This window comes from Sinohyriopsis cumingii, chromosome 2 (genome assembly GCF_028554795.1).
Source record: "Sinohyriopsis cumingii isolate HCF-2022 chromosome 2, ASM2855479v2, whole genome shotgun sequence".
Classification (NCBI taxonomy): domain Eukaryota; kingdom Metazoa; phylum Mollusca; class Bivalvia; order Unionida; family Unionidae; genus Sinohyriopsis; species Sinohyriopsis cumingii.
This window is the reverse complement of record NC_142962.1, coordinates 115,375,581-115,447,669: the sequence shown is the minus strand read 5'-3', so window position 1 is coordinate 115,447,669 and position 72,089 is coordinate 115,375,581. Positions and strand designations below refer to the sequence as shown.

The 72,089-nt window shown below is 35.7% G+C and overlaps 1 protein-coding gene across 4 annotated transcripts; it reads right to left on the bottom strand.

The window, feature by feature from the left end:
• Positions 1-44,602: 44,602 nt before the first annotated feature.
• LOC149805646 (TNF receptor-associated factor 3-like) lies at positions 44,603-61,114 on the bottom strand. 4 transcript variants are annotated; one of them, XM_089950297.1, is made up of 5 exons: positions 61,070-61,114; positions 54,293-54,913; positions 52,910-53,051; positions 46,855-47,052; positions 44,603-46,117 (listed from the first exon to the last, which is right to left on the bottom strand). In XM_089950297.1, the coding sequence occupies exon 5, from the start codon at positions 46,062-46,064 to the stop codon at positions 45,057-45,059; it is 1,008 nt and encodes a 335-aa protein (XP_089806423.1). In that variant the 5' UTR covers positions 46,065-46,117; positions 46,855-47,052; positions 52,910-53,051; positions 54,293-54,913; positions 61,070-61,114; the 3' UTR covers positions 44,603-45,056. The 4 variants fall into 4 exon arrangements, with proteins under 4 accessions (XP_089806423.1, XP_089806421.1, XP_089806424.1 ...); XM_089950295.1 differs by having other exon boundaries at positions 52,910-54,913; XM_089950298.1 differs by lacking the exon at positions 54,293-54,913 and having other exon boundaries at positions 61,070-61,093.
• Positions 61,115-72,089: the final 10,975 nt, after the last annotated feature.

Here is a 72,089-nt window from a genome sequence, read left to right as displayed (position 1 = left end):
TACGGACGGCATCATAACATAACAGGTTCAGCCTTAAAGGGGAGCATACAAAGTTGGAAGCAAATGTTTGCTACATTCTACTGACTGTTTAGTTCGAACACTACGTTAACCTTTCAGTTTTACATGGTCATCTCAAGTAGCATGTATTATCTGTAAGTCAGTTTGTTTGCTTTTCCGTTAACATTGCTTTCCCTGCTCATCATTTATACAGCGTTGGAGGGATTTTCATAACTTTCACGCATACCTATATAATCAGGAGAGAAAGTTACTTGCCTACGCAGACTGTTATAAAATGCAAATTTACTTTGAATTTAATCTACCAGAATGTTTCCGATATATATATATATATATATATATATATATATATATATATATATATATATATATATATATATATATAGAACACGACTCTTTGGTCTTAAACTAAGTAACCAAAAAGAACTAAAACTAACATGTTTTGTAAAATTAAACAAATAATTTCTTTCCCTTCAACAGTAAGTGAAAATTTAAAAAGAACTTATAGTATCGTTAATTAAATCCCTAATATTCCTCAAAAATCTATAAAAAGTCCAGAAGAATAGAGTAGTCCAAATTAGTTCAAGTGGTATTCCGAATAAAGTTCAATTTTGAATGTACTGATGTGTCACTAACATGGAATGTGGAGGTCTTGATGTATGAAAATGATATAATTCATAACATCTTTATATGAATTCACAGTAATTCTAAAATAGCTATTTAGTTCTAAAATCTATTAGTTCATTGTAATTCCAGTGAATAATTGGAATAAATAAATCTTCTCAATTAATAATTGAACACAACTAAATGATTGTCTCCACTACGGATGCTTGAGACAGGAATAATACTTCGGTTACTCACTGGTCAGACGTTTATTTCCAGATCATTCTAAAACGTAAACAATGTTCAATCCTTCACTGAAACTCTAGCAGCTAACCAATCAGAACTCAGGTCGACCATAGAATTCCCAAGTAAATATGTCTACGAAAGGAAATGACCTCTTGCCAAAGTACAAACCCACAATCAACAATCAGATTCAACTAGACACAATACAAAATCTTTAGTGAAAACCTCATGTCCACATGATCATGCCATTCTGGAGGAGTAAGGATAATAATATTTTCAAGGCGGTCAGCTCCCGTATTGGATGTCAATATAATGGAAGCAAAAACACAATGTGTCGTTCACCTTGCAGACTACCTGCAACATTGAACTGAAACATTGATATTGATCATAAACAATAAGGATGTTATCTCTCTAACAATATGAAAACTTGAAAACCATCGTTAAAGATGTTAATGACATTTGAACGTTAGTATGTCATTTAATATCAATATGTCCATCTCAGAATACGGAAATTGTCTGGAATGCTTATCAAAATAATAGTTGCAACAATCTCTGCAAATCTGATGCAACACAAGAACATAAGACTAACCCCAGGCAAAGAATACGTGAAGTAACGTTTTTGCACACAAAAAATGGATTGCGTATATAACTATCAGACAGTCGTTAACTAATTGGAAGTTAAACTTTACATGCATATACAGAAAATGATCCCCTCAGTAATGTTTTTTGCTTTCATTTCACATATATTAGTTTGCGGTCCGTGGGATCCTTATTTTTACTAGCAAGCATATGAAATGTACGAATTACGCAAGCAATTTAATAATCTTTAGAAAATAATGTACAAATGAAACAGATTGTAAACGAAACAACTGACGCCTACTAACAGACACAAAACAAAAAATTGCATGTTTAGCGTTCCATTTTTGCTACATTCTGTATATATTCAAATATGGCATTTAAAGCAATAAATAGTAGTGCTTTGAAGTAAATGGGGTGAAACCCACACCCGTGATTACTTATTTGTAGTCATAATGGCGTGATCAAGGCGTGCCAAAAAACGTGGTCATAAAATCTAAACTACTTTCAGTGAGTCATTTGTTGTTCCCAAAAACGTGGTCATAAAATCTAAACTACTTTCAGTGAGTCATTTGTTGTTCCCTACCCAGACAGGCAGCATTCGCATATAAATTAACACACAGTCCATTTTTGCAAAGAAATTCTCGACAATGACAGTCGCCACAAAATGATTTGCCCTTCCTTGCGGAATTAAAATTTGCTTGCATATACTGGAAATCGTCCGCTCAATAATACTCCTCGCCGTCATTTATAATACAATTAGAGTGCGGTCCATGAGATCCTTATTTCCCTCTGGCAAGCCTATGAAATATAGCTGTAGCAAGACATTACACAGACATTTTTAGGTACCTTTAAAAACTAATGTACAAATAGAAAATTGAAGCCTACTTAAAGACAGTTTCGTTATATATCCTAAATATGGCATTCAAGGCAATAAATAATGATGCACCGGAGAAAATTTGATGAATCCTTCTGCCGAGATGACTTATCCGTCGTCATAATGACCTGATCAAAATGTAACAAAAACGTTGTGATAAAATCTAAACTACTTTTAGTGAATCATTAGTCTTTGCATATATAATCATTTACATACTATATTAGGAAAGAAATTCTGGCTGAGGACGGTCGCCACAAAACGATTTGCTTCTGTTAGTGGAAATTCAAGTTTGCTTGCATATACAAGAAATAGTCCGCTCGGTAATGTTCCTACCCGTCGTCTTTCGCACAATTAGTTTGCAGTCCACTGGATCCTTATTTCAAATTGGCAAGCCATGAAATATAGCATTAGGAAAGTCATTTACGAAACCATTTTGAGTTACTTTACAAACTAATGTACGAACAGAAAAGTCTGTAAAAGAAAATATTACGGCATGCTAACGACACCACGAGTAGGATTGATTGCTTAGTTCCCCTGCTTTTTCTGCATTTCTTTCTATGTCCAAATATAACATTCAAAGCAATACAAAAGGTGTACTCAAGCAAATGGCATGAATCTCTCTCTCTCTCTCTCTCTCTCACACACACACACACACACACACACACACGAGGATACGTCCCCGTCATGATAATGGCGTAATCGAGCTGTGCCCAAAAACGTGTTAATAAAATCTAAACTACTTCTAGCGAGTCATTTCTTGTTTTCCACACAGACAGGCAGCCTTCGCATATCAAATAACATGTAGTCTGTTTCGGAAAGAACTTTTGGTACATGGCAGTCGTCACCAAATGATTTTATTTTATTTGCGGACATTAAAGTTTACTTGCATATAGTGGAAATCGTCCGCTCAGCAATATTAGTTTCATGCAGTTGGTTTGCGGACCATGTGATCCTTATTTCTCATTGACTAGCTTATGAAATGTAACCTATGGAAGAGCTTTATGCAAACCTTCTCTGTTACCGTTAGAAAATAATGTTCGAACAGAAACATCTGGAAAAGAGAAATTGGTGCCTACTAAAAGACAGCACGAAAACAAAGAATTGCATGTTTAGTGATTCTGACTTCTTTTTCATTTCTTTAAATATCGAAATATGGCTTTCAACACTATAAATAACGAGGCACTGAAGTAAATGAGACGACCCCCAACCGCCGAAATTCCTTATCCGTCGACATCAAATCAAACGCAATCTAATTCATTTTACGAAATTCTGGTGAAGGGGCCTCGCCACCAATTGATCATCTTTTTGTTTCTTTTCTACTTTTGCATCGTACGATGAATTAGTGGAAGCCGTATCATCGTTATAACTAAGTTCATTCTGTCAGAACAAATATGTTTGTAGTATTTAACCATGATATTTTGGATTGTAGCATGACAAGGATATTTAAAACTCTAACAAACTGAAAATGAGAGCATTTTTAATATTGTTGTTATTCCCAAACCAGCTCTCTCTCTCTCTCTCTCTCCATCAGTCCATTCCATTAGAAGGATTGAAATTCATTGTCAGATATATATACCACTAATTTCACACTAGCGGCACATGTGAACTCTTTTCTTTACTTTCGTTGATCTTGGCGTCCCAGTTGTTTTACATTCAAAAATATTGTGCGATTTTTCCACATTGTAAAATATGTTACTGATGTTATTGATACTGATAGCAACTCAGATTCCAATAGCCAAATTTTTTATGTGCCATCAAGTGTAAAAGATTTAGTAGGAAAAATTACTTTACGCTCATATGCCTTTATTATCATTCTTAACGACTGGTTCAGAAGCAGAATGTACCTTGCAGTGAGGTCTATGATGGTACTGATATGCCTTTCTTCTTATTAGTAAATGGTCATGTGTTTCTTGCATATCGTATAGACCTCAAAGATAGCACGCCAGGCGCTTTGGAAAGGCATCTGGTACGAGTTGAAACTTTGTATTGTACGTACTGAAAACAAAAATAAAATGAAAGGACGAATATGACTGGCCACGAAACACTCTACAATTGGAACAGCAATTTTAAAAGGTTGCCGACGTCTGGAACAGATTAAGTTTGAGACAGAGGATTAAACCAAGTAATGTCAATCAATAAATATATATGTTAGTTTGTGGGTCGATTTTCATGCATTTTGTCTTCGCGATTATGTTATAATGATTCTTTGAATATTGATTCATAAAATATTTCCGGGTGCCTTTTATAAAAGATATTCAGCCTTATGTAGAAAAAAACAAAACAAAGCGGTTTAAGGTGATTGACTTATTTACTAAATCACTGCGGAATTGTTCACACATAAAACTTATTCTCAATGGTGGGCCGAATTCAAAACCAGCGATAGTTTTAAAGACCCAGAGTGTTGTGTGAGTTTACATATAACATTGTTGCCACGGATTACAATGTAGATCGGATCGCTATGCCGCCCTTTTCCCATCGAAGCAATATTTCAGATGCAAAAGCAAATATATAAGACGGTATATAACGGAGTAAAGTTATCCACTTTAATTAAAACGCAGGACAATGTATTAAAATATGAAAATTGAAACAAAATTCAACATTTTTCGTTTCAAATTTTAGAAATCTTTATATGTAAAAACCACTTTTAGTGACGTATTTTTGAAACACACGGAATCTTATCAAAACGTCAACTAAAAGGTAAAGGTCAACTACACCTAAAAAATGCATTGCTAGTTCTCTACGTTAGTGTCTTTGCCAATATAGCATGCAAGCAGTGTACCTTCAAGATCTTGTATACAGCTAACTCGTTACTTGAAGCAACCATACACAGGGCCACCAAATAATCCACTCATACTAAAATGTCATATGAATCGGTGTAGTAATTTTTCAGACGTGAACGCTTCTTTTATGGGGATTGGGGTATGTGTGAGTATACTACCAGGAAGGCGTACAAACAAGTGGGGTCTTCCAAAAAATGGAAAGGAGACAAACTGCGTCATTTAATCGAGACTTAAGGCGGCTTCTTTTTAGAATCAACAAGATCTGCACTGAAAACAAACACATGCAAAATTTTTGTTGAAAATGTCCACTAACTTTAGGAATATAATACCAAATGTGTGCATTCGTTAATTACAATCATAATCAAAATGTCATGTTATCATATTTCCATGTACGACATCTAAATGTTCTTTCTCAAATAACAGAAGGCATGAATCTGATAAAGCTAACCAAAGGTGTTATGAACAGATACGATTATCGCCAAGTTATGGTAAGGTTTTGAACAGGTAAGATTAACGCCAAGCAGAACAATGCACTTGAATTCTAGCAATTAAAAACACCTACAAAATTTAGATGCAGATGTAACAGCCTTGACAGTTATAGAGGAGAAGTAATAACAGTGCCATGGCTAAACTCGTTTCAATTTGAATTCTGATTGAAACTTAATCCTATAGATTTGAATATTTTCCGAGCCACAAATCTGAAAAGATATACGGAACGGAACGCAGAAACATGTTCACGTTATTAAAACGAGTAAGATTCAGACTGAAAGATGGATAGATGGATAAATTGCTGTGGAAACATAACTGAACTTTTTTCGTAATCACTCAAGCTTTAAAAAGATTAAACAATCAAGGTGTTGCTCTGAAATGTAGAGGATAATATTGTTATTCATATTCATAATAAAGCTAAGTCAGTCTACCTGTTTATGTTTCGTTTAAATATATTGTTTCATAACTCACTTTGATTAACATAATCATATGAGACAGAACGTTTAAAAGGAGGTGGGACGGCACTATGTAACCTTGAAAGACAATACCCTTGCTCTGATTTATACAACAAAATTATATCCATCAGAATCATATTAGTTGGGGAAAAATATTTTGAGAGAAAAGAAGCAAAACTACCATGTTTATAACAAATCCCATCCCCCACCCCAAGCTCACCCCATCTGAACATTCAATGATCAGTCCCTAAATTAGTATAAAATAATATTAAATATGTGAGAGATCTTTAAATGAGTGCATGATCTAAGTACATGCTTACTAATGTCAACAAGTTTTGCATACCCTTTGTGTAAACCTGTACTAGTTTATGTGAAGAAATATACATTTTTGTCCTGGTTTAAAAAATAAACATATTTCATAAGTATAACTAACCAACGCGGTAAGAATTCGAAACGCTTGCAATAAGCATTTGAAAACTGCATATTTACAACATTTAACCGTTTCGGAAAAGATATCTTCTCATCACTCTATGGTACCACAATAGTCATAACGTGTACGTCAAAAGATCCTTTATACAGCTTATTTGTCTCCTAAAGAAACCGTAGATATTGTCAGCAACAAATCATATCATATAAAGGCGTTTTATTTGTCTGCGCAGAATTTTGTCAAACTTTAATACTTCCAGTAGGGGGTGAGTAAATCACCTGGGTGGCAAAACAACCTGTGGGGGGTCTTCCAGAAATGAGGAATAAACGGCAATGTCGTCAGTAACTTCCTGGATTTCAAAGGTAATCTAGAATACACAATTCTGGGTTGAAAACAGAGGGAAAATGCAGGTCAAAAACGTCGACTAACTTTACTTGCAGAAAAACAAGTAATAATTCTGGTAACGGTTTTATTAAAAACAGTATTGTTTGGCAGGCTTCCGACTGGTGCTGGATTAGGCCAGATCATGTGTTTGATTAAACAGCGTGATAAGGCATATCAAAATTTAGTTCAAAACTTATTTTGAAAATGCTCTACTGTGCTGGCAAAATCATTGGGACACATTGTTTTACACTTCTGAACCGAGTTAAATCGTATTATACTGACTCGTATATTTTCAAGGATATAAATTAATGCATAACAAAAAAACAACTAAAAATAACATTTATAAACCTAATCTTTCGACATATTTTCAGCAGCATAATTTTGGTTTTTTAAAGGTAATATGAAATACTTCATATACACAACAGTTTGTGCTTGAACGAGCAGCATACGGACGTGGCGATTTGTCAATTACACCATGAATGTTTTTTTTTTCCGGAACAGCATATGAAAGAAATTACAAAGACATAACAAATATAAGAATAAATCTACATATGACCTTATGAAACTGTCAGACAATGTAGGATCCCTATTAACCATAGCAGAAGTATGTAAATTGAAAACACATCCGATGGGTAGGATCAGAACAAATAAGGCACTTTTTCAAAGGAATTTTCAGCCCTATATGCAGCTACGCATAAAGTAAGCGACGAATGATAGCATAAACAATACTAAATAGAGAGAAATAAGCAACAGAGTACAAATGACCTTTATCTCGTTCAGGCCAGCATGAAAGATTTTCCACGGGCTACACTATCACATCAAAGGCATACAAAATGGAACATTTCACTAAGGACTTATCTCGTTTAAGCAGTACCCATTAGTACAATAGAATCACCAAAATACTCAATGTCGAATAGCCATGTAGAATTAGCTGTGCTGAACATGGTTGATGGTGTGTTCTCCATATTTCTTGACGCATGCTTTCAATAAATAAATATATCGTTTTTTACGTCATGAAGTTTATTGGCTGAATGTCTGGAAGAAAGAACTCACTATATCAAAAACTACCCAAAATGCAATTTTGTTTCATGAAATTTCCCTGCATCGAATACTTATATTACCATACACAATTAATTTTTACAACTGACGATATATCCTGTGCAGTGCTTACGTTCTGTAGTGTACAGGCATAAAAATGAAAGTAGGCAGTAACCGTGATTCCTGGGCCCCATACTTAGCTGTATCCATTTTAAACCAGTTAGTTTAACCAGAATTAATTTATCTTTGCTATTTTTTTAAATAGGAAAGACTGGTGTATAGGTACGAATACAATGAGTTTTTCATCTTTCAAGAAGGCCGAGGCTTCTAACATGTGACTATTCATCATTTTTAATGTTTCAGAAAACTCTAGAACACTAGCAAACAAATATATGGGTACGAGGATGACGATCACAATATTTTAAAAAGCCAAGGCCATGAAGACAAGATCTGAACATTTATCAATTAATTCTTTTTCCAAAATTACAATATTTTATTCCCCCGACCCAATATATATATAGAAACAAGAAATATCACTCCGGTTTTAGAGATCCGAATAAATTTTTATAAGAGATGTCTTTGTTTAAGAATTTCGTATTAGCACACGTATATCTCCAGGAGAAAAGAATTAATCCTTTTGAATCAAAATAATTTGAAATAACTCCAAACGGCACAACACTTTCCAATGTAAGAGCCCAAATGAGAATATTTCTCTAAAACAAAGGTTATATCGTATTCTAAAACGCAGTTTCGAAAATCCCCAAAGTTGCGAAATCAAAAGGGGGTGTCACGTGATCGTGTTTATATCACGTACGCCTAACATGACCCTGACGAAAACCAATCATTTTACTCTAAGGAATATAATTTTAAAAAATTGTTTACATCGTAAAAAACGTAGTCCCATCATGACCTCGACAAGAACCAATTATTTTAAAATATAAAAAATAACTTATTAACGTGGCTGCTACTAATTTTGAATCAAGGAATATCATCTCCAGTGAATAAATTTATATTACAATAGCATGTAATGAAAAATAAATTAAAAATTAAAACTGACAAACAAAAAATTGAATTAAAATAAAAATACATTAAACTAGATATAATTAAATCAAATATACATAACACTTCACAACATAAAGAAAAGAAAGAGTTATATGATAAAGCTTTCTTTTTACCACATACTAATTATACATGAGGTTAAAAAGAACTCATATAAATTACACAGATTGTACATGAAATAATACATTGTTATACACGGGAAAGTGCGTCTGCTATTCAATTATCTTTTCCCTTGATGTGTCTCATGTCAAGATTATATTCCTGTAACAACAAACTCCACCTTAGTAGTCTTTGATTTTTATTTTTCATCTTGCCGATGAAAGTAAGGGGGTTGTGGCCACTAAACAAAATAATCGAAGAAGTAGCTGAACTAATGTAAACTTTAAAATGTTGAAATGCCAATATCAAAGCCAAACATTCCTCCTCGATTGTTGAATAATTTCTTTGGTGCTTATTTAATTTGTTAGAAAATTAGCACACTGGATGATCAATACCATTTTCATCTTCTTGAATCAAAACTACTCCAACCCAGCAGCACCTGCATCAACAGACAATTTAAAAGATTGGCTGAAATTTGGAGCTGTAAGGAATGGCGTGCTTTTAAGTATGGCTTTCAACTTGTCAAAAGCCTCCTGACATGTTTCAGTCCAAAGGAACTTGTTTTTCTTACTCAATAAATTTGTCAGGGGTTCAGTAGTTATAGAAATATTGGAACAATATTTTCGATAGTATCCGGCCATACCTAATAACACTGGACAACAAATTTTTACAAAAGTCATGTTACTGAAATAAAATTAGTCAATTCTTATCAATTTTTATGTGCTGAACACGAATATGACAGTCAAATTGCAAAATTGGCTCTAGTTTTTTTGTAATCTGCAAGAAATTAATGTTTACATAACGAAATGCATTCCAATAGTAAAAGGTCAACTGTAATAGCCTACCTATAAAAAATCAAGTCATTGACTACATCTTAGATTTCTTCGCCTGTCTCTTGTACAGCTGTTCGGGAGCATCTCTGAGGAGTGTCCAGCAGTAGTCAGCCAGCATTGTAGTGGACCATTTTCCCTGGTATCTTTGTTCCATTGTTGCGATATCTTGATGAAAACGTTCGCCGTGTTCATCACTAACAATACCACAGTTGCTAGGAAAGAAATCCAAATGGGAATGAAGGAAGTGAATCTTTAGAGACATATTGCAGCCAAGTTTCTTATACTTCATCAACATGTCTTCTACTAGTTCCTTATAGTTTTCTGCCCTAACATTTCCGAGGAAGTTTGTAGAAACTAGGCGAAAAGCATTCCATGCTTGTTTCGCGTCACCTTCCAGCAAGTTGTTGAACCGGTCATCTTTGAAAAGCTCTCGAATCTGAGGACCCACAAAAACTCCCTCTTTAATCTTTGCTTCGCTGAGTCGAGGGAATTTTTCATGCAGGTATCGGAATGCTGGCAAAGTCCGGTCAATGGCTTTCACGAAGTTCTTCATCAAACCTAGTTTGATGTGAAGGGGTGGTAGCAAGATTTTCTGAGCCTCAACCAGAGCTGGGTGTTGGATATTCTTCTCTCCAATGGCTACATTCTGCCTGTGAGTCCATTCCTTCCTCATGTAGTGCATTTCCCTTGCTCGGCTATCCCACTCGCATAAGAAACACATGTATTTTGTATATCCTTGCTGCAGTCCCATTAAAAGGGCAACTACCTTCAAATCACCACAGAGGTGCCAGCTGTACTTGTTATACTCAATGGAATTCAGTAGCTGCCTTAAGTTATCGTATGTCTCTTTCATGTGGACAGCATACGCTACTGGAATAGATGGAAGAATGTTTCCATTGTGCAAAAGCACAGCCTTGAGACTCAGTTTCGAAGAGTCCACAAATAGTCTCCATTCTTGTGGGTCATGAGTGATTTTTAAAGCATTCATGAGGCCCTCAATATCGGAACAGAATATCAGATTACTTTCCTTTCTGAAGAAAGGCTCCAATTGCTGGTGGCGCTTTCGATATGCAGTAATTGTGACATCTTCTTCTAGAAGATTCCATTGTTGGAGTCTTGATCCTAGCAATTCTGCCTTGTTCTTTGATAAGTCCAAATCACGAATCAGGTCATTTAGTTCTTCCTGTGTTATTCTGTGTGGGGTTGATGATGCACCACAGTGAAAATCTGGATCACTGCATGCTGATGGACCAGGAGAAGAACAGGTCGACTCACCTTTGTCTTCGTCAGATGAATCAAGAGAATATTCTGCTGGAGGTTCTGGAATAGGAAGTCCCTCACCATGTGGAACTGGTCTCAATGCAGACGGAATGTTTGGGTAGACTATTCTCGACTTCTTTCGCTTCGTTATTCCGCCGGAAAGAGGAGGAACCAAGCAGAAGTAACAGTCATTTAGGTGGTTGCTTGGCTCTCTCCACACCATTGGGACTGCAAACGGCATTGATGACCTTTTGCAATTCAACCACTGTGAAAGCTGTGTTGTACATGTAGCACAGCATATATGCGGAGCCCAAGGCTTGTCTTGGTCACCAACCTTGCATCCGAAGTAAAGATGATATGCCTTCTTCACTTGAGAATTGATACTTTTCTTCTGGTTGGCAAATGTCACTTCCCCACAAATATAGCAAAAATTGTCCGCGGTATTAACACACTTTCGAGGCATTACTGTTCTTTATTGTACGTAAATGGATAAAATAATAAGTTTTATGTAACAGTAGCTTGAACTGTCTCGCACAACGTCTAAAATATTTTAAATGCTGAACCTATCTGATTGGGCTTTATATAGTACACTGCTTACGTCAGCTTCAGCAGCCGCCTGGCATTAGTATAATAGGCCTACACATGTATAGTACACTGCTGACGTCAACTTACTTCAGCAGCCGCATGGCATTAGTATTGCATTGCATCAGAAAATGATGCAATCAACTGTGGATGATGTGAGCATGATGGTATTATGCAATGTTACATCATTATTCCGGATGTTGCTGCAGTCCTACTGGAGAAATTTACACAGTGAAACATAGAAAATGAGGTATATGAATATCTTCAAAACGAGAGCCAATACAAATTTTTCACGGTTATATTCGTGTTCGGCACACCAAAATACTACAGATTAGGGCCTTTTCAAGTCAGTAATGATTTCACTGTTGACCAGTGTAATCGCATCAGTTGTTTTCTGTAGCCTTGACTTAAGCATCTATAGGTTTAATTAGCCCATGTCCCATAATATTTCCTAGAAAAGTTATACTAGCAAGGCAGAATTCACTTTTAGATAAATTAATTGTCAAACATGCATCAGTGAGTCTGTCAAAGAATTTCCGAATTGTTGCTAAATGTTCTTTCCAGATCTCGTTGTAGATGATGACCTTTCTGCCAGAAGACTGTTGAGTAGAAGTCTTATTTACAAAAGGAACGTTATGAGTTAAAAAATACTCATCAGCAGCTCGAGCATCATTTTCCATGGTTTCAAACTGATGCTCGTCAAGATAAGGCTCAATGTCACTATGGGCACAGTTTTTGAAATCTTCAAGTAATACAAGTTGTTTGAGACTTTCATAATCTCGTTCAACTTTCTTGACTAAGCACCATCTATCAAATAACTGTTCTTTTTCTCTAGCAAAGTCGACATGAGTTTACCCAGCTTCTTTTCTTGTTTCTGAATTTTAGCCGAGAAGCTTCAGGTACTAACTCATAACCCCTTAAGATGCATTCTTTAACCGTATTATAGTTACCACTTTGGTGAACTGACAGTGAGTTGTAAATATCACTAGCCTTACCAGTGAGTACACATTGTAATAACTGAGTCCAATGCTCCCATGGCCATTTCAAATTTTCAGCAACTTTTTAAAAACGAGTAAAGTATTTGTCTACTTCTTTTTCTCTGTAAGGGGGCACTAATCTAATATTATTTGCAAGATCAAAACTTAAATTTGGATTTTAAGTATGAATGTGCTTTTCACTTGCCAGTTCCATTTCTTTCATTCTACATTGATATTACATCTCTTGCTTCTCTTTCTCCGACTGTAAATGCATTTGATCTTTCTGTAACACAACATTATGGATAAACAATAACTGGAGATGATTTATCTCCGATGCTAACACAGGATAATAATATATTTGTGCAATGGAAACTGTATTTTTATGATCCAACCTAGGTTGGAGGGAAACACGCAGACGACAATAACGACTCTTTTGATGCTGTTGCTTTCTACAGAAACAAAACAATCATAAAACAAATATATCGTTTATGTACCCAGTGTCATAAATTATTATTTGCGAACATTTGCAAATTACAGCCTGAAGGCAAACGTAGGAATTTGACCGCTGCTTAAACCTTATTATTTAAATTTAAAGAAAACTTTATTCACTACTTTAGAATACCCTAGATTCCCTGGAACACTCATAGTTTTTAAACAAAAATGTCCACATATCCTTAGCTAACTTGAATGCTTCAGTGTACATTATTTAGAACTCAAAAATAATTTAACTAATTGTGCACAGCATAAATAATAACACAAATCTATTATGCAATAAACAGTTTCAGGTAGGTGATACAAATATTGCATGACTTTAACATAACAGCGACAATTTCAGTATCAACAGGTAACGTTCTTTTATTTGCAAGTTTGGATCAGATCAATTTGTGGTAAAACGAGTTGTGTTACACAGTAACATGTCAGTATTTAGTGCATTGTCAATTCTGACAAGAAACATTCTAGATATTTCACTAACTGTTAAAACACAAAGACATTATAACCAAAGGTCTCTTCGCTATTAAAAATCTTCTTTGGTTCTGGAATCGTTTGGTACAGTTTAGACTATGTTACTTCCTGGTATATGATGTCGCACAAGTGCTACGAACACAGATATCTAACGTCGGTAAAAACCATTTCCGTACTGCGATAACTAGCATGTCTACAGAAGAGGGAGAGTCATTTTTTCCAGCTTCATTTTCCTCAGGAAGGTGTTCTCTTTTCATAATTTCTAATAACTGACACACGTAACCATATTGTTTACGTATATCTAGGATAAGCAATATTTACCATGAGAACACCCTTCAAGAAAAATTATAAGGCTATAAAACACTTTTAAAGCGAGACATGCCTTAGACACTTTTCAAGAACGATCAAATTAGTCTTCTTTCTTCGTTGTAATAATGACCTCTCTTTTCAGCATTTTTGCAACACAAATTTTGCCTTTGTGTGAGACATCACATAGCAGATTGTACACACACTTTGAATGTACTGATATCTTAGCAATATTTCAACTATTGGATTCAACATGTCTAGAATGTCCTTTGTCAAGAATATTGCCTCAAGTTGCAGGTAGAAACAATTCATTCAGTAGTTTCGCCTGTTCTTTTCCAACATTGTTTTTCAAATAACATGTCTTCCTTCCGTGATATAACATATATCTTGCGATTTCTTGACTAAGTCTCTTGTTCCAAGTGTGTGTATGTATCTGTGATATAATATACATATATTTCGAATAATGGTAAATGTTTACAAGCTACAAAAACTTCTTATCTCTATCTTTGTATGTATGTATGTATGTATGTATGTATGACACGCTTGCGTGCCTGCTTGAGAGAGAGGAGAAATTTGATACTTTAATACAGAAGGTCTGTTGTTGATGTAGGACAAAATGTCCGCAATACGACTAATAGTCTTGGCCCAGAGTTCACCAAATCCCTCGACTTGGTTGCTCATTCAAGCTCAGAATTACTTTTGTTATAGTTGTCATAGTTGAGGCATTTCCTAAATTGTTACAAAAATAACAGTGCATATTTAACAAACTTCTGTATCTAAACGTATTGCTACGTTGACATCTCTTGTATTTGAATTAGTGGATATTTTGTAAGTTATCAAAATTTTGGCTTGAATTTGTTCTCAGGTTGAATACAGAGAGACTGGTAATTATAGGAGTTTGAGATATTTTTGACTATTGTTACTTATCTAGGTCAAAGCATTTTAACGCATTGATTGTTTTACCCATTAAGGATTTTTGCACAGGTTTGTGAAACAGTTTTGCTATTTTCTCATATAGGCGCCTCATGGTAACTTTGAATCATGGAGGTACCCCCAACAACCACTATTATAATACAGCTCGATTATGAAACCATACAAGTGACGAGTATGACTGAATAGCTTCCATAAATGTTAATAGGCATTTAGTATACTATTAAGCCTACTTTCTAACCGATAATGTAAAATCAACAAGCGCGTGTGGTGTTGGTGAACGCCTAAGGTACGCAACGCTTTAACAGCAACAACAACAAGACGTCCACATATAGTTCACAATTATTATAGGCAAACTTGACTACTGTTACAAAATACTGACTCATGTCTCTCCTAAAGACTTTCAGGAAATCAACTGTAAATCCACCTGATTCTGGGCTTTTATTATTAGGCAGATGCCTAAGGCCTGCTGTGTCTTTCATTATTGTTATTTGACCATTCGTTGATTTTCTTCGCATATTATCTAATTTAGAGATGTCCTAAAGTTCAGTAAAGCCTTAATATCAACTGGGTCTACATGGTGATGACAAAAGTAATTTTCATAGTATAATTTAGTTCGTGCTAAATTTTCAACCGTATTTTTTGGTAAATGTTCCGTCTTGCGTAAGCATTGGATCATTTTATTATAAAGTCTTTATTTTCCACTTTGCAGAAATGTTTTAAAACCCTTTTGTACCCTATTTAAAAAGATTATTTTATGACACTCTTAGAGGGGTATAGAAACAAATTGATCCTTGAATCAGCAATAGTTTTATACAAAAATGGTTTTATAGTATTAAAACTATTTGTATAAACCCATGTTTTTAATTTTTCTCTTCTGGGTTCTATTTCAGGTGATTAATCATCTCGGTCGGCGAATCTGTGATTGATCCGAATAGTATGCTTTTCAATTTCTTGATTGTGACTGGAACAAACGAGACTAATATTCATATACAAAGGTCATAAACATTAGTGTTGGATTTTAAAATTTCTCTATATTAATGTCGGGAATCAGCAAGCACGAATGAAAATCCAGAAATAGTCATATGCTCACAAGTGATGAAATTAAACTGGTGTCAGGTTTCAAGACTGTTAGTGAAAGCATCACACACACACACACACGCACACACACACACACAAACACACACACACACACACAGAGGAATGCCGTTTTGTATTTGTTACATGTCCCCTTCCCTAGTTTTAACACGTTACAAATATTTTTATCTTTACTGTATGAGCGAAATTCAGAACGAACTGGACTTGATAAAAGTTCGATTAACTGCATCTACAAATATCTACGATCGGCCGTCAAAGAAGCTACCTAAGTGGTATGAATCTGGGTGTGTGATACGAAAACACTGACTGAACAGTTGTTTTTGAAGTACGACATGGTTTCTGGTGTACATCCGGCATTTGGTACGTGACCAATCAATACTCTGACGTAACTGTATGAAGTTCAAATCTGTATAAATTAGCTCTAATAATATTAAATACATAACATTCTAATGCCAAAAGTATTCATTGACTTTTACTCTGATTGACTGTAAATAGCAAGTTAGAAACATATGTCATTTAGATCTAAATACAGAATGTTTATCTTATCTTACAAACTTCATATACCTACCAGAGTAGATTACCGGTAACCACCTGAATGTTTTAAAGTTTGCTTGTTATACAGGATTTCAAAGATAATACGTCCATTAATATTATATTCTGTAAACTTAAAAGCACGATTTTCCATGTCATACAGTCCTCCTGTTGCTCGATTCCTCAACGGCAGCCTATGAAATTAATATTGCCAAAGGCACGTGCCGGTGTTCTACTCACACTTCTAAGTTCTATACAGAAATTAGTTCACCAAAATAAAGTTTTTTGATACCAAAAAACTGTGTAAGTTATAAGATGATATCTACATTTCAAATTAAAAATTTGAAGTCCCAAGCATTTTCTGTTCCTTCTGAATTTGGTCAATGTGAGCAAAAGGGATGTAGTCCAACCAGAGTACTCATACGCTCGTGACAATGATGTTATCAAGGCGTGGCAAAATAGATAAAGTTAGACTGACTTTCAACAAATAATTTTTTTTTCACCTATCGCTCACTTATTCAAGTAGATAAAACAAGAATTGGGCTGGTACTAAAGGAATGTTCATGAGAGGACACAATACCAATGGCATGTAACAAAATAAAATTTAAAAAAAAAACAACAAAAACTGAGAAAAGAGCAAACAAAAATCTTTTTCCTTCAGAAATCTCAATTAAAAAGAAACCATTTTATTTCTAATCAAAGATTTCATAAATGTTTCAAATCCAAGCAAGCTGAATTTTGCTTACAAAATCAATAAGACGTGTGTTTGATAGATTTTTGTCACATCATCATGGTTATTGAAATGACTTAATGTTTAAAATGCTTAAAAGACATAGCAAGTTAAACATTGCATAGTTAAATAAAGTACGGAAAGACAATGGAATGGTTTTCTGTGCTATCAGGAGAAAATGTACCTTTCAGCATGTATTTCTTGCTTTCTTGTTGAAAGGGGTAGAGGGACAACGTATGACCCTAAAAATAATATAATTGTGGCAAACAAAGTCAACCGAGAAAAACTCCACCAGGCTTAGCTTTTACTCTTTTTATTTGGTCGATTAAAGTTTCTGAGAGATTCAGAATTTAAGTCAACAGTCGAAATAATTATAGGTCAGATAGTTCTCGCTTTTGGCCAATTCAAACGGTAGTTCGTAAATTGTTTATGTGAATATTTAGGAACCACAGATATCACAATTAATGCAATAAATAATATTATGCACACTTAAATCTGATCATTCTTCTCCTGTTTTCTGTAATCAAATGAATTTAAATTTAGTACTCAAGTCACGAACAGAAAGAATTTAATTTCGGTAGAAACATTTTTATTTAACTTTTACATTAGACACTTTTCTACAAGCTATTAATTCATCAAAGCAGTAAAAGGGATTTCTTTCCAAATTTAGTGAAATAATCAAACGACAAAGAAAAGAGGAGAAATTTCTACCAAAGGAGAGAGACTCCATCATGGAACTTTTTTTGGCTCATTGATTCAAGTAAGATGTATTTCTGCCTGATAATGAGAAAAATTTTATATTGTTTTCGCTGACTATAATGGAGATCGTCAGGAATCGTATTTGAAGTAATTTAACTATTGCAAATAGCCTCTACATTTCAAAAACCTTTTATGAGATAAATGCTGAGATTCTGAGTACATTTACAAAATATCGGGCTAAGAAGACACCCTTTTGCAAAAGGCAATAAACAAACAGAACATTAAAAGGAATAAAGTGAATTAATTTTGAAGTGAATCTACAAATGTTAGTTAACGGTCTTGAGTTTAGAGTCAAAGTTTAGTTTCATTGCATCTGCTAAACGAGAAGAGGTAAGATTCAGCGCAGGTAAATTCTTGTGCAATCTTTTGCAGATAGAAACCAAAACTTTACTTTCGTCTAACGTCTTCGTATGGATTGAGATCTGATGTATTTGCTTAGATACTTCACTAAATTCAAATTTTAAAAAAAATCGATTCATCAGGCACAATTATCGCCTATCTCAATCACGTAGAAATTGCCTCATTTACCATAATTAGGAACTTTTATATTTCTATTGCGACATCGTCTTTCCAAACTAGTAGTTACTCTCCAAACGATCCTCGAAAGTAAAATTCACTTTTTCCAATTAGAGGTCACTCATGTTAACTGCATGGTGAATTTGGAAGGACAAAATGGAATTAGAGTATTTTTATGATAAGTATAGAAGCAAAAGAAGTCATTGCACTTTGATTTTGACGGCGTCTTTACATAGCAGAAGCATTGCCTTTTTCACATTTACAAAACCAAAATTAGAAAGTAAATTATAAACAAGTATACCTGAAGATTCGTTTTCTAATAATTCCCACTGGACAACAAATTTTTACAAAAGTCATGTTACTGAAATAAAATTAGTCAATTCTTATCAATTTTTATGTGCTGAACACGAATATGACAGTCAAATTGCAAAATTGGCTCTAGTTTTTTTGTAATCTGCAAGAAATTAATGTTTACATAACGAAATGCATTCCAATAGTAAAAGGTCAACTGTAATAGCCTACCTATAAAAAATCAAGTCATTGACTACATCTTAGATTTCTTCGCCTGTCTCTTGTACAGCTGTTCGGGAGCATCTCTGAGGAGTGTCCAGCAGTAGTCAGCCAGCATTGTAGTGGACCATTTTCCCTGGTATCTTTGTTCCATTGTTGCGATATCTTGATGAAAACGTTCGCCGTGTTCATCACTAACAATACCACAGTTGCTAGGAAAGAAATCCAAATGGGAATGAAGGAAGTGAATCTTTAGAGACATATTGCAGCCAAGTTTCTTATACTTCATCAACATGTCTTCTACTAGTTCCTTATAGTTTTCTGCCCTAACATTTCCGAGGAAGTTTGTAGAAACTAGGCGAAAAGCATTCCATGCTTGTTTCGCGTCACCTTCCAGCAAGTTGTTGAACCGGTCATCTTTGAAAAGCTCTCGAATCTGAGGACCCACAAAAACTCCCTCTTTAATCTTTGCTTCGCTGAGTCGAGGGAATTTTTCATGCAGGTATCGGAATGCTGGCAAAGTCCGGTCAATGGCTTTCACGAAGTTCTTCATCAAACCTAGTTTGATGTGAAGGGGTGGTAGCAAGATTTTCTGAGCCTCAACCAGAGCTGGGTGTTGGATATTCTTCTCTCCAATGGCTACATTCTGCCTGTGAGTCCATTCCTTCCTCATGTAGTGCATTTCCCTTGCTCGGCTATCCCACTCGCATAAGAAACACATGTATTTTGTATATCCTTGCTGCAGTCCCATTAAAAGGGCAACTACCTTCAAATCACCACAGAGGTGCCAGCTGTACTTGTTATACTCAATGGAATTCAGTAGCTGCCTTAAGTTATCGTATGTCTCTTTCATGTGGACAGCATACGCTACTGGAATAGATGGAAGAATGTTTCCATTGTGCAAAAGCACAGCCTTGAGAGTCAGTTTCGAAGAGTCCACAAATAGTCTCCATTCTTGTGGGTCATGAGTGATTTTAAAGCATTCATGAGGCCCTCAATATCGGAACAGAATATCAGATTACTTTCCTTTCTGAAGAAAGGCTCCAATTGCTGGTGGCGCTTTCGATATGCAGTAATTGTGACATCTTCTTCTAGAAGATTCCATTGTTGGAGTCTTGATCCTAGCAATTCTGCCTTGTTCTTTGATAAGTCCAAATCACGAATCAGGTCATTTAGTTCTTCCTGTGTTATTCTGTGTGGGGTTGATGATGCACCACAGTGAAAATCTGGATCACTGCATGCTGATGGACCAGGAGAAGAACAGGTCGACTCACCTTTGTCTTCGTCAGATGAATCAAGAGAATATTCTGCTGTAGGTTCTGGAATAGGAAGTCCCTCACCATGTGGAACTGGTCTCAATGCAGACGGAATGTTTGGGTAGACTATTCTCGACTTCTTTCGCTTCGTTATTCCGCCGGAAAGAGGAGGAACCAAGCAGAAGTAACAGTCATTTAGGTGGTTGCTTGGCTCTCTCCACACCATTGGGACTGCAAACGGCATTGATGACCTTTTGCAATTCAACCACTGTGAAAGCTGTGTTGTACATGTAGCACAGCATATATGCGGAGCCCAAGGCTTGTCTTGGTCACCAACCTTGCATCCGAAGTAAAGATGATATGCCTTCTTCACTTGAGAATTGATACTTTTCTTCTGGTTGGCAAATGTCACTTCCCCACAAATATAGCAAAAATTGTCCGCGGTATTAACACACTTTCGAGGCATTACTGTTCTTTATTGTACGTAAATGGATAAAATAATAAGTTTTATGTAACAGTAGCTTGAACTGTCTCGCACAACGTCTAAAATATTTTAAATGCTGAACCTATCTGATTGGGCTTTATATAGTACACTGCTTACGTCAGCTTCAGCAGCCGCCTGGCATTAGTATAATAGGCCTACACATGTATAGTACACTGCTGACGTCAACTTACTTCAGCAGCCGCATGGCATTAGTATTGCATTGCATCAGAAAATGATGCAATCAACTGTGGATGATGTGAGCATGATGGTATTATGCAATGTTACATCATTATTCCGGATGTTGCTGCAGTCCTACTGGAGAAATTTACACAGTGAAACATAGAAAATGAGGTATATGAATATCTTCAAAACGAGAGCCAATACAAATTTTTCACGGTTATATTCGTGTTCGGCACACCAAAATACTACAGATTAGGGCCTTTTCAAGTCAGTAATGATTTCCCTGTTGACCAGTGTAATAAAAATAAAATCTATTTTACTCTCGTTGATTGCAACTAATGAGTTAGAATGATCCTGTCAATTAGATCAAAAATAAAATACATGTAGCTAACATTTGATTACAAACTTCATAGACCTACTGGAAAAGATTACCAGAAAGCACAGGAATGTTTTTAAATATCCAGTAATATTCTATTCTGAAATCTTAAAAGCATTTATTTAACATGCAACAGCGTGCTATTCGATTTCCCTCATTTCTGAAATCCATCGTGAAAGTAGTTCACAAAAAAATAAGTTTTGTGATACAAAAAAGTTTCTTCATTAAGAGGGCGACGGCTATATGTTGAGTTATATGTTTAAAGTCCCTAGCATTGTTCTTTCCTTTTTGAATTTATTCATTTCAGCATGATTTGGTATTCGTTAATATGGTCTATGGAAGCAAAAGGGATGAATTCCTTTCTGGCTACTCATAAGCCTGTGGTAGTGGCGTGATCAAGGCGTGCCAAAAGAATGGTGCTAAAGTTAGATTGACCTTCAAAAAAACCGTTTGTTTGGCCTTCCGCTCGCTTACTGTAGCACACAGAAAAGTATTATTATAATAGAAATTACGGTCAAGGACGCTCGCTGTTATTAAACTTATTTATAGATCGCATGAAATTGCATGTGATGACAGTTTAATGAAGATCCACGTTGGCGTTTAACGAAAACTTCTACTGAAAAATTGTTTATTTTATCCCTAAAAGAAGTATTATGATTGTGTTATCATTAACGTCTCTTAAAATCACTGAAATTTCTTAAATGACGCAGGGTTAAAGTGGTATCATATTCCACAATATTAATGATAACACTTAACTGATATTACTGGGATTTTGTTTATTCTTATTAATTATTCTTTACATATTTGAATTTTTCTGTCTATAAAGCTACATATATAATCTTGCTCATACAACCCGTATGCTTCATCGAGCCAAAAGAAGGGTATTTACCTTACTTTGGCAGCGCTTAACTCAGTAGCCACATTAGAAAGGTTTTGCTTCATTTCAGCATGACTTTGTATTCGTCATATGGTCTATGTAAGCAAAAGGGATGAATTCCTTTCTGGATATTCATAAGCATGTGGTAGTGGCGTGATCAAGGCGTGCCAAAGGAATGGTGCTAAAGTTAGATTGACCTTCAACAAAACCGTTTGTTTCGATTTCCGCTCGCTTACTGGAGCACAAAGAAAAGTATTATTAGAATAGAAATTACGGTCAAGGACGGTCGCTGTTATTAAACTTATTTATAGATCGCATGCAATCGCATGTGATGACAGTTTAATGAAGACCCACGTTGGTGTTTAACTAAAACTTCTACTCAAAACTTGCATTCATTATACTATCATTGCCAAAATGGAGTATTTTTTTTCGTTTTATTTTTCTTTACAAACTGAGTATGCTCGATCTTGCTCATTCCACTATCAGACACTTGCATAACAGCATGGGGTAAACTTACAGGATGGCCATTATAAACATTGACATACCTGAAATTATCTGTTTTCCATCAATATTTCAGTTATTTATTTACGGACAATTTGAAATCTTTTAAATTCTGAAGAAAAGCAGAAGATTCATTTGTGGTGTATTATTATCTCACTTGTAAATAAGGTCAACTCTACTCATATGTTTTTGTTTAATTTACGCGAACATTATAAAAAAAAAGTAGAATCTTTTAAAATAATGTGCACTCGTTGATTATCTATCACAGATCTGCGTCGCCAAAAAAGATACAACTTTCAAAGAGGGGGTTATTGCAAGCGTTCACATCGTTGAAAACATACTATTATGGTGATTTTGCATATCTTTTTAACGCTTTGTCTAAAACCAATAGAGGAGCGATAAGAATATAGCCGTTTAAGGTACAATAAGGTAAGACTTGAGAGAAACACCGCTATGATCAATAGCAAAATGACGGAAATAAATGTCGTCTAATATTCTGAAATTAAATCGTCCGTCGACGCACATTAACGTCTCTTAAAATCACTGAAATTTCCTAAATGACGCAGGGTTAAAGTAGTATCATATTCCACAATATTAGTGATAACACTTAACTGGTATTACTGAGATTTTATTTATTCTTATTAATTATTCTTTACATATTTGAATTTTTCTGTCTATAAAGCTACATATATAATCTTGCTCATACAACCCGTACGCTTCATCGAGCCAAAAGAAGGGTATTTACCTTACTTTTGTCAGCACTTAACTCAATAGCCACATTAGAAAGGTTTTGCTTCATACAACTTGATCATTCATCCACATGAGTTGAAATAAACAATATCAAGTAAGAGATTTGCTGACAGCTTCCTTATTTTGCTTCTCGGTGAAAACTCCGGTAGGAGTTTTATCGACCAAGAATTTGTACCACCGGGAAAGCAATTTGCTCCTGGATTAACAAGAGCACATTGTGAAGTACATCATACACCCGCCCTGTATTTAATACTCATCTGGTACTAGAGTGCCATGGTTGGCTATGGACATTACTGACAAATTGGTCTCAATCTCCTCCACCATTGGTCGAGATATGTGAAATAGTTTGCAAAACTATTTTTGTTTCTTTTTCCACAATAACTTAACCATTAGTCTTTCGACCGCAAAATCAATAGGTCTCTCATTTAAGTGCAAGCCCTTGACGAACATCCTCTAGATATTTGGTGTGTGTGTGTGTGTGTGTGTGTGTGTGTGCATTTTTAACAATTTTTCAGTCATATCGCTACGATGTCTGTAGTGCGGCTGTTTAGAGTGATGTCTAACACTGGGGCATCATGCTGCAGACATGTAGCATGATGACCCACCTAGTCACATTATCCTGACACCAGGCCGACCAGTCCTAACACTAACCTCTTAATGCAGAGCGCCTAGCAGGACAGCTGTTAGCACCATTGTTATAAGTCTTTGGTTATGACCCAGCCGGAGTTCGAACCCGCGACCTCCTGTATCCGAGGCGGACGCTGTAACCACTAGGCCACCGGAGCGGTCCACACTTTGGTAAAGTATATGATTGATACTTTACATTTGTCAGCAGCCACTATTTTTAGTTCAGGCATAGTGATTTTGACCTTTGTCCGTTTTACCTCAAAATCGACACGTTTTTCTCTTTTCACAAGCGCAAACCATGAACAAAGTATGGTACGTATAAATCAATAAAAACTAGAGTTATTGTGCGTAAATTTTGTATCATCTTTAAGTCGCAGGGACTTGGCCTTTGATCTTTTGACTCGGAGCTCGACATAGTTTTTTTGTACCACATTTGCAAGCCATTAAGAAAGTTTCATGACTGAACATTGTCTAAAACGCAACTTATTGTGTAGAATTTTTGTTTTGTTTTCTGACTGTGACTTTGACCTTTTGACCTAAAATCAAAGTGCAGATCATATACAGAGGTCTTTAAATGAAATGGATAACATACATGCGGACGGCATCATAACATAACAGGTTCAGCCTTAAAAGGGAGTATACAAAGTTGGAAACAAATGTTTGCTACATTCTGCTAACTGTTTAGTTCGAACACTACGTTAACCTTTCAGTTTTACATGGTCATCTCAAGTAGCATGTATTATCTGTAAGTCAGTTTGTTTGCTTTTCCGTTAACATTGCTTTCCCTGCTCATCATTTATACAGCGTTGGAGGGATTTTCATAACTTTCACGCATACCTATATAATCAGGAGAGAAAGTTACTTGCCTACGCAGACTGTTATAAAATGCAAATTTACTCTGAATTCAATCTACCACAATGTTTCCGATATATATATATATATATATATATATATATATATATATATATATATATATATATATATATATATATATATATATAACACGACTCTTTGGTCTTAAACTAAGTAATCAAAAAGAAGTAAAACTAACATGTTTTGTAAAATTAAACAAATAATTTCTTTCCCTTCAACAGTAAGTGAAAATTTAAAAAGAACTTATAGTATCGTTAATTAAATCCCTAATGTTCCTCAAAAATCTATAAAAAGTCCAGAACTATAGAGTAGTCAAAATTAGTTCCAGTGGTATTCCGAATAAACTTCAATTTTGAATGTATTGATGTGTCACTAACCTGGAATGTGGAGGTGTTCTAACAGTCTTGATGTATGAAAATGATATAATTCATAACATCTTTATATGAATTCACAGTAATTCTAAAATAGCTCTTTAGTTCTAAAATCTATTAGTACATTGTAATTCCAGTGAATAATTGCAATAAATAAATCTTCTCAATTAATAATTGAACACAACTAAATGATTGTCTCCACTACATATGCTTGAAACAGGAATAATACTTCGGTTACTCACTACCTTATATACAAACAACTGAGACACAATTTCAGAACGAGGATGATGGTCAGACGTTTATTTCCAGATCATTCTAAAACGTAAACAATGTGCAATCCTTCACTGAAACTCTAGCAGCTAACCAATTGGAACTCAGGTCGACCATAGAATTCCCAAGTAAATATGTCTACGAAAGGAAATGACCTCTTGCCAAAGTACAAACCCACAATCAACAATCAGATTCAACTAGACACAATACAAAATCTTTACTGAAAACCTCATGTCCACATGATCATGCCATTCAGGAAGAGTAAGGATAATAATATTTTCAAGATGGTCAGCTCCCGTATTGGATGTCAATATAATGGAAGCAAAAATACAATGTGTCGTTCACCTTGCAGACTACCTGCCACACTGAACTGAAACATTGATATTGATCATAAAAAATAAGGATGTCATCTCTCTAACAATATGAAAACTTGAAAACCATCGTTAAAGATGTTAATGACATTTGAACGTTAGTGTGTCATTTAATATCAATATGTCCATCTCAGAATACGGAAATTGTCAAGAATGCTTATCAAAATAATAGTTGCAACAATCTCTGCAAATCTGATGCAACACAAGAACATAAGATTAACCCCAGGCAAAGAATACGTGAAGTAACGTTTTTGCACACAAAAAATGGATTGCGTATATAACTATCAGACAGTCGTTAAGTAATTGGAAGTTAAACTTTACATTCGTATACAGAAAATGATCCCCTCCGTAATGTTTTTTGCTTTCATTTCACATATATTAGTTTGCGGTCCGTGGGATCCTTATTTTTACTAGCAAGCATATGAAATGTAAGAATTACGCAAGCAATTTAATAATCTTTAGAAAATAATGTACAAATGAAACAGATTGTAAACGTAACAACTGACGCCTACTAACAGACACAAAACAAAAAATTGCATGTTTAGCGTTCCATTTTTTCTACATTCTGTATATATTCAAATATGGCATTTAAAGCAATAAAAAGTGGTGCTCTGAAGTAAATGGGGTGAAACCCACACCCGTGATTACTTATCTGTAGTCATAATGGCGTGATCAAGGCGTGCCAAAAAACGTGGTCATAAAATCTAAACTACTTTCAGTGAGTCATTTGTTGTTCCCTACCCAGACAGGCAGCATTCGCACATAAATTAACACACAGTCCATTTTTGCAAAGAAATTCTCGACAATGACAGTCGCCACAAAATGATTTGCCCTTCCTTGCGGAATTAAAATTTGCTTGCATATACTGGAAATCGTCCGCTCAGTAATACTCCTCGCCGTCATTTATAATACAATTAGAGTGCGGTCCATGAGATCCTTATTTCCCTCTGGCAAGCCTATGAAATATAGCTGTAGCAAGACATTACACAGACATTTTTAGGTACCTTTAAAAACTAATGTACAAATAGAAAATTGAAGCCTACTTAAAGACAGTTTCGTTATATATCCTAAATATGGCATTCAAGGCAATAAATAATGATGCACCGGAGAAAATTTGATGAATCCTCCTGCCGAGATGACTTATCCGTCGTCATAACGACCTGATCAAAATGTAACAAAAACGTTGTGATAAAATCTAAACTACTTTTAGTGAATCATTAGTCTTTGCATATATAATCATTTACATACTATATTAGGAAAGAAATTCTGGCTGAGGACGGTCGCCACAAAACGATTTGCTTCTGTTAGTGGAAATTCAAGTTTGCTTGCATATACAAGAAATCGTCCGCTCGGTAATGTTCCTACCCGTCCTCTTTCGCACAATTAGTTTGCAGTCCACTGGATCCTTATTTCAGATTGGCAAGGCATGAAATATAGCATTAGGAAAGTCATTTACGAAACCATTTTGAGTTACTTTACAAACTAATGTACAAACAGAAAAGTCTGTAAAAGAAAATATTACGGCATGCTAACGACACCACGAGTAGGATTGATTGCTTAGTTCCCCTGCTTTTTCTGCATTTCTTTCTATGTCCAAATATAACATTCAAAGCAATACAAAAGGTGCACTCAAGTAAATGGCATGAATCTCTCTCTCTCTCTCTCTCTCTCACACACACACACACACACACGAGAATACGTCCCCGTCATGATAATGGCGTGATCGAGGTGTGCCCAAAAACGTGTTAATAAAATCTAAACTACTTCTAGCGAGTCATTTCTTGTTTTCCACACAGACAGGCAGCCTTCGCATATCAAATCACATGTAGTCTGTTTCGGAAAGAAATTTTGGTACATGGCAGTCGTCACCAAATGATCTGATTTTATTTGCGGACATTAAAGTTTACTTGCATATATTGGAAATCGTCAGCTCAGCAATATTAGTTTCATGCAGTTGGTTTGCGGACCATGTGATCCTTATTTCTCATTGACAAGCTTGTGAAATGTAGCCTTTCGAAGAGCTTTATGCAAACCTTCTCTGTTACCGTTAGAAAATAATGTTCAAACAGAAACATCTGGAAAAGAGAAATTGGTGCCTACTAAAAGATAGCACGAAAACAAAGAATTGCATGTTTAGTGATTCTGACTTCTTTTTCATTTCTTTAAATGTCGAAATATGGCTTTCAACACTATAAATAACGAGGCACTGAAGTAAATGGGACGACCCCCAACCGCCGAAATTCCTTATCCGTCGACATCAAATCAAACGCAATCTAATTTTTTTTTACGAAATTCTGGTGAAGGGACCTCGCCCCCCATTGATCGTCTTTTTGTTTCTTTTCTAATTCTGCACCGTACGATGAATTACTGGAAGCCGTATCATCGTTATAACTAATTTCATTCTGTCAGAACAAAAATGTTTGTAGTATTTAACGATGATATTTTGGATTGTAGCATGACAAGGATATTTAAAACACTAACAAACTGAAAATGAGAGCATTTTTAATATTGTTGTTATTCCCAACCCAGCTCTCTCTCTCTCTCTCTCTCTCTCTCTCTCCATCAGTCCATTCCATTAGAAGGATTGAAATTCATTGTCAGATATATATACCACTAATTTCACACTAGCGGCACATGTGAACTCTTTTCTTTACTTTCGTTGATCTTGGCGTCCCAGTTGTTTTACATTCAAAAATATTGTACGATTTTTCCACATTGTAAAATATGTTACTGATGTTATTGATATTGATAGCAACTCAGATTCCAATAGCCAAATTTTTTATGTGCCATCAAGTGTAAAAGATTTAGTAGGAAAAATTACTTTACGCTCATATGCCTTTATTATCATTCTTAACGACTGGTTCAGAAGCAGAATGTACCTTGCAGTGAGGTCTATGATGGTACTGATATGCCTTTCTTCTTATTAGTAAATGGTCATGTGTTTCTTGCATATCGTATAGACCTCAAAGGTAGCACGCCAGGCGCTTTGGAAAGGCATGTGATACGAGTTGAAACTTTGTATTGTAAGTACTGAAAACATAAATAAAATGAAAGGACGAATATGACTGGCCACGAAACACTCTACAATTGGAACAGGAATTTTAAAGGTTGGCAACGTCTGGAACAGATTAAGTTTGAGACAGAGGATTATACCAAGTAATGTCAATAAATAACTATATGTGTTAGTTTGTGGGTCGATTTTCATGCATTTTGTCTTCGCGATTATGTTATAATGATTCTTTGAATATTGATTCATAAATATTTCCGGGTGCCTTTTATAAAAGATATTCAGCCTTATGTAGAAAAAAAACAAAACAAAGCGGTTTAAGGTGATTAACTTATTTACTAAATCACTGCGGAATTGTTCACACATAAAACTTGTTCTCAATGGTGGGCCGAATTCAAAACCAGCGATAGTTTTAAAGGCCCAGAGTGTTGTGTGAATTTACATATAACATTGTTGCCACGGATTACAATGTAGTTCGGATCGCTATGCCGCCCCTTTCCCATCGAAGCAATATTTCAGATGCAAAAGCAAATATATAAGACGGTATATAACGGAGTAAAGTTATCCACTTTAATTAAAACACAGGACAATGTATTGAAATATGAAAATTGAAGCAAAATACTAAATTTTTCGCTTCAAATTTTAGAAATCTTTATATGCACCACCACTTTTATTGATGTATATTTGAAACACACGGAATCTTATCAAAACGTCAACTAAAAGGTAAAGGTCAACTACACCTAAAAAATGCATTGCTAGTTCTCTACGTTAGTGTCTTTGCCAATATAGCATGCAAGCAGTGTACCTTCAAGATCTTGTATACAGCTAACTCGTTACTTGAAGCAACCATACACAGGGCCACCAAATAATCCAATCATACTAACATGTCATATGAATCGGTGTAGTAATTTTTCAAACGTGAACGCTTCTTGTATGGGGATGGGGGTAGTGGTGAGTATACTACCAGGAAGGCGTACAAACAAGTGGGGTCTTCCAAAAAATGGAAAGGAGGCAAAACTACGTCATTTAATCGAGACTTAAGGAGGCTTCCTTTTAGAATCTACAAGATCTGCACTGAAAACAAACACATACAAAATTTTTGTTGAAAACGTCCACTAACTTTAGGAATATAATACCAAATGTGTCCATTCGTTAATTACAATCATAATCAAAATGTCATGTTATCATATTTCCATGTGCAATATCTAAATGTTCTTTCTCAAATAACAGAAGGCATGAATATGATAAAGCTAACCAAAGGTTTTATGAACAGGTACGATTATCGCCAAGTTATGGTAAGGTTTTGAACAGGTAAGATTAACGCCAAGCAGAAGAATGCACTTGAATTCTAGCAATTAAAAACACCTGCAAAATTTAGATGCAAATGTAACATCCTTGACAGTTATAGAGGAGAAGTAAGAACAGTGCGATGGCTAAACTCGTTTCAGTTTGAATTCTGATTGAAACTTAATCCTATAGATTTGAATATTTTCCGAGCCACAAATCTGAAAAGATATACGGAACGCAGAAACATGTTCACGTTATTAAAACGAGTAAGATTCAGACTGAAAGATGGATAGATGGATAAATTGCTGTGGAAACATAACTGAACTTTTTTCGTAATCACTCAAGCTTTAAAAAGATTAAACAATCAAGGTGTTGCTCTGAAATGTAGAAGATAATATTGTTATTCATATTGATAATAAAGCTAAGTCAGTCTACCTGTTTATGTTTCGTTTAAATATATTGTTTCATAACTCACTTTGATTAACATAATCATATGAGACAGAACGTTTAAAAGGAGGTGGGACGGCGTTATGTAACCTTGAAAGACAATACCCTTGCTCTGATTTGCACAACAAAATTATATCCATCAGAATCATATTAGTTGGGGGAAAATATTTTGAGATAAAAGAAGCAAAACTACCATGTTTATAACAAATCCCAGCCCCACCCAAAGCTCACCCCCCTGAAGATTCAATGATCAGTCCCTAAATTAGTATAAAATAATATTAAATATGTGAGAGATCTTTAAATGAGTGCATGATCTAAGTACATGCTTACTAATGTCAACAAGTTTTGCATACCCTTTGTGTAAACCTGTACTAGTTTATGTGAAGAAATATACATTTTTGTCCTGGTTTAAAAAATAAACATATTTCATAAGTATAACTAACCAACGCGGTAAGAATTCGAAACGCTTGCAATAAGCATTTGAAAACTGCATATTTACAACATTTAACCGTTTCGGAAAAGATATCTTCTCATCACTCTATGGTACCACAATAGTCATAACGTGTACGTCAAAAGATCCTTTATACAGCTTATTTGTCTCCTAAAGAAACCGTAGATATTGTCAGCAACAAATCATATCAAACAAAGGCATTTTATTTGTCTGCGCAGAATTTTGTCAAACTTTAATACTTCCAGCAGGGGGTGAGTAAATCACCTGGGTGGCAAACCAACCTGTGGGGGGTCTTCCAGAAATGAGGAACAAACGGCAATGTCGTCAGGAACTTCCTGGATTTTAAAGGTAATCTAGAATACACAATTTTGGGTTGAAAACAAAGGGAAAAAGCAGGTCAAAAAACGTCCACTAACTTTACTTGCAGAAAAACAAGTAATAATTCTGGTAACGGTTTTATTAAAAACAGTATTGTTTGGCAGGCTTCCGACTGGTGCTGGATTAGGCCAGATCATGTGTTTGATTAAACAGCGTGATAAGGCATATCAAAATTTAGTTCAAAACTTATTTTAAAATTTCTCTACTGTGCTGGCAAAATCAATGGGACACATTGTTTTACACTTCTGAACCGAGCTAAATCGTGTTATACTGACTCGTATATTTTCAAGGATATAAATTAATGCATAACAAAACAACCAACTAAAAATAAGATTTATAAACCTAATCTTTCGACATATTTTCAGCAGCATAATTTTGGTTTTTAATGGTAATATGAAATACTTCATATACACAACAGTTTGTTCTTGAACGGGCAGCATACGGACGTGACGATTTATCAATTACACCATGAATATGTTTTTTTCTTCCGTAACAGCATATGAAAGAAATTACAAAGACATAACAAATATAAGAATAAATCTACATATGACCTTATGAAACTGTCAGACAATGTAGGATCCCTATTAACCATAGCAGAAGTATGTAAATTGAAAACACATCCGATGGGTAGGATCAGAACAAATAAGGCACTTTTTCAAAGGAATTTTGAGCACTATATGCAGCTACGCATAAAGTAAGCGACGAATGATAGCATAAACAATACTAAATAGAGAGAAATAAGAAACAAATTACAAATGACCTTTATCTCGTTCAGGCCAGCATGAAAGATTTTCCACGGGCTACACTATCACATCAAAGGCATACAAAATGGAACATTTCACTAAGGACTTATCTCGTTTAAGCAGTACCCATTAGTACAATAGAATCACCAAAATACTCAATGTCGAATAGCCACGTAGAATATGCTGTGCTGAACATGAGTTAAAATACATGGAAGTATGGTCCCTTTTTAAGTTCTATCATTGTTTGATACATGAGCATGTTTTATTTAGCGATGTGAAAATATATATCTCAAACTAGGAAACGGTTTAGGTATTCAGAATGGGAGTTACTCACCAGCTACTTTCATCAGAAGAGTAATTATTTTGGGTCATGGAAAATAGTAAGTGGTGACGATAATAAAATGAAAAAGTCTAAGAGACACCGAAACATCATTGCTTCAACAAACCTGTGGAGACTGCAAGTATAGCATAAAGAAATTCTGCCGAGACTAATCTAAATACAAATCTTTGGAGTAAGAAAAATGTGAATATGGCATAGTAAGGTGCATAGTAAGGTGTATGGAGCGTACAAAGTTCGTGAATCAATTTGACAATCAACCATAATTTAATTTGGTTAGGTCAGTGTTTAAAAGTCAAACATGAGAATATCCTTTTGTAGAAGAATATTTGTAAATTAAAAATCCACCTCTCCGGTAAAATTGTTTTCAGTCGAATTTCCGTTCATTGGCACTTAAATCAAAGAAAAGCTAGATCTTCATAAATTTGCCACTGAATTACCTCCTTAAATGTAAGGGTGTGTTTGTGGGTATGTGTGACGTTATTCTAAAACGAACCGACTATCTATTACTGCAGAGGTGTATTGACTCCACAGTCATTTCAAATAAAACTAGAGTTTCTGTGCATTATTCCGTCACAACTTCTAAATAAAAACATAGCAAAGAGCAGTTGTTTTATTTTTAAAATTTCTAAAGGAAGAAAGGCATGACAATATGGTTCCACCGATAATAATGGTGTCCAACTGGGAAAATGACAAAAACAGCTACAAGAATCTGCTCATTCTAAATTATCTTCAAAGCATATTACAAATACATCCAGGCGTGGAAGAAGGTTCTAGACACAACATTCTGAAAAAACTAGAGAAGAACATGTATATTGACAAATCAGTAATCCCTTTCAAAGAGTCCAGAAATGAAACCGTTGCTCTGTTGGTTAACGAAGGACATATAAGAACTGCAAATATCAAGAAGAACATAAATAAAATTTGTGTTAGGAGAAAAGTGGCAATAGAGAAAGGATGAAAAAAACAGGAAAGGGGCTTTTACCATCCCAAATGACTGCAGTTTAATTTCGAACAGTTGTTGTCTGTCGTGTTTTCAAAAGTTAGATTTTTTTGTGTTTAATTTCCTTTATATGACGCGCGAAAATTAACGTTTAGAAGCTACATCCCAAGAAAATCAGAGATTACTCTACCACATCGAAGTGCACATTATCTTCAAACAAATGTCAGCCTGTAAGTTTTATTTTCCTCTCTCGATCGTTGAATTTTCATAATTTTTTACCAAATCACTGGTAACGTTATAAATTGTTTCATAATTCCCGAAGCCACAATCTCTGTTTTAGTTGTTTTTCGTTTTAGTGTGAGTCACTTCCTTAAGTCAGGGTTAGATAATATTTTCGCCAACGGAAGCATTCATTCGTGATCTATGTAATATAATTTATTAAGAACAGCGAGACTGTGTTTACACGTATGGAAATGTTCAAAATAAGATTAAATAGAAACTTCCATATTTGACCTTTAAAGTGACCGTATCACGTGTTATCGCCATCGAAACGGGACTAGGTTTTGTGCCGGCAAGTTCGTGCTAAACCTGTAGATGATCCAAATAAAAAACTTGCACTTTCGTCAAACGCATTGGTTTGTCCTTGCGATCTGTTTATGTATTCTGGTGCTTGAGTATTTTTAAATGAAAATAAAATATTGAATCTACAGACACAACTTTCGCCTAGCAAATATGATGCAGAAATTACCTTATTTACTAAACAATGGGCATGACGAAGAGTTAAGTCTTTCATTATAACAGCGTATTTCCATATTAGGATGGGTTTCTCATATGAGCCAAGAAGGTAAAATGAACCATTTCCAATTAAATATCGCAAGCATTATCTTAATCTAATGGTGAATAATGATGAGTCATTAAAAGCATATCAGTTCCTATTGCACAGCGTAGAAGCTCACTGCTCTGTCAATGCGGCGGAGCCTTTCAAAACCAGAAGCAGTGATTCTGCCTAACAATCGCATGTCCAATCGAATCGCATTGTTAAACTGGCGGGTTAAAGAGAAACTCCAAACGCAATTTAGAAAACAATAACGAAAAACGCGACAGAAACACGTATGCCACAACATTTTTGTTTTTAAAAAAAGTTGACTTATTACCAATAATATATGATATTTTCGTATTGTACAATATTAACATTTAAACACACACACACACACACACACACACACACACACACACACACACACACGTCAACCTCAACCCATTTACCTTTGAGCTATGTTAGTATTTCCACTCATTAAAAGTAAAACACAGTTTAAATATCTCTCTATGAATCATTTTTCGGATGAGACAGCTGGGGAATATGAATGGTCGCCTACTTGGTACGTTCTTGGAACGATGTATTTTTTTTTTTTAGAAAGCTTGAAACGTCACATTTTTGTAATTAAATAGGATATGGTTCTGGTATACTTCCACTAGTTGTCCCTTAGCTATGGTGTGGATGTGAATCCATTTAACGCTATAATTCCAAAGAATTATCTTGAAATAAAATATCACCTACAAGGTGGCCAATGTTGAAGCTGATGCTAGTCCTCAATTTATGTAATGAATGATGTATGACGTCATTATGCATAAACACGGTAGAATAAAGGATTCTATATAAAATGCTTTATTCGCATGGTTCCAATCACTGACATCGAGTGAAGGGGGTGTCAAGATGTTTACCTTTTAATTTCCATTTAAATCAATTCATTTCCGTATGTTTTTATTTACCTAAATATAGTCACTTTGATTATTCATTCTGATTAGTCATATCATGACGATGGTGGCGTCATCGAGTATTATTTTTAGAACAGAAGTTCACGTCAAGGACTGTCACTATTATTTTACTTGCGAGATCTCCTACCTGATGAAGGTTTAAAGTATCTGCACCCATTGTGTTTCAATAAATTGCAGTATTCTCAGATGTTGTTTATTTTATCCTGCAAAGAATTAGAATGAATCGCAACATTATTACCACAATATAAGAATTTTCAAGTACGCTCTAATCGTGCTCATGTAACATTAACACACTGCGTTATGAAGAAATCGCAATATTGAAAATATTTACACAAATTTAAATTATCTTTCCTTCAAACAATCCCTCAGTGAATTACACACGCACACACTTATTAGAATAACATTAATGGACAAAGATGGTCACTCTGATTCATCTTATGGGCGATCTGATATCTTCCAAACGATGAAGGGTACAAGATGTGATTTGGATTTTTAACGTAGCTTTAACAATTTTTCAGTCATATCGCTACGATGTCTGCAGTGTGGCAGTTTATAGTGATGTCTAGCACTGGGGCATCATGCCGCAGACATGTAGCATGATGTCCCACCCAGTCACATTATCCTGACACCGGGCCGACCAGTCCTAACACTAACCTCTTAATGCCGAGCGCCAAGCGAGGCAGCTGTTAGTACCGTTTTTGTAAGTCTTTGGTATGACTCCACCGGGGATCGAACCCACGACCTCCCGCATCCGAGGCGGACGCTCTAACCACTAGGCCATCGGAGCGGTGTGAAGGGTACAAGAGGATTCTTCTATGGTTTTGGAATACTCGGTCTCAAACTTCTAAGCTTGTTCGAATCAATTAATCTATAAATGACTTATTTTATTGTGCTTACAATTCCAGCTATTGGCAAGATCATTACAATAAAAGTAGAAGACCGCTCCGGTGGCCTAGTGGTTAGAGTGTCCGCCTTGGATGCGAGAGGTCGTGAGTTCGATCCCCGGCCGAGTCATACCAAAGACTTACAAAAATGGTACTAACAGCTGCCTCGCTTGGCGCTCAGCATTAAGAGGTTAGTGTTAGGACTGGTCGGCTTGGTGTCAGGATAATGTGACTGGTTGGGTCATCATGCTACATGTCTGCGGCATGATGCCCCAGTGTTTGACATCACTATAAACTGTCACACTGCAGACATCGTAGCGATATGACGGAAAAATTTTTAAAGCTACGTTAAAAATCCAAATCTCACACACACACACACACACACACACACACTAAAAATGTTTTCTATCTCTCTATATATGTATCTACTCTTATTCCTACAACATTTCTTTGAAAGCAAAATGAAATGGATTGCCGTACTTACTGTATCTGCTAAACATGGTACTCATTTGGCAAACGATTTACGCATGCTTTTATGGTGCCGAATGAGTCAAAAACAGTATGTCAAAGATCATTTATACAAAGCATTTGTCTCCTGGACAGACCGTAATTCTAGGACGAGAAATAAACATTATTTATCTGTACAGAATTTTGTCATATTGTATTACTTCCAGCAGGGGGTGAGTAAACCACCTGGGAGGCATTCATAACCTTAGGGGGGGTCTTCCAGAAAGGAAAAGACGGCCAAAGTCGTCATTATCTCCATTGGCATTGATTGTAAAGACATTCTGGTCTACATAATTCTGGGTTGAAAATATTAATTTACGGGTAGGATACGAAGTAAGTGAAACCATTCTTATAACGGTTTAATTTAAAAGCAATAATGTTTGGCATGCTTCTGACAGGCGTTGGAACGGTCAGAGAATATGATTGATTACATGGTGAGGTAAGGTATATCAAAATTTAGTTTTTTATTTTAAAATTGCTGTACTGTGCTGGTACAATCGATGAGACGTATTTTGCTTCCAGCAATATACTTTTTGACTGAGGTAAAACGTGAATAACATAAAACTGATTCAGATTTTTCACGGTCAAAATCTGATGCATATCGTTCAGTTGAAAATTACTAAAATTATAATTTATAAACCAGTTGTTCGAACTGTTCGTACAGCCTAATCTTCGTTTTTAAAAAGTAGTATCAAATACTTCATATTTCATGTACACAATAGTTTGTGCTTTGACGACCAGCGAACCGACATGACGATTTGTCAATTACATCATGTCTATTTGTTTACTAACATACGTCATGACTTGTGGAAGGAAATATATGAATGAAATTGCAAAGAGAGAACAAACGGAAGAATAAAGATATCAATCTGTACTTATAAAACTGTCAGCTACAGCGTAGCATGATACTGACTATCGCGAAAGTATATAACTTGAAAACAAATCGATCAGAACATAGAAACTATATTTTCAAGGTAATTTTCAGTACTATAGGTACGCATAAAGTAAGCGATGATTGTAAATTAACCAGTATTAAATGGAGAGACATAAGAAACAGCATACAAATGCCATTCATCTCGTCCTGACAACACAAAAGATACTACACCATCATATCAAAGGCATAGAAAATGGAATATTTCGCTAAGAAGTGTACCTCGTCAAAACAGAATCCAATTAATACAATAGAAACCACCAAAGTTTTACATGTTGAATTGCCAGACAGACCTAGAGTACCGTATCACAACCACCAACACAAATGTGTCTGAAAATAAAGTAGAGGCTAGAGAGGTGTGTAGCTGAATTTAAAAAGTGGTCTGGAAATAAAACCTGACGACCATCATGGTATATTATTACACTGATCATGTAGCTCACGTCCTTATAACAACCGTCGTTATCGTAACCAAATCATTTTTTTTTTGTGGCCAAGATTACGACCCACCGATAGTTCTTCACAGTGACGCTTCCTTTAAAAGGCTGTAGATTTGTCGGAGACTACCATTTTAGTTTTGCCAAAACAAGAAAATCACAAAAACAAGAAAATCATAAATTCCATGTGTAGTTAAAGTCGAGAACGGTTTAAAGTTATTAAAAGAATTTCATGAATTTAAAATGTTCAGTTTCCAATCGCGCTAACCTTAAATACGCACTTAGCAAGTTTACTGTTCAGCTGTTTTTATCTAACAAGTTTACCTTTGTCAAATCTCTAGTATCCAGTTATGAATATTGTAATGCAGTTACGTACTTCATTGTGTGTGCATATTTGAGTATGAGAGAGAGAGAGAGAGAGAGAGAGAGAGAGAGAGAGAGAGATGGCGGTAGGGGCCACTCAAATGCAGAAAAACCCGAGCATTTAGGTTTTCCATCTAGCTACGCTACCATATATACTGAACACATGGTGACTTGACATTTAATTTGCGGATCCGCAGTGTCTTAGTGGTTAGTGTACCGGACTCGAATATAATCATACGATCAACCCTGATCACACTGGTTCGCATTAAATAAATTAATTGTGTTGCTGTGCCGTAAAACACTAAATTAAGCTAATATGTAATTGGCACAATTTCTTTTACAATATTTTTCATTCCTCACTCTGTATTTCGTGTCCAAATATTTAAGATATATAATAAATATTCGCCTTTTTTGTTTTATTCTTACAAGTCAATCGTAGCTACAATCAAAGTCTAAGGCATTGTACACCATAGTTCCAAAAGGACCGCGAAGAATATTTGGGAAATAAGTTTCGCAAATAATATAAATGTCAAGACGCAAACGGACTATGTATTTAACCAAGTGTCGATGAAAATGTGACACAAATATTTTTCTTATATTCCCATCATTATGTAACTCTTGATAAAGGCTGTTTTTCCTTTAGGTTGATCTGAAATCCTGTATTATATGTACCTCAGACACGTACACAAAGCTACATACGTGTTTTGTTCACACGGAATATGTGAGTTTGATATAGTGAAGGAAAACATTGAGGTCGTCATCCCAAGGCATATTAATTAGCCATATTAAAGAGTTCTTTCCCATGACCAGAAAGAAAACATGAATGCGGTTTTGTATTTATTACATTCCACTCTCTTTTACTTGTTCGAAGCACTTTTATATTTCAGTATAGTAGGCATTTGTGAAGGTTCCATTCGCTGTGTCTTAACATGTCGACGTGCAGACGTTAGAGCAGAGAATTACTTCCAATCTGGGTATGTGACACGAATATGCGGATTCAACAGCTGTATATCAAGCCAGATCAAGTGTGATGTAATTGTTGTTGTTTGGGATTTAACGCCATTTGTCAGCACACGATAGACCATATACGGCGGCCAGTGTAACTGGTGGAGGAAGAAGTTTGGAAAACCCCGGTAAGAACCACCGACCCACGGGAAAATACTGTCAGCTTCCTCGCATATCCACATTACCCAAGACTGAGACTCGAACCCACGCGGACAAACAGGGGCTCGTATCGTTGCTTAAAACTGACCTGTCATACATGTATTATATAATAACTACAAGGGAGAACACTTCTCTCCTTGCTCGCGCGACCTATTTAAGAATAAACGCTAATATTTCAAGCTGCGCTTCGCGTAGCTTAATAAATTTGGTACCGATATTTAGCTCAGGCATTCGACTGTGTATCCCTATCAAAAGTTTGACTTAATATCATACCTTTAAGAAATGCCAAATCATTTTCCCACGGTACCGCTCGACATGGCCTTTATCGCGCCCGCTTAATATGCAAAAACAACGCCCTGAATGGAATACTTCTTTCTCATTGGCCAACTGAAAATAAGATGTAAATAAATACAGGACGTCATTTTCTTTTAATCAATGAGAGGACAGTATTCCATTCAGCGCTTTGTTCTTGCATATTAAGGCAATCAGGGCCATGTCGAGCGGTACCATGGGAAAATGATTTGGCATTCCTTTAAGGTATGATATTGTTACAAGACAGGGGTTTTTACTTGACCAAGCGATGTTAAACCCTGGCCCCATTCGCGCTAGAAGTCATAGGTTTACCCGAAATTTCCAAAGACTTCCATACAACTTCAGTTGTAAATTAGAAAGCCCGACGTGTCCATTCTATACATACATATTATTCTAGTCCATGCAAAACCACAGATAAAACAACTCGCCAAATATCCACCAACCGCACACTCGCACGGCCTCTCTTCGCTAGGTTTCCATACCGCCAGCAGTTCTCGCCGTATAAACTATGCAACTGTCCCTTAACACAGGGAACTATTTTAACTACGCCACCTTAGGCCAGTCAAACTATGGTTTCCAGACACTTTCCGACAGGATAACTGCACTACATTTGCCACCATGGCGACATAAACGGTATGTACCGAGTCCCTTCTTATTGATTTCATCGTGTCATTTACCGGTTTCCTACCTTAAATACTGCCATTCAGGGCCGGCGCTACCATTTAGGCAAACTAGGCAGCCGCCTAGGGCGCTGATTTCAGGGGGCGCATTTTTTTTAAAAAAAATTATAGTTTATAAATTTTGAAGTTGATATTTTCCGGGGGGGGGGGCAGAATCTAACCTTGCCTAGGGCGCCAGATAGTCTGGCGCCGGCCCTGCTGCCATTGCAGTCACACCACCAACGTACACCACTATATTTTAGCAGGGACTTTATCATTATATGTTTGGACCTGAATCCACTACTAGTGAACCATGGCATCATGGAAACTCACTAACACTTTACTCCGTGACGTTTTCTCCTAGTAAATGGCTAATTATTTCGGGCAAGGGAATATCTATTGCACCGAATTCCAAAAATCAGACAAGTAAACACAAAAATCAAAGAATTCCTTAAAACGGGGCGCAATAACCAAATGTGCATACTCCAAATTTATTACAATATTAAGTCAAACGTTTGAATGTATAGAATGGACACAGTCGAATGCCTGAGCTAAATATCGGTACCAAATTTATTAAGCTACGCAAAGCGTAGCTTGAAATATCAGCCTTTTTTCTTAAATAGGTCGCGCGAGCGAGGAGAGAAGTGTCCTCCCTTGTAGTTATTATACAGTTCAATTTTAAGCAAGATACGAGCCCATGTGCGCGGACAGAGGTTAGGTGGTATTGATCGGTATAGGCGAACGCTTTAGACCAGAGGTGGCCAAACTTTCCAGTGCAAGTGCCGCATACACAAATTTACACCTTGTCGTAGGCCGCATAGTTCATTAAGTAAAATAATTAATATTTGAAATAGCAAAAACAAAAGTTTTTTTTCTAAATAACATCTAATTAATTTTCAGTTGTTAATATGTTTTTAATATTTGAAAATTTAAACTTCAAAGAAGCACATTTATTTGATAAACAGAGTAACATGAACAGAGTCAGTGCGAATGATAACTTGTTCCTAGGCCGCATGAAAACCCTTGGCGGGCCGCATGAAATGTACAGATTTTAGGCCAAGATCAAGTAGTTCAGATCAAACAGGTATATATAATAAAGACTCGGATATACTGTATCGAGGATGACGTCACCTAACAATGTGTAGCTTGACGGAACAACTATAGCTGCACTATATTTAGACGTGATGTACTATGTCTGTATAAAAAAAAGTAGGCTCAGAACAGTAAAAAAAAAAATAATAACGAAAAATCACAAGTTGATTTTATTGTGAAATAATGGTTTAAGGTTTATAATAAACTCATCATCAGTACAGTAATCCAATGTCCTTCTTCCGATATCAAACTCGACGAAATAAATATAAGCACTCAGATCAAGTTACTGGAATGATAATCTCTATTGATATGTTTCTATCAGAACAGGAATACTTGGACTTATGCAAGACTTCCTGTCTGAAAACTGACAGTGTTATTTCATAGCCTCAGAAATGTACAGATTTTAGCAAACCTTTTGTGACTTATACTTGTAAAGACCCTTCTATTTTTGTTTCTATGGGCGCGGCTATATTCGTATCACGTAACCCTCCGACATTAAGGTACTGATTGACCTCTGTAGTGTGCCTTAGAGACGATTATTTCCTACACGTTGATTCTGAATACCAGCGGTTATCTCAAGTAGTCATGTCAGTAGAAAAGCTTATGTGTGTAGATAAGTGATGTTTTATAGTAAAACGGATAAAAGTATTTCCAAATTACAAACGATTAGCATGATCAGAAAGTTAATTTAAAAAATAATCCCTGGGCAATGCCGATTAAGTCTTCTTCCCAGTTATCCCCATTTCAGTGGACCAGATCTATTCAAACATGATCAATTGCATTAAAAACACTCGAATCACTGAACGAACATAAGAGCTGCTTTTGGGTATAAAAAAAATAAAACAAAATGATGAAACGTTATACCTGCAAATGTGAAATGCCGAATAGTTTTGACACATGCTCCAGATATTACAATCATCAATCAGTTATGGTCTCTAAGATAAAGCACACATAACACATTAAAGGTGCGAATGATGCAGCTTTAGTTGACCTGACAAGACAACACTTTATTTTAAAATCCTTCCCACCCCCCATTGAATTTCTGCCTTACTAACATCTTGGTGCAGTGAGTGGGAGAAAGAAGATAGTGACTTACATACCCGATTGTGGAACTGAATATCAAAGGGCAAAAAGGTCAAAATTTTGATTTTACAGTTATGAAACAGGTCTAGGATAAAAAGTCAGAGATTAAATTGTCACACTTATTTTTATTGGAGTTAGGAAAAAGAGAAGGTTAACGAATCAGGGTATGATTTATGTAATTTTTGAAGTCTTGTTACTGCACGAATTAGAACCATTATATCTAGTACTCGTATAATAATACCATTTTACCTTCTAAATTATTGTCCCAAACCACCCCTTTCTGCGTAAAATATAATTTAATAACGAGAGACAATATATATTCTATCAAGCCTATCCTGTAACCTTGTTTACTCAGTAATTCAAGAAACAAACCATGCAGCAAATTGAAAAATTCTTATCAACATCACCTCTTCCTGTCAATCACACCTTCTCTAAGAAGCAAACCAAAACTATCGATTGATACATTATTGTCAAAACCACTACATTGTATCATGCTTGATTATTTAATTGCTGTTTCAGTGTGTAATATCTGTATCAATTAGAATATTGAGCGCGTATCAGTACGTTTGTGTTATGATCACCGAGGAAAAAGTAAATGGAAGAAAGAATGAAGCAGATAAAAGTAAATTATTTATAATGTAGATATTACATGTAGATAAATCCAATAAACACATGTAATAAAACAATGGTATATGTTATTGATTTATCAATCACAGTTTATGTTATTGTTTTGAGATATATATTAACAGTATCACACCATAAATATTTAAAATAATTTATTCATTTTAGGTGCACACAGCAAAATGTGAAACTCTTTATAGCACTAAGTTACTACAATTACAGAATCTTAAGAGAGGTGGTCTCTCAATAGAAGACTAAAATTGATCAATGTGTGCATTGGGAATCTGCTTTTGAATGACACTAGGATCGTATTGGTTGTGTTAGTTACATGAGATGAATTATTAAGTAATTTGAAATAACTAGTCGACAGTACAAAGTTTGCATGCTCGGTAACCAGGCTTGGTCAGCACCTTACTGTCCGAAGCTATTGCTGACACCTATCGGCTATGAGGAGGTAACAAAGTAAGCACTATCTACAAGAAAGGTCTATAATGGTCATGAGCGTTTGTATGTAAACGTTGCCGACAGAAAGGGCATGGAGATAAATAAACAGAGACAAGAACATGGCAAGAACAGTAATGCTACTTAAACTTCGCACCATCAAACGTGCACAACTTCTTGAATATCATGATTTTCAACATGGACGAAGTATGAGTTCGTAGGTCGTCATATTCATAGAATATCCCACAACACAATATTGGAAATTAATAACAACATGAATACCTTAAAGATTATGTTATAATCCCGCGCTGTGGATAATAGTCTTCCAAATAGAGAAATGAAATTTGTTTCATTAACCACTTTCCTCTTTCTGTTACAGTGACCCCGACCTTTGACCTATTCACCCCTAAATAGACAGGGTTCTTCTTTTCCCCAGGTGCAAATCATTCAAAAGGTTTTATGACTATAAATCAGTACTGTCCAACCCGCGGCCTGTCCTTGCTTTTAAGTTTACTGCTGCGGCCCTTGGCTTCAAGAAAAACATTTTCCAGTGGCCCATGGTATCAAAAAGGTTGGACAGCACTGCTGTAAATTGTGGATAACTTTAGTTATTGTGCGGAAAAGAACTTAATAACAGACAAACGGAAAGCCAACATCGAATAATATTAAACTTCGCCTTATAGCAGGCATATATGAGCGATTACCTTACATCATATGTCTTTGACACAAATAATTTTTAAAAATATCCGACAAAGTAGACAACGGCTTCTTCCATGGCAATATCTTTATTCTGAATGGTGTAAGAAATACAATGAATAAAAAGCTTTATCATGGTCACACAAGTTTTTGAAAATTCTTTCATCAAAAACTGACGAAATATTTAGCGAGAAACTGTGGATAGTGAAAATTGTATCCATCTCCCAACGTCATCCCTTCCCCTTCCCACGTTTAGCTTGGTGCCCAATTGCTGAAAATGCATTTTTAAAATTTAAATATATTAACTATCTTTTTGTATTACTCATGAATTTATGCTAGAAATGACGACAATCTCAAAACTTTGATGATTTGTTCTTAGCGGAGTATCGGAAAACTAAAAGTTCAGTATAGAAAGAAATATCTCTGTATGAATTCATGATACTTTAGTTACATGACACGTTCTGATGCCTTAAACATTGAACCAAGAAATCAATGAAGTTCTAATAGTCTATGACATATGTGGTTCATGTGATGACAGAGAGTTTTAAAACTAAGATGTCCTCCCAGACCATCTGCTCCAGTTCAGTGTGCGGAACAGCCTTAAGAAAGCCATAACCTATGTTTTTCTTTGTTGTTGGTTTTTGAAAAGACAGGCTGGTTGGATCCGATCTAAAACTGTCTATCTCTAAATATGTATGCGTTAATTGGTTGAAAATCTGAAGCGTAACGATCCCTTCAAATGGCCAGGGCAAGGAAGCATCATCATCTCCTCTCATTATCACAAAGAACACCGTCATGCATCTTTCGGTGCCAGTTCCATCTCCATTCAGGTAGATCCTGGAGCACATTTTGTATCCGTTGGAAGTAAAGAACGGATTGCTATTAATGACATAACGATTATCAGCCATGGCCCTTTGTCTCTCCTCTTCATATCTGCGGATGGTAATAGTGTTTGCGCTGACTTCCACGCTCTGCTCCGCAATTGACGATCCATGGCTGTCGTGTGCCAAACGGGAGGCTAGGGGAGTGGCAATAGTGGCTGTTGATCTCATTTCTCTCATTGCAACCTCCATCTCTTCCAGGCGAGCCATTAAAACAGCTTCTCTGTCGTGGCCCTGTTCCACATGTTTTGTCAAAAATTGGATACTGTTTCCATATCTTACAATGTTTTGCCTAAGTTCTTGAATCTCCTCCGTATGAAGTCTCTTGTTTTCTTGTTCGTTTAGAATTGTCCTCTTCATTTCATCTATGTTATTCTGAAGCACGTCGATAACTGCAGGAACGGATCTGTTTCTCATTTCTAACTGCTGCATTCTATATCGTAGATCGGATGAAAGCTCTTGCAATCTATTGCTTGTTTTCAATGTTTTCAAATCGGAATTGAACATGAATATCACAAGCAATTCAAAATGAACTATATGGTCATTAGTTTCGTGCCACGTAACTTCTTCCAATGATCCTGTAAAAGTACAATTGATACAGTGAAACCTGCATTGTCGATGGGTTCTGAAATCCATTTTCTTCGTTTTCATTCAGTTCCTCCTGGTCGTTTGGTCAAAAGCTTGTTAGAGCGTCTATTCAGTATCTATAATAATAACAATAATAATAATAATAACAACAACAATAATAAACAGAGCACCTGCGATTGTTGCCATCACTAATCCGTAAGGCCTCCACTAATATTCCATCTTCCTTCCTGTACTCACCCCCACCCCTTTGCACCCCCCCCCCAGACAGTGGCCTGGATTTCATAATGCCAAATCAGCTAAATATAATATACGTCATTCCTATTATGACCGCATGTACGATGTTTGGTCAGAAAACATCGTACGGTGTAAATGAAATTGCAATTTCGCATATTTAAATTTTGACCCCCCACCCCCAAGTACTAGAGGCAAAAACAACATCCCTCTAGCGGCAACCATATTGGCAGCATAAAACTACAAAATTTCGTGACTCTATTAAACAGCGCTTTTAGGGGAGATGTAGTAACATATTGGCGGGCGAACAGGTATAATGACAGTATAAAAACATAATCGATACTTTGCAAAAAAGCTTAGTGAAAATAATTACTGCTTCACGCATGAAAAAATATCAACAGATAGGGTTTTTACTATGCCTCAGTAAATAGTATATACAACAAAAATATGTTTCTTTGATTATGTTTTATGTCATAAAATACTTTACATTAAACTGTATTATTTAATTAGCAATGAATGATCGTGCTTTCTATACGCCACATATGTTCTAAGATATTTAATCTTAATATACAAGTATGAATTATATGCTGAAGTATTATTAAGAAAAGAAATGCATATTTACCTGTTACATGATATTGTAAAATCCTCATGAAGTCTATGCTCCCTCGTAATGTATAACAATCTCGAATCTTGTCAAGATAAGTTTCGTTTAGCAGAAATGACCGAATAATAACTTAGTTTGGATCAGCTTTCCCTCATGCACCGTCATACACAAGGACTTCAACGCTGTTAGGCCCCCAGTTAAGCGACCAGAAGTGCGCTCTCAGAGCGACAAGCACACAGCATTGTGTATCCCACCTAGCCAATCAATTCACTTAGTACATGGAAGACCAATCCAAAGCCAGGTTACAAAAATTATGCCGTGGTTTCGTCAGTCACCGTATTTGTGACAGCATGCTATCACTTGAAGACCATTTTGAAACATTTGGTAAAGTACTACGCGCCAGTTAATATAAAGGCTGGTAATATAATCGATAACGTGAAAAGGTACCGTATATATACATATTGCATAAATGTTTCCTACTCGATATGTCACAATATTAAGAATATTTTAAAGAGAAGAAAACTCATTTTTCAGTCACTATAATGTATGGGGACAAAGTTAAAAACTTCTCATATACCAGTTCATACTAGCGATCACTTTATGCAGCAACACTTCCCCCACCCCTGAAGAGTAACCCAGCATGGCAATCATATGCTGCCCGAAGATAATCTTTCATATCTTTATATATCCTTTGGGTCGAACTGTCAACACAAATAATGACTAAATCTTTTCCGAAAAATCGGGTTCTAGCAGCTGTCTTATGTCTACAATTCACCGATGTGAATATGGAAAATCAAAAGTTTGTCTAATGTTGTATTTAAGGTATAGCAAAAACCATTATATTGTTACTATTATCATCATCATCATCATCATTATTATTATTATTATTATTATTATTATTATTATTATTATTTATAAGTTGCTTATTGTAATATTCATTGTAAATCTTTGGAACTGAATTATAAGACGAATGTACATTTACAGAATAAAAATTCTTTCATATTCGAGAAAAAAACGCTGCACCCCTCGGAAAAATTCCGTGATTTTAATTTACACTAAAAAAAATGGTTTCCCCGTGTTAGAACACAAAATATTTCCTAATTTAATTGACATTATGTTACAGAAATTATACAAAGACTCAAGGGCCTGGAGTCATAAAAAGACAATAAGTACACATATCCATCTTTTTACCACGCACATTTTTATAAAATACATAATGATTAAACGATAATGTGCTGACTGAAATTCGGGCGGTGGGGTGGGGTGGGGGAGTCCAGCGGGTAGCATACCTCATTCATAACCGGGACATTTCGTACCCAGCATCTATATGCATGTTATTGTATTCCCCGTTAACATTACTTCAATTTAGTAGAAAAGAATTACCAATGTTTATTATTATTATTATTATTATTAAAAAGAACACAATTTTAAAAATCGTTCAAAGAAAAATATAATCAAAAATATATATAATGAGTATAAAATAGATCTTAAAATAGCAGTTTGTGTACACAAGAATCAATCTGATTAAAATCAGATCTCCGTTGTCCTACTGAAAGATCTGACGACGACCGCTTAGGGGTCATGTTCTGGTAACCTTTTGAATTAGCCAATGGAAATACAGCTTTTAAAAATCTCAAAGTGAATCAAAACGTTCGGTACACATTTATGCTCTTCATCCACTCTGTTCTGTCCCCCAAACACGAAGATATAAGACTTCATCTGACTGGTTGATAAAATTAGCGATTATGATAATACCATAGGTTATCAGAACATGACTCCTACGCGGTTGCTGTCAGATCTTCGTGTATAACAGTGGAGACCTGATTTTAATCAGATTGCATAAGTATTATAGTGCATTTAATCACAAGAATAAGTTTACCAATATTGTTAAAGAGATGATTGAATAGAACAGAACATCTGTATGTATAGGTTGTTAGGCAGCATGAAAAGTATTTACAAAACGATCAGTCAGATTAATTACTGCTTCATTATATTGATCAAAAGTTAATTTGCTTTATTGGTTTTCCCTACGTACGGTATTCTACAGTTTAAATTATGGTAGTGGCCCGCCATTTTGTTATCAGTCTGAAATTGAGCTACATTCTGTTCTTCGATATAAGATAGTGATTCGTGACTACACGAGAGGGGCACTGCTAAACATTCCTATTAGGTTAAATTTCACATTTTCCAGTGTATTAATGAATATTTCTAAACATGTAGTAAATGTTTGTAAATAATATTTGGAGAGGAGACAACACTTTTACAGTCCCAGGACGTACATTTATAAAGACTTCATAACTCTATACAACGTTAAATCAAAAGCTAGTTCAAAAGCAATTTGACATGTTTTTAGTATACTACTAACTGTATCGTTTAAATATTTTGTGTTGTCACTTTTTGTTCTTATTTCACACATACGATGCATGCTGAAGAGTCTTTTCTAAAATATTACCCCCGACAGCCCCATGTCAGCTAATATATTCTCATTGGCTATTTGCTGCATGGTTTTTCCGAGTGGCATATTGGAATTTGAATAGAAGGGGGCAGCATGTGGTAGCCTAGCGGATGAGATCTCAGTGTCTCTCTATGCAGGGCCGGATTAAGGTCTTTCAGAGCCCTGGGCACAGCCAACATAACGGCCTTCTCCACAGATATGGTCAAAGTACTGTTGACAAAACTGCATGTGAAATCAGACGATAATATACAGGAACCCTTGAGCCTCGGGGGCCCTGCCTGTAAAATCAGACGATACTATACGGGGCCCCTTAAGACTCGGGGACCCTGGGCACGTTGACCACTCAACCCTATGGATAGTCTGGCCCTATCTCTATGTCATCTCTCACCAAATCTGTCAGTTGAAGAACAATGTTTCTTTGAAAGCGATATATTTATATTAAAATTAGGTCATCTAAGGTATGGAGGACCGGTGTTGTATCCCTGAATACTCGTTTTGATTTTGATTAAGCCCAAAGATAATAAAAGCCGCCATTTCTTCCTTGCGCAAAACATACGACAGGTAGGTGCCTGCCTTAAAGTTACGTAAGTTTGTAAGTTAATGCGTAGTTTATGGAACTTTAGTGAAACAGGAAAAATTTGCTTACGCAAGATCGTTTAAGTAACTTATGTCAGCTATATATAACGTACAGAAAATGCACTTTGATTCAAACAAGAACTCCTAGGTAACCCGATTTCTACTCCTAACATCCACGCCCTATTTTTTAACTATATTTTTTATATATCGTATCAGTGTTGCTTTTGGTAATAACATGAAAAAGAATTACTTCCAACGACGCTTTCAATAATGGTAATAAAAAAGTGAAATATCAGTTGTCGTAGGTCAGAAAAGGTGAATAAGTTATAATGTTTAATAAAGTTAAATATATTTATATTTATATTTCTTCTCTCTGTTAGTGTTAATAACAATTTTGAAAAGTTCAATTCTTCATTATACATTTGAGCAAATAAACCAATTAACATTAACCGATATACAATTACTAAAGAACGGTATTTATAAAGGAATCTGTTCAGTAGACGATTCCAACGGTTTACTTGACTGTTACGTTTTATGACGACTAAACTGTCCATGCAATGTTCCACGTAACTAAGTTTATCAAAAAGGATATTAACACTGGGGTTGGCAAACGACACACAGTCAAACCTTAGATATAAAGCAAGTGATCCTAAAAGGTTCAAGATCATTTCTGTTCGACCATCATCACGTGACTAATCCATAAGTCGCCTCTTACAACACACGGGAGGAAGTATGGTGTATATTCTACGCCACTGAGCTACAAGGGCCATGTAGGTGTGCTGCAGAAACAGTCATCTAGAAAGTTCCACGAAATTGGCTCCATTATTTGTATCAGCTGAATTGTTTTACCCTCAGCGTGCTTGCAAAGCTATATCATTTGGAACAGTGGAAATAGGACAAAAGTGCAGTAAAAATCGGAACTTGCTTCAAATAACATTTCAGCAGGAATCTTTTCCTGGGAATTATAACAGCCCTTCTGATGTCTTCTTATGTATCGAGGTAAACCAATTACAAAAGAAAAACGACAATGTGCATTTCAAAAAGTATTGCTTTGACACTTGAGCAAGATTGTAACAGAGGAGCCCGTACACGAGCAGAGCTAGCATGCTCGTGTCAACTCAACTGCACACTGTGAGCACAATAAAGGCTAGACTCGGGTAACAAATGGGCGGAGCAAATCCCCTGCTGACCCTTCCTAAAGCTTCTCGGAGTGACCACTAGGTGACCCCCATATAGGACCCAAACACTCCCTTTCAGTCCAATATAGTCGGACATTGCGTCACAGGCGATCCTAGTGGCAAAGCATTATTTGTTTCCTTATTTTTTTTTATTGTTGATATTTTGTAAAATAAAATGTCGTTTCTTTGTAACCACATATCTAAATGAGAATAATCCATGTTTTTGAAATTTATAAAATTCAAAGCACAAAATTAGGCGTATGTATGTACAGTTGTACTGACAACTTAGATATGCATTTCTAACAGTCTATCTCTCTACTGAAACACTTCCGAGGTCCCTTTCCTGAACCTAAACATTGATACATACGTCGATCATACCCTCTGCCATGTGGTTAAATAACACACATTCATTTCACAGAATATTTTCTGCTGGATTGTTAATTTTACATGTTACTAATGTTTCATTTGTAAATGAAAAAATTCAGTCATTAGAAAAGTCGATATATTCATAGTTTTACTAAATCTATTAACATCACTTATGACCACCTACTTTCCTCGTACAGCAGTAAGTGTGGGTCTCTGTTGATCGCATTATCGTTTAATGCTCGACACAATGGATCATGCTATACCGTTGTAAAATCGGGGCCTATATCAATAATTTCGACACAAGGTATCATGCTCTGTCGTTGTAGAATCGGGACCTACATCAATAAGTTAGACACAATGTATCATGCTCTACCATTGTAGAATCGGGGCCTAGATCAATACGTTCGACATGATGACTCATGCTCAATCGTTGTAGAATCGGGGCCTACATCAATAAGTTCGACACAATGTATCATGCTCTATCGTTGTAGAATCGGGGCCTACATCAATAAGTTCGACACAATGTATCATGCTCTATCGTTGTAGAATCGGGGCCTAAATCAATAAGTTCGACACAATGTATCATGCTCTACCGTTGTAGAATCGGGGCCTACATCAATAAGTTCGACACAATGTATCATGCTCTATCGTTGTAGAATCGGGGCCTAAATCAATAAGTTCGACACAATGTATCATGCTCTACCGTTGTAGAATCGGGGCCTAAATCAATAAGTTCTACACAATGTATCATGCTCTACCGTTGTAGAATCCATGCCTGCATCATCATATACATGCATAACCATTTGAGGACAGAGGCTGAAAGTCCCAAATGATCACTGTTCCATATTCTTGGTATGCAATAATATACATATATTTGATTTTGTGACGCCATCTCTGAAGGAGCCTTTTTCCATTTCAATATAGAATGTACACAGCGTATGTCTTCCAATGATTCAAGTAACTGTGTGTGTTTAGGAACTTAGACGTTACGGCAGAGTGATATGTGTAAAAACTAGGTTCCAAAAGGAACATGTATGAAATCGGATTCCGTGTCATAAAACGGTGATTCAAATTACCAGCTAAAAATCAAAATTACATACAGTTATTTTAGCGTTATTAAATCCTGATTAATACGAACAAAGTTTAAAAATATCAATGGGTACCGTTAAGAAAACCTCTCTTCCGTACTTTCAGTTGTCATGCAGCATTTTAAGCTAGTATAACACCGATATAATGTACACTGGTCTGTACCAAATCTATATCGTTCTGACTGATGAGACATACCTATTATCAGATTTGAAACTGATTGTTGACTGTGCAAAACAGAATGTATACCTGCATTCCGGATTATATCTATTAAAGGATTTATCGCCACATCAGGACAATCATGGCTATGCAAGGTAAAGGCTGTTTATGAATCCCCAAAATGTCATACAAAATGCAAAGACAATAACAAGAAAGATAATCTGCTTAATATACAAAGTTGATAAAACCATACCCTTCTAAGAGGTCCCAGATAGTCTGAGCTGGAATACCATCTGGGGATGCATTCTTCGGCAAAAAAGATGGCCTCCATTATTAGATACGCAGGATGGTGCATCAGGGCTTTTGTTCATCGGAATGCCCTCAGGATTTGTGGGCTAAAAAGAAATAGTACCTATACAAACAAACTTTTCAAACGTAGTTTCACTCTTTGAATAAAATTTGAGACTGAGGCTCTTCTCACCTTCAAAATCTACATAATTCGGAAAGGTAAAAATAAGACAAAGGTGTAGCTAATGTACGGGAATTGTTACAGATAACACCAAAGCTGGAATCTTTTCTTGGCAATTATAATTTCCCGTCTGACGTTTTCTAACGTATCGACGTAAATCAAGGACAAAACAAACGCGAAAATGTATATTTCGAAAAAATATTGCTTTGACACTTGAGCAAGGTTGTAACAGAGGAGCCCGTACACGAGCAGAGCTAGCATGCTCGTGTCAACCCAACTGCACACTGTGAGCACAAAGAGGCTAGACTCGGGTAACAAATGGGCGGAGCAAATCCCCTGCTGACCCTTCCTAAAGCGTCTCGGAGTGACCACTAGGTGACCTCCATATAGGACCCAAACACTCCCTTTCAGTCCAATATAGTCGGACATTGCGTCACAGGCGATCCTAGTGGCAAAGCATTATTTGTTTCCCTATTTTTTTTTAAACGAATGATTGTTGATATTTTGGGAAATAAAATGTCGTTTCTTTGTAACCACAAACCTAAATGAAAATAATCCATGTTTTTGAAATTTATGAAATTCAAAGCACAAAATTAGGCGTATGTATGTACAGTTGTATTGACAACTTAGATATGCATTTCTAACAGTGCATCTCTCTACTGAAACTGGCAAAGCATTATAAACAAACGATTAAAGACATTTTCGAAAGAAAACAAAAATGTGCTTTATGTAACCTCAAATCTGCATGGTAATAACCCATGTTATTAAACTTTGCGAAATACTTTTTACAGACAATTCGTTTCTATAAAGACTATTTACTGTAACTCAAAAGCAGAAAATTAAAAATATGTATGTGAGATCGTATTTCCAGAGAGAAACTCATTTCAGCTTGATACTGTCGTCGAGAAATGAAATAACAGTCGAATCCACTGATGTAGCATTTACGTAATTTGATTCCGAAGCCCCAGAAAATAATATATTTATTAATTTATCTGACAATACTTATGATGATCACGCCATCGATCATTTTGTTAAATAGCACACATGCAGAGCTAGCATTATATATATATAATCCCTTGCAATGTCATACATTTTCTTTCTGAAGAGGGCAGTGTTTAGCAAACAGTAAATTTCATAGAATCAGTATGTTGAGATTGTGAATTTTACCAATATTTACTGGGCTGCCAATCAACATTTTTATGAACTGCTTTATTCTTCATAAATAACCAACAGCACGATCATCAGCTATTTTCTGGTGTGGATGATTACACGGCACAACATAATAAAGTCTCCCTTGATGGAAGATCAATAGACAAGTTATCACAAAATAAATTTCAATGCAGGAAACATACACTAATTTTGGAGCTTTAAGGGCTATACAATCGTGGTAGGATTCGTCTAAAAAATACAAGTTATGTTTACTTTTTTCATTTCAATTGATCTATAAGCTTCTATATTCGAATGTCATTTTTGTGAAAGATTTTCTTATGCTAATAAAGCTGGAATTATTAATTGACTTTAAATGTTTGATAGCAGTTTCGTCATGATCTTATCTGGATTCGATGAAGCACTGGAATGAGATGTTTGTTTTATAGGTTTTTCAAGGGTTCGACATTCTAATTTCTGATGACCTGTAAAAGCAAGTTACTTCCCTCAAAAATACGCTTAAATTCAACATTTTATGAATTAGATCTGAGCATATATTTAAGTTCTGGCCAATCAAATTACAACATTCTTGTCAATTTTCATCATGAAATCTCATCCATGGATGTTGTATAGCCTGCATGCCTGAAAGAATAAAAAATATAGATACATTAAAAACTTACATATAATGCATATTTGTTTCATGAAGTCTCCTTATAACGAAAACCTATATTGTCAAATACATAATTTATTTTGAATACACATAGATAGATGGATAGATAGATAGATAGAGAGATAGATAGACGTGATCTCAAATGGGTAACGATTTAATATTGAATTTATAAAACGAGTTGAATATTGTCCAGCTTTTGGGAGCCTTGTAAGGCTTTACAACATCCATGGATGAGATTTCATGATGAAAATTGACAAGAATGTTGTAATTTGATTGGTCAGAGCTGACATTATTTAACGAGTTTCATAAATTTAATACAAAATCATTACCCATTTGAGATTCTTTTAATCACATAGTTTTATTTCAGTAGAAATTACTTAGATAGAAAAAAGAATGAATAATTTCGTTTATTCTGACGCTGTACTACTCATTTTGTTGTGCGTTCAACAAACAAAGTTGAAATAGTAAAAGTATATTATATAATTTTGCTAACAATAAATCAAAGATTATGAGTCCATCCAAATAAACAGAACATTTTACGAAGTCAAAACATTTGCCAACACAAAATCTCCAATGCGTGTGATGTCACTTTGTTTGATTCGGTGCACGGTACCGGCTTGAGCTGGCCTAAACATCACAGTACATGTGTTTGCGTTGACATTTCACATCACAACCAAACATTACATTGTTGCGATATTTTTGTGAAAAGATTACTGGATGCAGAAATACACATGTTTACTGTACTGTATTTGTGACCGGATATTTGCAATATTTGATTTGGAAAATTAGATTATACAGATGACGTAAGCAAATCTCTTTTTGAGTCGGACTTGCATCAAGTATTTGCCGCGCAAATATGCTGTGGTTGGATAAAGTTCCGTTAGTTAGGGAGACCGGATTATGTCTACATTCTTCTGTGAACAAAGGTGAGTTTATTTACTTAAGTAAGTTAGCATTTAAACCAAGCTTGCATATAGGGTGGATTCCATGCTACAGATATACCACCCCTCCATCCCCACTCCCACCCTCGCTATCATCTGAGTAATACCTGTAGTTTTATTTGTTGTTATTATTCTTGTATTGGGATGTTGCCATTTCTCATGTGTTGCCATTTCTCATGTTACGATATGTTATACATGACATAAGAAACCTCTAGTTGGATAAATTAGCAATATTTAAACAGACGAGACCATATTTCCCCTTTTCTCTTTCGCGAGTCGAATTAAAAATAGCGGCCGAAAACTTCAATGAAAACAAAATATTCCAGAATGCGGGGTTGAAGAGGTTTTCCACGATCGCAGCCAATGAGCAAAGAGAATACGGCACAATAATAATTTCATGGGTTTATTTGGACCAATCAGAATCACACAAAGTGAGATGTTCACATGTTATAATATCAAAAATGTGAAACTGCATATATATATATATATATATATATATATATATATATATATATATATATATATATATATATTGATCAGTATGTTTGAAATTGATGATCTTTGTTAGAGGAAATCTGCTAAGATATTGGCAAGATATACCGACATGTTCAGGTTCTATCAAAATCGATTAAAACTGATTTCAGTATTTTGATAACAAGCTTTTGCGACGGTCGTGTGACTTGCAAAGAGAGCCAACTCGCTATCACACACGCTAGACAAGCCTCAATGCGAGTACCACTAAAATGATAGATTGTTAGATCCAAAACTGACATGTGCATATATGAGAATTGGGGTCTTCTCTTACCCGGACGCAAATCTTTTTTCACTACAACATTAATTCCAAAATTCTTTTGGTTCCTTTCCTTAGAAATCGAACCATTCTTCAACATTCTTAACAATGATTGGAAGATGTCACTTGTGGTGCACGTAAACTAGTTCAAATCGTCCCGATCTTCCCAGCACGAAGGATACCTCATCGCCATTGTAAATTACATCCAAAAGATTAATGAAAATATTGACTACCGTGGCTATGTTGTTTTCATTTTTATACTGTGCATTAAATACCTGTTGGGGATTTTATTTTTTACCAGATCTACCTTTGCTCATAGTAAACTGTGCTCAGGTTTCTTTTGAAAAAATGCGTCCAAAGTATACGGTGTGCTTTATTGGCATCAGAATAATCAAATTAGCCTATAGTACAACTACCGATATAGAAGTATTCCCATCTCAATAACACACGGTAGGGGGCAAATATTCTCAATTTTGGTGTTGGAAGCTACGTGTGGTGGATAATTTGCGAGATTTCTGACAATTTGTACCGTCCGTTGAAACTGATAATTGTTTCTTTAAAGCATTGTGAGAAAGAAGAATAAATGAAAACAGCTAGATGCCGTTCTTATATACAAGTGTTAAAATCGAGAACTTCAATTTTTAAAAAATGGTTTTGCAAAATTCCTAAAATTAGTTAGGAATGCTGTCGTCGCTTTATAATGAATTTATTAAATGTAGTCGTAAAGGAAATCTAATATTTCATGTCATGCAATGACAACACAAAGAATTTTGTATTTGGCGTTGGACTGGTTTACTCAAGCAGCCCAGTAAATATTGGTAACTTGCCAATTCTTCATCGTATTTCCTCCAAACACAAACTTTCCGTCTTTGCATAAAACACTTTTAGTTTCAACAATAACATTTCACCTGTCCAGTTATGTCTCTCTTTACGGCATACATTATTAGACGAACACTTCTTCTCAGAAATCATAGTTTGCTTTCCTACAACCCATCTCCTGAATCATAATATCATTATGTTTCGGTCGAAATTGCTTTCACAAACATGATCACTGACAGGCTCATTAAAACCTATGCTTAGGTTCGTCAAAGATTGTCTTCAATCGTCAACAATTGCGATAGACAACATGTACATTCAAGTTCTTTCAGATATTTTTCTACCACTAACATGTTTATGGACAAACTGAATTAACGTCTTCTTCTGACCGATAGTCAATTCCTTACCGAGCTGGCATTATCATGGCTATATAAATAGCACTCGCTTCCAAATGCACGATTACAGACTACTCGAAGATATTGATTAATTCAAGTATTACGTACGTAACGTCTTTGAAGTAGCTTTATCCATCTACTTTAGGTTATAATTTTAACGAAAACCAAACTTACAACGAAGGAAACGTAATGCTTAAGACTACAAAGGTGACGAACTCCGTGTGAAACTGCTTGTGATGGAACAGATTGCCATTGCACGTGTAGCATTTACTGAGCTAAGAAAAGACTGAAATATTGAACAATTTTGATTAAATATATTATTTTATGTATTTCCGTGGCGATTTTTAGGAGATAAAACGGGACTTCCCATTTAGGAGAAGCAGCGATAACACATTTCAAGATGGCCCATGTGGTTACACTAATAGAGGTCAAATCAGCGCCATTTTTGTTGGAACCAAGTTGATGTCATAAGAAGACTTCCAGTGAAACTATCATGTCGATATGACTGTTTGAACAGAAGTATTGTTAACAAGTTATTAAGATAGCAGTCGTAATAATCATAATGGGTTGCAAATGGGTGCCATTGTTATTAAGAAATAATTAGATATCTTATAAGTAGTCTTTTAATAAAGCCCGATTCTTTTTTATCATCGCAGGGCAACAAAAAAAGTTCCAAAATGGCTGTTATAGCGGCCATTTTTGATGCCTGATCGGTACAATTTTTATTCAGAACCAACTAGATGCAATAAAAAGTCTTTTGGTGAAACACTTTGTCAGTATGACTTTCCGTTCAGAAGAGCTATGGATAAGACTAGTTTCGCCATGATGGTCATATTGGACATCAGGTCGGCCCAGGTCTCGTGTATGACCAACAAGACATCATTCGACGTCTTTTAGGAAAAAAAAAACATTTTCATATGACCATCAATTCCAGATGAGTATCAGCAACACGATTTTCCGATCAGTACCATTTTCAATGAGGAGGAATCAGAAGACTGGATGAAGACGTGTGTAAAGCTTCATTGAATCAGAAGTTTGGATGAAGACGTGTGTAAAGCTTCATCAAAATCCTCCAGGTACTTTAGAAGGAGTATCAATAACAAATTTGTGCCAACGATCGGACAGTCGAAAGACGACGGACAACATGCCATGCCATAAGATCTTCTGATCTACAGCCATTAGCGCTACGAATAAAAACACAGTAGCTCCCTCTAGTTCAGGAAAATGTTCATGTTGTGAAGTTTACATGGGGAAATACTACGCTCGGAAATCAATATCAACCTCCTTCTCCTCCACTCATCCTCTTCCCTAGCCATATACCCTAAAAGAAATGGTCAGTGCCTAAGGATATATATATATATATATATATATATATATATATATATATATATATATATATATATATATATATATAACGACATGTACAAACTGCTGCTGCATAACGTAACTGCGAACAACATAGATCTAGATAAAAGTTTCTTTTAATTTCATGCGATCATTGTAGAGATTAATCTATCAGAAAACCACGTGACCGCAGACCTTTGCCTACTCAGTTCCTAGGTGGAGATATTTTTCACTGATAATACGGTAGACTTCATCCTCAATCTAAGATGGACAATTAAGAGTAGAAATTAGAGTTACAATTCTTTTTTTTTTATACAAAATTTGTGTTGTTAGACATAAAATGAAAGTTAGCTTAAAAATAAATAGCATTTAGTTAAATGAAACATACTAAAATATCTGTATGATGTTTACTCGAAAGGCAACACTCTCAGTTTCTAATTCTTTCCAATAAAAAAAAGCGGGGAAGGTATTTGATAAGTATTTATGTAACACAGATATAGACAATACAGTCCAATAAGTATTTGTTGTTTTCTTTTCTAATAACTCCGTAGGATACATCGGGCAATATTTCAACAGCTAAACAGGACGACATAAAAAATATAACTGTGATACCCATACTTCGTCATAAGACAATTCTTGACTTGTGCCAATCACTGACCAATCAGACGTCAGAATGTAATAGCAGACTTAATGCATGCAATGGGTGTGTGCATATATATATATATATATATATATATATATATATATATATATATATATATATATATATATTGGAGACAGGCACACTGAACCCAAAACAAATATATGTCATTATAATAACAATACTTTTCATATGTCGTTTTTATGTTGTTATCGTGTCCTTATTTGTGTTTGCTACGCGAGGGGGATATAATCACTCTTTAAAAAGAAGGGCATGATTGAAATATATATCCATCGTCAGAGAAGAAAGGAAAGTATATCAGTCATAAAAGGAGGAAGGAACATGTATGCATCATAAGAGGAGGAAGGAAAATACATGCATCATAACAGGAAGGGTCAAAATACGTACATCATAAGATGGAGGTGGAAAATATATCAATTCCAAGAGAAGGAATGAAAACACATGCATAATAAGAGAAGGGAGGAAATTATATGCATCAAAAGAGCTAGCCGGAAGATCGTAAAGGAAGAATTGGTGGGAAGGGGTGGGGGATTGGATACATCAGTGATGAACAGTAGGGGTGGATGGAATAGAAGAGAAAAAACATCACGGGACAATATTATTGAGAAAACTGAGAAACTATGACCTATTAAACTGTTAGTTTGAATTGGTCAGAGCAAACTTATTTATTTTAGTATCCCGAACTAGTTCCAATGGGTATGAAGTCATTATGTATAAAGTCAAATGCCCTACGATTTCTACTGCAGGAGAAACATCATTGCACAGTAATTGGCACTAAGAACACTACTAAGTGTTCAGCAATTGTGACCCCAATCACTAACTGAGGTAAATTTAAACAAAACAGTAATCCACCCTATTCTGGATAAAACATAACTGCATGTTAATAGCACTATTTTTTCTGCTTACCTGTTCATTCTGTCCCCTCACCCATGGTTCTCTCTTCCGAATAAATATACAATTATTACTCTGGAGTGTAATAAAGTCTATATGAGACATTTTATCAACTGATATTGGTATATTGGTATACACCTGTATCCATATCAAATATGACGCCTAAAAATATCCGCACAGCAATTAAGGTCCGTAATTATTTTGTTCCTATCAAACCAGGCACCATCTTAACTATTAGGAACTGGAATGTTAAATGTTAAAATAAAGCGAAATATTAAAGATTTGCTTACACGCTATGATAAACTTCATTTCCCTTTGTTTCTTGACTACCTATATATAACTCACTAACTGGCAATTCCCCACAAAACCAATCTATTTTAGATCACACTATAAATAGTAACTGGGTTATTTTGAAAGTTCCTTATTGTCGTTCGATCAAAAGATGGCCTCTTTTTGAGGCGGCGTTACTTAAGCAAGTTATGTGTTGAATGAGTCAATGAAATTTTGCTTTGTTTTAATATGCTGTGATCTGTGATTAGTCTGTTACAAATTTGATAATACAGTAATGGTGGAAGGCAGACAGATGCAATTACTATAAACCATTGTTTGTTTATATTATTTTTTTTATAGGTTTACCGCCATTTTTCAGCACATGACAGGATATACATGGCGTCCAATACATTTTGGTGGAGGAAGAAGCCCCAGAAGAACCATCGGCCCATGGAAAAGTACTGGCAAGCTTTTTCACTTATTCACAATGACCGAACCGAGACTAGAACCCACGAGGACAGAAGTGAAATGTCAGTGATCTGTAAAGACGAGCACCTTAGGCCACTCGGCAACCCGGGACCCCTACTTGCAAAGAAGCAGTGATGCTCTGTGTTATTTTAATCCACAGTCGCCGATGTTGCCCTTAAGAGAATTAACATAATTATTTCTTGATAATTGTGCAGTTGGTTTTTCTTAAAAGTATTTTGCTTTCTTTTTTCTGCAAATAAAGAGAGCATGTACGTGACAATGGAGGCTACGTTGACACCCTGTTTACGAGTGTTCACAGCCGTTCGGTGCGTTTGAATTCTGGTTTATAATTTTGTTAATGGTCTCCAGAATGTAAATTAGTTGCGAAACGCCCCTCTTAAATCGTTGGAGATCTTTATCTGATCCTTTCATACAAGGTCCAGATCTGCAATGTAGGCTTTGTATTTCATGGCTCTGTTTCAACTGACACTTCGTCCAAATGTGTCAATCTCGCAGCAATGTACTTTAGCCCGCAATGTAACTGGAATGCGTGGCAGCTACCAGGAAGCTAGCAGAAGCTACCAAAACCCGTGGTTGATATGGACAGTTGTTAAAAGAAGGCCGATCTCTTGACCACAGGTGAAACTTCGAAAGTCGCGTGTCTAAAACAGGGGTCGCTTTGCTCAAAATTGCTACAAGTTGACCCCGACTAGGAGTTTATGGGCTCAGTATTGCAGACCTTGTCTAAACAGGATGTGCATCTGAGGAAGGATAAAGCTGAACTCCGTCGTGAACATGACATTGTGGAGCAGCTTAATGTTACTGTTTGGGGATCAGTACGCCCAGACGATGATGCTTTCATCTTGTGCAAGAGCAGCGACTGCAATTGCTTGTACCACAGAATGGTTTATGCGACTTCCGGCCACTGGGCAACTCATAACAACGATGTGATGATCATAAAATATTTAGCGAACCTGGAAAAATCAGATAGCTAGAGACGGAAATAGACGTGTGAAGTGTGATGCATATCATTTCCTTTCGCCTTTACCTCTGACAAATTGAAATGGTAGTTGTTTAAACTTAGGCAACTCGGCTAACAGGTGACTCAAGGTGTTGCAAAAAAAAAAACAGCAAAAAAAAACCAAAAAAAAAACAAAAAAACAACCAAGCTATTTTGAATGGAGAGCAGCAAAGTTGCCGGTGACGATTATCCAAATTTGAATTCCCGGGAGGCGACCAGGCGACGCAGCTTGTCTTCGCCCCTTTTGTCCCTCGATTGAACTGAATGTACGGTGCTACGCGAGCTCTGGTTAAACTCCGATGTCCGTTGGACATGGTAACATGCGCTCGGGGGTTGGTGTAGAAGTAAAGCTTTCGATAAGGGGCTACGTAGCGTTACTTTCTTTGCAGGTTGGGAACCAGCTTCACGCATTCAGTAAAAGTGCCCGCCCCCAGCCCAGTTTGTTCACTAAACCGCGATGATAGTCACTCAGCCAGCTCTCCTGGGTATAGATTGACAGCTTTGCGCGTCTTCAAGCTCCTCTGGGTCATCGAAGTCTCTTGGTGCGTCCGCTGAAAATGATTAAAGTGTGCGAGGGTAGACCCACTTAAAACCACCAATTGGTAGACTTTGTATTATGGTCCTTTCATGGAGTTTGTTTGAGTAAAGGTAGAGAATCCATCTGCCTGAAACTTTGCTGTCATTATTTGGACACATTGGGCTGTTCGCTTTCAACTGACGGAGGTTTGCCATTTAAATGATGCCATGGATTACCGTCTCAATGTAAGTTTGCATGCCGATGTATGTCAGCAGCCCGAGCTTAGTGCCTGTCATTTTTAGAAGAGCATTCGTGATCATCCATCTCTCTCTGCAGTAATCAATAACTGTATTTATCATACACGTACACGTTTATTGGATATAAAATTGCGAGAAGGTGGGCATTAATGTCACTGGCTAATCTTTGATTACACTTTTCGTACCTACTTCCACTATATTGAAGATCATATTTAATAGCTGTAGAGGAAAAAGAAAGTGGTGACGACACAGGATGCATGGGCTGGGGACTGCTTAGTGGATATGTACAACAAGTCCTGTTAGAATGTGGGAACCTGTAATATTTACACCTTGTTATCTGTGTTGTTTATAGTACAAATTTGTCTGACCCTTAATTAGCTGTCTATAAATGTGACGTAACTATGAAGGGTATCTAGTTCATGATACAAACATCCAGTATCGTTAAAGTAACCAGGTAAACTCCAGTTTATGTGTCTAATTAAACATGGATAACGTTTTCTCCGAACATGGGGGGGGGGGGGGTATAACCATGCATTGAATGTTGCCATGATTCCTTGAGTCTTTCTTACTTTGGAATTTTTTTAAAATTTCAATACCAGATTTCAGCGGCTAAGTACTTGGTGTCTCTGTCTCTCTTTTATGTTTGATGTCATTCTGCATGCTAGCTTCATCTGACAACTCTTTGTCAAACATTCCGTCCAAAATAATGTTGTCCCCTCAGCTAACAAGAATCAGATTGTCCCTTCCCAAGACAGTGATCCCAATCAACAACAGCAAAATATTGTAGTTAAGTCTGAGAATTAGTCTCATGGTGGTCAGCATCCACAATACTCATCGTATTCTCAATATTCATAAACTTCCCAGTCTGTATATATTAGCCCCCACCCCACCCCCACCCCACCCCGGGATCCCACTACATTACTATCATCCACAATCTCCCTCACACTCATCCACCAGCGCTCATGGATCAAATGCATCAAGGGATTGTTCACATACACAACCAACAAGACAAGGGGAACAGGGGAGCAGTAATACCCTTGAGAAAATTTAACAAAAAGTGTACAGAATGGAAGAAAGATTAAAGAAGTAGATAACATTGAGCTAAAGGCGGACAGAATCGAAACTAAAATCTCGGCACTGGACAATAGAGTTCTAATCATTACCAAAACAGTAAAAGCACTGGTATGCGCATTTTAAATGGAGGATTAGCTAACGATGCAGATAAGGCTGAGTAAACATATTTCACAACAAACGGAAAAGGTACAATGGATTGTGTTTGAATTCTGGCAATTAGTTATCTTGTAATAAAGGAGCACTACTGCATAATGTTCAAAATTTTACACTGCTTTATTGTTATCTGTTCGATTTAAAACGTTGAAAATTAAAGGCTAAAAATCGCGTTTAATAACGGTCAAACTTCGACGTTGGGCTTATGTTGTCTAAAAATAGAGCGTGTCGACGTGTAAATAATGGGTCGCGTGACAAATCAAGTTGGTAACGGAAACGGAGCGAATGGAAGTTTATGATTTCACTTTAATTCGTGTAATAATAGGAGCATCTACTGCAGTCGCCCATGGTATGAAAGAGTTTAAATGCATATTAATGTATTCTCCTGGCACTGCAGCAGTTTTTATACGCATATATCTGTCGGTATGTCTGTCTGTCTCTCTCTCTCGCTGTCTGTGTCTCTCTCTTTTTCTCTCTCTCTTAAAATAAAATAATAAAACGATGAGCCCTCAATATGTTTATCTACATGATAAACACATACCGATCACTATTAGTGAAAGTGTAATGTTCACAAATAGAGCTGTTAAGAGTTTCAGCATGTACATTGAGGACAGATGAATCCACACACATAGATGCAGGGCAGTGGATATGATTTGTGTGGGCCCTAGAAAAAATTCTCCAATAGGACCACATACATAAATATTTAAAAGGAAATACTTTGAACAGGTCGCCTCTCTTGGCTACTTTTCAACAAACGAATTTAATTTTATTTGGGTAACGAAACATACTTTTAAAGTATCGAGTATGGTTTCGAAGATGACGCAAACCAACTCAGATCTCTACCTACAAAACATTAAATTCTTGTATTTTAACAAACAATAAGTATTCCCAGAAACCGATCCATTGAAGACAGTTGCTAAACCCACTATGTAAATCTAAAGACTATCATTAGTATCATTCCAAAATTTCAAGTTTGTGTTTTTAATAGTGTACGAGATAAATTGCATTACAAAGGCAGATATGACGAAATAGTCCCCGCCTTTTTAAAAGTTGCATGGGGATAGCAGCCATGTTATTTTTATACTTATCTAAACACCACGACTGTCAATGATAACAATGAAAAGGTTTAAATACAATCAATACTTAGAAAAAAATCTATAGTTTGCAAAGTACACTTTCTATGAAACAGCTTTTTATGATATGACAAACACAAAACAAAGTTACATATCTGTGAACTTAATGATATAACTAATAACCACACATATTAACTAAACGACAATGCTTTTCTTATATGCTCATTTTATTCTCCGTTAACTTTATTTTTCATTTTCATAATTGTGCAGTACTTTTCTATACTACACTGCTTCATACTGCACGTCACGTCTGTCTAAAAATATCATCGTGTATTAGGAACTACTTTGTAAACAAACACTGTACGCTTATGAGGTATACGATTTAGCTTTTGGTTTATTAGGTTTGCGTATCCATGAACCAAACAAGCTATTTCGTCCATTTGAAAATAGAGATAACCCAATAATATGATATTCCAATTGTTCATAATATAAATTTTTCTATTTAATTGTCATGACAGAAGAAGGTATGGTCGTGAGGTACATACAAATAGTGAATGGGAAAAGTAAAACTGCAAAAGACAACCTATGCACATTTCAGTTTATTATTATTATTATTATTATTATTATAAGTTTCGTAATTAGACAAATAAAGCTGTTACAGTTTGTGTTTATGTGTCAAACAGTCAGTAGGTTATTTCATGGTAATTTGTGATGGCTGTTTTTATTTTCTTTCGGATTACTCACTTCGCTAGCCAAGGTTCCGCTATGTTAACATTATCTACATCTTGGCGGATCGAGCAGATACGTCTATTCTTCAGGTCGGAGAATTTCAATGGATGCGGAGGCAAGCCACCTCATTCAATCAAAATTAAGTTGTTCAAATCTGAACACTGTTCCTATATGATCGAGACGGGGGGGGGGGACATATACCTTGAATGGACCCAGAAATAAGCAAATACACCTGTAATGGCTTCTCTGTGGTACATAGTCACACTTTCGATGTTAAACTTATACAGTATCCTTCTGAAGTCAATTGCCTCTGCCATTTTCGGCCGTCATACAAGTCACCGCTGTTACACGCTATTGGCTAATTGGCATTACTTACTAAGGTAGGCAACTCGTGAAATCCAATAAATGTCGCTAGACTAATCACTAAAAGATCTGTTCGATCCGCCAAGGTGTAAATAGGGTTGACATATTAGAAAATTGGCTAATGAAGATGCGGATTAATATGTATTACAAGTCAACTAAAGCTGGCAACAAGAAATTCTGATTTTTTCCCTTCAGATCATAATTCAAAAAAGATACTGAAATTATTACTCTTATGTTACGTGTTTAGGCTCGAATAAACAGTAACACAAGAAAGAGTGAAAACAACAAGCTTTGAAAAAATACAATAATTTATTTCCCTGGAAAATTATGTAAAAATGAAAAAATATGAAGTTACGGTTTTAATAATCAAATCCAAAACTAATCCAAGAATAATCCACGAATAAAAGTTTTGAAGTCCTCATAACAAAATGTTCTAATGATTTCAAGTTCGAGTCCCGACGAAGAATCCAAGATGGAAGACGATGACGTATGCTGTAATACGTAATGTTGAAGTCTACAGTTCCCTGTAGAAACAAGAAATATCACTCCGGTTTTGGAAATCGGAATAAAGTTTATAAAAGCTGTCCTTGTTCAACAATTTCATAGGAGCACACGTATTTTCCAGGAAAAAAAGAATTAATCCTTTTGAATCCAAGTAATTTGAAATAACTCCAAAAAGCACAACATACAACTTCCAGTGTTAGAGCCCAACTACTAAGAATATCTCTCCAAAATAAAGGTTACATCGTATTCTAAACCCCCAAAGGGTGTCACGTGTTCATGTTCCAGAAACTCGTCGAAATTATTTACTTGTTAAAGATCACGTACACCCAGTGTGGCCCTGACGAAAACCAAACATTTTACTCTAAGAAATAAAATATAAAAATTGTTTACATCATAAATAAGTAGTCCCATCATGACCTCGACAAAAACCAATTTTAAAATAAAAATAGAACTTATTTACGTGGTTGCTACTGATTTGGAATCAAGGTCAGGAGCTAGGTCAAAACCTTGTGTTTACTAAAACGAACAGTTATGGTCAAACTATTTTCTGGAAAAAGTATCATCTCTAGTGAATAAATTTACATTACAATAGCATGTGTGTGTGTGTGTGTGTGTGTGTGTGTGTGTGTGTGTGTGTGTGTATGTGTTTGTGATTTGGATTTTTAACGTTGCTTTGACAATTTGCAGTCATATCGCTACGATATCTGCAGTGTGGCAGTTTAAAGTGATGTCTAGCACTGGGGCATCATGCCGCAGACATGTAGCATGATGTCCCACCCAGTCACATTATTCTGACACCAGGCCGACCAGTCCTAACACTAACCTCTTAATGCTGAGCGCCAAGCAAGGGAGCTGTTAGTATCATTTTTGTGAGTTTTCGTTATGAGTCGGCCGGGGAACGAACCCACGACCACAATAGCATAAAATGAAAAATATAAAAAAATTAAAACTGACAAACAAACAATTAAATTGAAATAAATATATATTAAATCAGATATAATTAAATCAAATATGCATAACATGATTTATATTATGATCTTGGACAGCAACACTGTTTTACGTTCAAACATTCTTACAAACAATCATTTTCATTTTCAAAAACACAAATTAAAATGTATTTTATAAACAGAAACAAAACTCATTCATTGGATGCACTATAGGTAACGTATATATAGAATCATTCACTATTAAACTCCTCTCAGTGTAAGCTAAGTTCAAAACGAATCTAAAAGGCAAAAATGGTTGTTGATTCTATAATATATGAGAGTTACTGCCAGTCATGTTCGCTTGAATACTTGTTAAACATTGGTTTTAAAGGTCCTTTATGTGATGTGATATATGAAAATAAAAATAAACGAATAAAGAATATGAACTACAGCAAAAATTCATGAAGTACGACGCATTGGTTAAAACTGTTTCTACACGGTCTACAGTTCCATCAAATTTTCAGAATTTTTTTATTTTGTGCTCCTTTAAAAAACTTCAGAGTCTATAGTTTTACAGAACATTCAAATCATCTTCCATTGTCCCTCAACTTAAAAACTCCAATTAATCATCGGGATTATGTAAAATGTACAATGCTTCAAAACAAATTGAATCCAGATTTTAAAACCGCGTTCCTAGTTGATATACAAAGTGACATTGTGGAATAGGATGAACATTTTAATGGTATTACTATTGGACTTGTAGATTAAAAATCAATCGTTGAGAAAGCTAAAGCATTGACGCTCTTTATTATCAAAAGTGCAATTCGATATTTTGAAAATAAAAGGTGCTTTGTTAGGGTGGGAAATGTTATCTTTGTATTAAAGCTAAAGCTCCTTTGTTTAATGGTGAATGTAGAAACAAATGGAAACTTTACGAAAATGATTTGATTAAAATTAAATCCTATAATCGAAAGTAACTAGAAGGAATTTCATAATGAAGAAAAAATGAATACAAAAATTCTGCCGAACGCATAAGGTACTGTATTTTAGAACAAGAGGGCAAACATTGCATGATTTACGATAAGGAAATCCACGTCAGCTTTGAAATAATTTTTAAAAGTTCTAAAAGTTTTAATAATCATTCAAATGATTGTTTTGACTTTTTTTAATACTTTAAAATATTCACAACAGCCTTATCAGAAAATGATCCCGTTATGTTAGAGTAAAGTGTAAACACACAAGACGAAAGTATAACTGAGAATTTATGCGAACCTGTATTTGTGGAACTGGATGTGCCAATTACAAATGAAGAATTTCCTTCAAATTGGACCAAGGGTCTCATTCCGATTTTTTAAAAGGCTGACCCGTCCATTCATAGTATCTAGACCAACAAATCACAGTTGAGTTTGACAACAGTATTTAGCACAGAATGTTTGGCAGTGAGGTCTCGGGTGAAGATGGTTCGCAAAGTGAATCAAACATGAGAGAGAGAGAGAGAGACAGACAGACAGACAGACAGACAGAGAGAGAGATTATACTTTGCAAAATCCAGACAAAGTAATAAAGACATTGAGTCATGTGGAGATTAATTGCATGGTTAGAAATGCCCCACGTTGGGAGAAAATTTTACCTGATGCTTTTAATTCGCACGAGATATTCTACAATGAAAATTATCTACCAAACTTCGCTTATATCCATTTCAGCTTTAGAGTTTAAAATATACGGTCTGTGGAATTATATCTTTTAAGGAGCAAGTTTGAGTGGAGAGACTTAACATCTGCCTATTAAATTACTGAGGAATAAAAATATAAATCTGAGGAAAAACTGACAAACATTTGCGACATAAACGTGTCACAGAGAACAGCAGCTGTTTTGTTTGTGACACACATTTAGAAGAATTACATCCTGTTACAGTGTTGTTGGAACTTTTTCAACACTGGAGCACATAGAGGGAACTCAAATAGTTTATCAAATTCCCGACTGTAGTTGTTGTTTTGTTTTGGGGGTTTTGTTTGGGGTCAAAAGTCGAATTTGAGGGAATGTGACGCTAATAGTTTAAATAATTAATATTTGCCAAACTCTTCTTCACGCTTAAATAAATGGATTCATGAACAATCAGAAATCAGCTGACTTTGACCATGTACGAACACACCGACCTGGGAATGAAAACATGTCCAATCGATACGGTCAGTGATAGCAGAGTATTGATTGCATAAGAATGTTAAGAGAGAAACATAATAAAAAAAGCATTTATAAACTAACCATTGCAGAAAAAGGAAGGGGTACAAGTGGAATCCAGCAATGAAAAATGAAAAAAAAAATATCTGACAACTTTCTGCATCTTCATTTTGCTCAGCAAGGCTACCAATTATCGTATGTGTCGTTTAACCTTTTGTACCTATATTTCTGACATAGCTGACACTGCAAAAAGGTCTTAATTGCATAAGACGTTTTCGATATATATATATATATATATATATATATATATATATATATATATATATATATATATATATATATATATATATATATAGTAACAAATCTTAAACACAAACGTCAGAGACGGTTAATACCTCTTCATCCGCAATATGTATTCCACGTATCTCTGTTTGTCCTCCTTGTTAGTCTTAAATAAGCCTGCAACCATAAATTATTTAAGTGACTTGTCGTTGAGATTTAACCTGAATAAAGAATCCCTAGAATCAAGAATATTCGGACCTTCCAACAACATTCTACTCTACTAATCGAATACCAAGAAATACCCATGTGATGATAAACGTGTACACTATAAAAAATAATATCTTGATCTATCCGCAGCAAGTCTTAAGACTAATGGGATAACATCCATTAATATCTATGTGTGGTAAACCAAATACGTTAAGTACTGGTTTTGGTAGCTCATGGCCCATTGTAGATTTTGGAAATTCGGTGTTACCAACCACGACCTTGATATCACTTATTTTCAGTTACGTATTGCTTTGTTGCAGCTTCAGTATTATCGAACGGCTCCTGAATCGGGTGAATTTGATTTCCGTTCATAATAAGATCTCAACTCATTTCCTCGAAATGCTTTTATTTGTGTCGACGTAGTCTTTCATAGCTTCAAAACATCATTTATATTAAATGTTTTAAGTTTTCCAGTTTGATCCTCGCAAATTACAATCTCGCATGGGTCAAAGTCAACAGAAAAACCGGTTGGTTGACTCAGTCAAATGCGCTAATGTTGCAAACCTGATCAGAGCCGCTCTAGGGCATCCGTAAATGTTAATAGACATTCCATATACTTTCTTACTGATGATGTAAAATCAAGAAACGCTCGTGATGTTGTTGAAGGTTGAAGTGCACGCAATTCTTTTAGAGCATTACTGTATGCAGCTCCAACTGCCATTAACGCAGCAGCTTTTGCAACAGCGGGAGCAGCAACCACTAATAGTGATTGAATTGTTGCGAAGAATGGAAATATTCCGCCGGGTTTTGCATTTATGACACCTCTGATTTTCATAATTTTAATGTCACCGAGTTATTCTTTTGTTTGGCCGTATTGGGCCGTGTAAGTTGTGTTTGGGTTAGCCACACGAGGATAATTCCAGTTAACTGTTTTAAAGAAAGCCTCATTGTGACCTTGCAATCGTTACGTATCGCCCTTCTTATTTCGGCAGCTAAGATTTGTCACCAACACATTTCACCATTAAAATGAATGGATCCATGACATGTGACTTGTGACCAACTTGGATCACGTCGACTTGAGGATGATAAGACTTCGAAAAGTCATGATCAAAGTAAGCGGAGTTTTGATGAACTAAGAATTTCAAAGAATCAAAATAATAAATTTAAAAATAAACGGGGAGGGGGGGGTTAGAACATATTACAATTTATATTTAGTTTCCATATCTTGTTTTGCGGCCCTCGGGTCGGACACCTTTTAGCTGCTCACTTGCTTTAATACATATAGAAA

Excerpts from the sequence above, each read along its gene's own strand:
- LOC149805646 (XM_089950295.1), bottom strand. The coding sequence starts at position 46,064 with ATGAAAACGAAGAAAATGGATTTCAGAACCCATCGACAATGCAGGTTT.